Source organism: Silene latifolia, chromosome 5 (assembly GCF_048544455.1).
Source record: "Silene latifolia isolate original U9 population chromosome 5, ASM4854445v1, whole genome shotgun sequence".
Lineage (NCBI taxonomy): Eukaryota > Viridiplantae > Streptophyta > Magnoliopsida > Caryophyllales > Caryophyllaceae > Silene > Silene latifolia.
In genome coordinates, this window is record NC_133530.1 from 3,174,602 (window position 1) to 3,246,076 (window position 71,475).

General features: G+C 39.1%; 6 protein-coding genes across 9 annotated transcripts; 3 read left to right on the forward strand and 3 right to left on the reverse strand.

Moving 5' to 3' along the window:
* Positions 1–5,222: 5,222 nt before the first annotated feature.
* LOC141656416 (putative disease resistance protein At4g27220) lies at positions 5,223–30,669 on the forward strand. 2 transcript variants are annotated; one of them, XM_074463293.1, is made up of 4 exons: positions 5,223–5,418; positions 5,603–5,681; positions 26,448–26,526; positions 27,395–30,669. In XM_074463293.1, the coding sequence occupies exon 4, from the start codon at positions 27,402–27,404 to the stop codon at positions 30,450–30,452; it is 3,051 nt and encodes a 1,016-aa protein (XP_074319394.1). In that variant the 5' UTR covers positions 5,223–5,418; positions 5,603–5,681; positions 26,448–26,526; positions 27,395–27,401; the 3' UTR covers positions 30,453–30,669. The 2 variants fall into 2 exon arrangements, with proteins under 2 accessions (XP_074319394.1, XP_074319395.1); XM_074463294.1 differs by lacking the exons at positions 5,223–5,418; positions 5,603–5,681 and adding an exon at positions 26,101–26,272.
* Positions 6,749–9,796, forward strand: LOC141657954 (putative disease resistance protein At1g61300). The gene is made up of 2 exons (XM_074465344.1): positions 6,749–7,043; positions 7,133–9,796. Exons 1-2 carry the CDS (start codon positions 6,749–6,751, stop codon positions 9,520–9,522), a joined length of 2,685 nt encoding a protein of 894 aa, XP_074321445.1. The 3' UTR covers positions 9,523–9,796.
* Positions 12,264–14,150, forward strand: LOC141657955 (protein FAR1-RELATED SEQUENCE 5-like). The gene is made up of 3 exons (XM_074465345.1): positions 12,264–12,590; positions 12,660–13,382; positions 13,698–14,150. The coding sequence occupies exons 1-3, from the start codon at positions 12,264–12,266 to the stop codon at positions 14,148–14,150; spliced, it is 1,503 nt and encodes a 500-aa protein (XP_074321446.1).
* Positions 30,670–32,767: 2,098 nt separating the features above from the next.
* LOC141656418 (COP1-interacting protein 7-like) lies at positions 32,768–37,974 on the reverse strand. The gene is made up of 7 exons (XM_074463297.1): positions 37,532–37,974; positions 36,212–36,391; positions 35,971–36,123; positions 35,730–35,882; positions 35,451–35,644; positions 33,912–35,314; positions 32,768–33,734 (listed from the first exon to the last, which is right to left on the reverse strand). Exons 1-7 carry the CDS (start codon positions 37,588–37,590, stop codon positions 32,886–32,888), a joined length of 2,991 nt encoding a protein of 996 aa, XP_074319398.1. The 5' UTR covers positions 37,591–37,974; the 3' UTR covers positions 32,768–32,885.
* A 6,348-nt stretch (positions 37,975–44,322) lies between these two features.
* Positions 44,323–45,201, reverse strand: LOC141657956 (uncharacterized). The gene has a single exon (XM_074465346.1). The coding sequence runs from the start codon at positions 45,199–45,201 to the stop codon at positions 44,323–44,325; it is 879 nt and encodes a 292-aa protein (XP_074321447.1).
* A 6,926-nt stretch (positions 45,202–52,127) lies between these two features.
* LOC141656423 (beta-glucosidase 18-like) lies at positions 52,128–70,552 on the reverse strand. Of its 3 annotated transcripts, XM_074463306.1 has the most exons (13): positions 70,475–70,552; positions 58,284–58,545; positions 57,969–58,035; positions 57,410–57,468; positions 57,142–57,217; positions 56,849–56,923; positions 55,903–55,990; positions 55,404–55,656; positions 55,032–55,147; positions 54,608–54,866; positions 53,543–53,645; positions 53,253–53,355; positions 52,128–52,462 (listed from the first exon to the last, which is right to left on the reverse strand). In XM_074463306.1, exons 2-13 carry the CDS (start codon positions 58,470–58,472, stop codon positions 52,276–52,278), a joined length of 1,575 nt encoding a protein of 524 aa, XP_074319407.1. In that variant the 5' UTR covers positions 58,473–58,545; positions 70,475–70,552; the 3' UTR covers positions 52,128–52,275. The 3 variants fall into 3 exon arrangements, with proteins under 3 accessions (XP_074319407.1, XP_074319409.1, XP_074319408.1); XM_074463308.1 differs by lacking the exons at positions 57,410–57,468; positions 70,475–70,552 and having other exon boundaries at positions 58,284–58,492; XM_074463307.1 differs by lacking the exons at positions 57,142–57,217; positions 57,410–57,468; positions 70,475–70,552 and having other exon boundaries at positions 58,284–58,532.
* Positions 70,553–71,475: the final 923 nt, after the last annotated feature.

A 71,475-nucleotide genomic window follows, 5' to 3' on the forward strand; every position in this document is an offset into this window, starting at 1 on the left:
GGATGAGACTAAAACTCGTATAAGATCCTTGGCGATAGGATACCCAATTCCCCTCTAATACAATGTTAGAGGCTGAATTCAATGTGGAAGGCCTATTGTTAAGAGATTGAAGCACGCAATAATTTATATCTCGAGGTGTGTGCTTAGACTTGCATGTTGTAAGGTTGATCTTTTGAAAAAGTGTGTTTGCAAGGACACGATGAAAAGAATCAACCTATGTGAACATGAAGTACAGCCGCTTCAAAGGAGTATAGGTTTGACTCCTGAAATGTTCATGAATAGATATGGGACACTAGGCTTGTAATTAAGTGTCGGTTTATGTAATTTTTAGAAGTAAATTAGTTTATGTGTGAGTTATCTTCATGTATTCAAAATGGGTAGAAAGGGTTCAATGCTTAGTCACACCCCGATACTCGAATATTTGGAATGTGTAATTTCACTAAGTGGAAATTCAATCTTCGTGACATTTTCATTTATGCATAAATTGGTATGTTTGTTAGTTGTTTTAAAATCTTGTATTACGCTTAAATGGGGGAGGAATGTTGGTGATTTAAGAGTAATTACCGGTTCATTTGGCGTAATTAAGATTGGTTCATAGATGGGTAATTTCTAAATAATGTAATGCGAGTTCGGGAAGTACGGAGTGTACACTCGCATAATTATTTAAGGGATTACGGTATAGTTTTCGGTTCGAATAACTATGAAGGGGGTCTCGCTACTCGGATTTTTAATTAATTGTAACCGGAATTTCTGAAGAGTTGTAACTTTTCAAAAGTACATCTCCCTTACCCTGCTTTGTTATTATAAATAGACAAAGGGATGAGAAGAAAAAGTTACAGTAAAAAACAGAAAAAACAAAATCTTCTACTGCATCAAAGAACATATAACATTCTACACAAAATATTTCTATATTACGTCTCTGATTTTTGTGCCAAAAATCAGAAGGCACCGTCTTATCTCAATAGGAAATTCGGTTTCACCTAGGCGCTAATAAGGGTCGAATTATTCTATTAGGAAAGCGAAGTCGATTTGGTGCGGTTTTATTGTCAATTCATTATTCGTGCATACTACAATGTCTAACATAAGCATGGCAACATACTAGAGAACAGGCGTTGTACGTAGTGAGGACATAATTGCTAGGGGATTGGAGTCTCTAGCCACTATGATACACATACTCAGTGACAATTCAGCTCTGTCCTTGACAATTTAGTCTCTACATTGTCTGATTTAAGATACATTCGTTTTAAAGTTGACTGGTTGGTTCCATTTGTCGAGAAGACTCAAAAACTGCATAAAAGTAAGCCTTTGGTGGAATCATTGAACAATCTCAGCCAGTTAAGCTCCCAAGCCAAGGAACGCAGGGCAATGCTCCTCGATGAATTAACTAAACTTGATGTGGAGGAAAACAAACAGAAGGAGGAGATGGCAAAGGTGTCCAAAATGATTCCTTTTTGTGGGCAAGTTAAGCTTGATGAACTCCTAGGAGCGGGGCTCACCCTTTGCTTCTATCTTTATTTTCGGTCAGTGCCATTTTGGGTTAGTTTCCATCCTTTTTTTTACCGACTTCCATTCGACAAACTACTCATCCGTCTTTTAGCCAGAAAATTCCTATATGCCGCACTAACAACTACCGTCATGCATATCCTTTTCTTATCGGTTATACATAAATGAATGTAACACAAAACTAGTTTTCCACTATTCAAACACACATTTGATCCAAAAAAATTATTCTAATAAATTGTAGGACTGTGACTTAGCTACATCCTTGAAATTAATTTACACTACATCCCATGTTTGGTTCGTTACGAATTTACGATTGGTTAGCCGGCAACCGATGACTTCCTATATTAGTTTGTCGCCGTCTTGCGACTCTTGATTCACGCGAGAAGCAATCTTCACTGCCTCACTCTATTCTCTATTTGGTGGGAATTATCAGATTTCTAATAAATTTTCTTGGTTTGAATGTTTTATTTCCAATTTAAATTTGTTGTTTTGAATGATCGATGATGTATAGTCTTTGTGGAGCAATGGTTAAGTACAAGATTTTGTCATTTTGATGATGTTAAGAGATAAGTACTAAGTAGAGGTAGTTTTAAAATTTAAATTCCATTACCTCTTTATTTTTACGCATAAATTTAGAACCGTTCAACGATCCCAAAACGCGAGCTGGATCATCGAAAAGAAGCGGACTCTCAATTTTTGTAAGATTTAGGAGTTGTTTAATTGACTCTTTTGGAACAGAATGGAATGAAATGAATTTGATTCATTCTAATGTTTGGTCATAGAATGGAGTTAAATACCCCATGATATTTAACTTTACTCTAACTCCTTATAATCTTATCGGTACGGATTCTCTCCATTTTCTTAAAACAAATGAACCTCCATTTCTTATAAACGGTCCAGGTTAAATCTTATAAAGCTCTAATGATTGTAATCGTCTTATAAAAGTAATGTTTTAGTAATTGAACATAGAAAATATATTAAAAATTGGTGTATTAGAGAGGAAATGGAGAAGATCCACATTTACCCAAAGTTTCAAACTTTATTCCTTCCCTTTACAAGTTTAGATTAAACCAAATAATTTTAAGTAAGAATGAATTTGGAACACCATATCTGATAAACTAGAGCAATAAGGAATTAAATCTAATATAGGAATTAAATCCCTGAGAATAAGGAAGGGATATTGACTTAATGATAACAATTAGCAATTAAACAATATACTTGCCTAAACTTACGCCTAAATATCGTCTAACAATATCTCTATGTTAACATACTCCATTCTACTCTATTTCATTATCCAGAAACAAACGACCCCTTAAGAGTATGTCAACATCAAAGATGCAAAGAGAGACGGAGTATAACAATAATCGGATTCGCTTTTGCTTCTTTTCTAGAACGGGAGAAAAAAAAGCTTGGAGAAAAATCGATGGGCAACAAAAAAATAGTAAGTGACAAATTCCTTGAACAATGATCGTGTTGTAGAAGAACAGCTAAACGGTTTGAAAATGTAGTATTTTTTATAGATGCTAGCTCGTAAATAATACGGAGTATATGTGTAAATGTTATGGGTAAGTTTCTCGTAAAACAAATTGTGATAAAATATTTTAAAATCATTAATAAAGCACTCTGATGCACTTTGTGAAACTTAATTTTTTTTTTTGAAACATAGTGAATTGGCGGTATTACAATAACTTTTGTGTAAAACAGTTTTATAGAAGAATGAATGTGGCGATCTTTTCATAGTGCAAAGCAAAGTTAGATAACCCGCTGGATTAAAGCCCCGTTATTTTGGACTGACATTCAAACGAGGACCAAAACAACACACATTTCAAATATGCTAATATGATTTATACTCAATATATAGCTATTTATATACTCCGTATCTTTTAATGTCAATGACACTTCTCTTTATTTTCGTAGAATTGATAAACTTGGTGATTATCGAGTATAATATAAGGTCGTTTTAATTGCACCGAGCCATGGCAAGATAGTTTTCAAAACAGTTGAGACATTATCAATTTTGAGCGACAATGTTAATTGATGATATACTTCACATGTGACAATTGTGTAAATAAAAGCATATATAAGTATAGTTCAAAATACGTAACACATGGACTTTGTATATTACTAATACTGTTTTGATTAAAACATACGTTCATTTTAAATAACACCTCTAATCGATTTACATTTTCGCAAAAAAATAAAATGTTGGATGCCGCGTGCGAAGCCGCGGCTCATTTCAACTAGTTTATTGAAATAAGAATTATACCGTCATAAATTCAAATGAGCGGAACAAGCAACATTTATACAATAAATTAGAGAAAATTGTTGATTACAGCCTCTTATAAACCACTTTTTGAAAATTACAGCCTTATATAACTTTTTTTGCAAATTACATCCAAAAGTTTAGTTCTGATGGTAAATTACAACCAAAACTTTAACTCCGGTGGACGATTGAGTCCAATTTGAATTTTTGTCACTTAAATTAATCTTTTATGACCAAAATACCCTTACCCCCTCCTTCTTTATAATCTCTGGTTATCTCCTCCTATTTTACTCCTAATTTCACTCCTTCATCTCTCCAATTTTTCAATTGAAATTTCTTCATCAATATTACCAAATCATTTCAATTTAATCCTACCTTATTTCAATTTTCTCTCTTTTATTATACCCTATTTCAATCAAGGTTCAGTAATCCCTCAAATGCCCCTTCTTCCTGAAGATGTGGTGTTTGCCGTCCCATTAATCTCCTGTCTGAGATTTCCCTGACCATGGTTAGGAAATTTAGTAAAAATTGCAGCCATGCCAATGTCAGGCCCTTGCAGAAGAACCTTGGTTTGGGACAAGCTGTAATTGTTGTAGTAACATAACTTGGTGTTTGAGGAAGCGCAGCGTGGACAATTTGGGACCGCACTGACATTAGCTCTCCATCTCCGGTCCATAAACGTCGACTGCAAAGGTCGACCAATACCATATTGGTCTTGCCTAAGCTTCCTGAGGAAAGTTGATAAATGTCGATTCAATCAATTGAAATACAACAATTTGGGGAAAAACACAAATTTGCAGCAACAATATCAACACAACAAATTGAAGATAAATTTAAGACAAAAAATGGGTGTTTGAATACTTAGTTTTTGAATTTGTACCGTCTGACACTTCCTCACTCATGATCTGCTGCCTTTATTTGACAATGGAGGATCAATCCCAACAGAGGAATGAATGATAGTACAAATTAGGGGATAATTTGGGGGATAATGTGGAGAAGATTAGAGGGTTTAGGTTAAATGAGAGTAAAAAAGGAAAGACATGAGAAGTAAAAAGAAACAATCTGGGTAAGTAGGGAATTAATTAGGCAGGGGTAGTTCGGTCACTTTTTAACAAATTTGACCGGAAAGAGCGCCGTGGTGCAATTTTGGAAGAAAAGTAAATTTTTGGATGTAATTTGCAAAAAAAATTATATAAGACTGTAATTTTCAAAAAGAGGTTTATAAAAGGTTGTAATCAACAATTTTCTCAATAAATTATACCTCTTTTTGGTGACGAGGGGTTTAATCCCCCGGGCCCAGGCATTCCAGCGTCACCACCTGGACCATGTAAACCAAGTGTTTGCAGTCTAGTGGTAGACTTGGGTAACCTCAAAGCTTGCAAAGGCAAAAAAAAATAAAAAAAATAAAAAAAAAATAATAATAAAAAAAATTATACCTCCTCCTTGAGTCAAGTCGGTCAACTATACAGTCAACTTTGAAAACAATGTTAGGAAGAAAAGTCATCAAAAATTTGATCACCACACAAATTTTCCACGTTATGATAAGATTGAGGCTACAATACTCTATTATTTTCCACACAAAATTTCCTTATTATAATAAGATTGACATTTTCGTATCTATTCTTCCGCGTTGTTCAATCTTTCGTAGTAAGGTATACGATTTTCATCTTCACAAATTCATGTTTGAGACGGTTTTCAGTTAAGACGTACTGAAAATGGAATTTTGAGAAGTCTTAACTTAAAACCGTCTTAAACTACTGTTTTATCTTATGATTACCTTTTTTGGTAAATTGATAAATTGATCTAATTACTGCTTTTTTTTACCTGATTTCATAGGATCTGTGTGCTCCTTTGAAGTTCTTGAGAATTTGACATTGATCTTTCGTTTCGCTTTAGCGGAGTTTGTGATTCAATTGTAAGTATTCATCAATTTTGGTAGATTTACTTGATTAATTGTTAATGCACTTTTATATATAAAACTTACTATAATAAATATTCCATATATGGGAGTCTAGTAATTGACGGCAATATTATTATTAATTGTGTAGAATATTGTAGTAGAAATATTTCATATATGAGTTGACTAAAATATTTTGACTATAGGGTAATACTTCGTATATTAGAAGAGAATATTCTGTAAGGGGGGAAAGATGAGCGGGAAACTTGAGCGGGAATAACACAGATGTGTTATTCTTTTAGTCTATAGGGGATGCTTTATACGCAAAGACTATTGACTGAAACACCAAAAAAAAAGAAGTGAAAACTATTGACTGAGACGGAGGGAGTATAAGATAACTAACCGCTCATAGTTAGTTATCGTGAGTCTGTTACCAATTAGCACATAGCAAGGATTTGCGTGCTCCTTTGAAGTTCTTGACAATTCGACATAGATCTTTCATTTCACTTTAGCGCAGTTGCTGAATTGTAAGTATTGTACCTCGTATCTCATTGTTGATCATATCATATGTACTCGTATATATTCTTTGTAATTTTTTTTTTCTAAATATGGTATGATGTTGTTTTATAAAGAAGAAATAAACAAGCGTGTATACCTCTAGTTTGTGCACTTTTATTATAGGGGCAAAGTCAGGATTTGCAGTTAGCATGTATTCAGATGAGGTCAAACAAGTAATGTCATAAGATTAACTCGAAAAAATCGAAAAATTCTAACTAAAAATTGCCAGATTTTCATTTTCAAGCGGGGGATAGCGATATCTAGTGAGTCAATTTGCATTTCAAAGCCAAGAAACATGGAATATTAAATTGAAAATGAAAAGTTGGTGTACAACAATTATGCACAAAGCTTATTTTTGGCTTATGTTGATAAATATTAAATTGTTAAGAGTAAGGATGATTTCTCAAACATTATTTTTGGCTTATGTTGATTTCTCAATTTGCATTTCAAAGCCAAGAAACATGGAATATTAACACTTCACTTTTTTTTTAATTGTTAGGTGCAATATGTTGAATAGAGTAACGAAAATGCTGTCTACCTCTGACTTAAACGAGGAAATGAGGGCTTTTAGGAGTAAAATGGATTATCTTAGTGCTCAGCAAAGCGATGTCCTGAAGGAGGTGGAGCACGCACAGATTCAACCCGGAAAGAAGCGTAAAAGTGAGGTTGAATTGTGGTGTACAGAGGTGGAAGAAAAGAAAAAAAAGCGTCAAGACATAGACTCTGAGTTTAAGAACCAAGGTCCGAGCAGTGCGCTCAAGCACCAACTTGCCAAAGAAATTAAAGAGGTTGAAGGGCTAATTCAACAGGGAAAATTCCCTAGTGGAGTAGTACTTGACAGCCATTCCGCGACAAGATTGGAAATGGTGGTGAACACTTTAGTGGGTTCAAAAAGTGTAGAGAACATTGAGATGATTACGAAGTGGTTAAAACCGCTTTGCTGAAGAAAATTCATAATAGCCTCCTGTGTGATTCTGATATAGAAGGACAAGTTTATTGGGTTACTGCATCTCAAAATTGTAACCTCCAAAACTTGCAAACTGCGATCGGAAAGTGTTTGGGTCTTGATATTTCGAAGGAAGATGATGTTGAGAGGAGAAGGTCTGAGATATTTCGCAGATTGTCGCAGTTAAAAAAATCAGTGCTAATAATTGATGACATGTGGAACCATTTTCTAACTGATCAAGTAGGCATTCCTCTTAATTCATGTGGTTGTAAGGTTGTCATCACAACCCGATCAGAAGAAGTGTGTCGAAAAATGGGATGCCAAAAGGTTGTCAAAGTTAGCCCCCTTCCAGAAGACGATGCTTGGGTTTTATTTGTTGAAAAATCAGGAGAAGTAGCAGACAATTTATATTCAACTGCTAAAGAGATTGTTAAAGAATGCGGGGGGTTGCCGCTTGCATTGAACACGATGGGGTGCTGTATGCGAGAAGTTACTGATGTTCAGCAGTGGAAAAATGCTCTATATGAACTGCGAAAGCCCGCCAGGAGGCAAGATAACGATATGGATGATGAGGTTTTTCGTGTTTTACAATATAGCTACGATAGCTTGAGAGATGAGAGGTTGAAACAGTGCTTTTTGAGCTGTGTTTTATTTCCAGAAGATTGTGTTATAGAACAAGAAAAACTGATAGACCTTTGGATTATGGAGGGACTCTTGGATGATATAGAGAGCTCGGAAAATAAAGAGAACAAAGGACATACTATCGTGAACAATCTACAAAAATCGAGCTTGTTGGAACCAGGTATTAGTGGATGTGTGAGAATGCATGATCTAGTACGAGACATGGCTATGATTGTCACTCAGCATCGTCCTCACTTCATGGCGAAAGCCGGATTAGAGCTGCAGACAGTGCCTGTAGATGAATTTTGGACCAGGGATTTAGTGAAAGTGTCACTGAGCCATAATAATATAGAAGAGATTCCACTGGGCTTGTCACCTGAGACCTCAAATCTGCGAGTGCTGATACTTTCCGAGAATCCTCTCAAGGAAATCCCAGATTCATTCTTTGTACATATGAAAGCCCTCGAAGTGCTTGATTTATCATTTACATTGGTTGAGATCCTACCAGACACTGTTTCTGATTTGATAAATTTAAGGGCACTCTTGCTTCAAGAATGTGAAGAGCTAAGTTATGTGCCTTCACTGGCGAAGCTGACAAAACTAATGACGTTGCATCTTCCAGAATTCGAATGCCTATCACCTGAAGGAATAGAAAGATTAAAAAGTGTGCGGAAGTTATCTAACTGCCGTTGGAGATTATCAGATTTGGCTCTGTACAATAGCTTCATACAATCTTGTCAGTTATACTCCTACAATATATGGCTTTATGATGATAGGCAGGAGGCTTTATCTTGCCGTTGGAGATTATCAGTTCTCTTTCTTTCAGAAAAGAAAGGACTTATTATAAGTGGCATGAAGTTTGGACAAACTGAGATCACACCTGTGTTACCTTGCAATATCGAAGCATTATATGTTCGTAAATGTACTATGGTAGGGCGAAGAAGCCTGGAAGATGCTCTCCCATCTCTAAGAGATGTCAAAAGTCTGAGTCGGTTAATGATAAGGGATTGTGTAGGGTTGAGGTACGTATCATCAGCGCCTCGCTACGTCTCTTCAGTTTCCTCCTACCTTGATAATCTTGAGTATTTAGAACTCATTGATTTGCCCGATTTGAGAAGCATAAGAGAAAACGGATTATTTACACCCTTTTCACACCTCAAAGAGTTGATGATCAAGGGTTGTGTGTGGTTGGAGTATGTATTATCAGTGCCTTGCGGGGTCCCTCCAGTTTCCTCTCGCTTTCGCTTTGAGATTCTTGAGGTTTTAAAACTCATTGATTTGCCTAACTTGAGAAATATGTCAGAAGACGGGTCATTTTCATCCTTTTCCCACCTCAAAGAGTTGGAGATATCAAAGTGTCCTAAACTTAAGGCAGTGTTGCCGTCCATCTCGTCACAACAACAGATTTGCCTTCCTCATCTGAATCGCATTCGTGTGGAACATTGTGAGGAGGTGGAGGAGATATTTGAATCAGACTGGGAATTTTTATCTGCACAGAATAATCTCAATCCGGGTGTCGCCCTTCCTGAATTATTGTCCCTAGAGTTGGTAGGTTTGCCGAAATTGAGAAACATTTACTCCATACCGCTACACTTCTGCACTTCTCTACAACATATCCGTATATGGGATTGTCCGAAGTTGGAAGGGATATTTACTAGGGGTGTTCAGAATAAACCGAACCGCAATAACCGAACCGCAAAACCGAAAAACCATCCATTTTTAAGGTTCGATTAACCGAACCATTTCGACAAAGCGGTTCGTTGAACCGAACCGTTAACTTTATTATGGAAAAGGTTCGGTTAAGGTTCGCACACTAATAGCGGACGCAGTGATTTTTCGTTGATCGTGGATGATATTTTAGCTTTGAGTTCTTGTTTTAATTCAGTTATTTGGTCTTTTACTAGTGTAGCGCACATTTTAGCTCATTGTCAGCCTCGAGTAGTTGGTAGAGTTGTTTGGTCGAATATCTTGCCTGAAAAGGCGAACAATGCTGTTATTTTTGATTCGAGATTAATATAGCGAGACCTCGTAGTCTTCCCTTCAAAAAAAGAAAACCTGCAATGCCTAACAGTTTGTCTTAGGAGAGCGAAAAATTACTTACAGATAATTAACAATCGATACAATGAATACGATGTACGATGCAAACAAATCTAACGAAAGAATCAAATGAAGTCGCTAAATAATGCATTCTAATTTCTAACTTTTCCGACCAAACATAAGTAGCTTCCTGAATCCCTTTGCTTTGGTAGATTTTTCAGGACCGTCCCATTTCTTCCTCGATTGTGTCGACTCAAGGACTGTCTCACTAGTTGTTGAAGGAGCTGATTCCTCGACCACAGATATCTCAGGGGAGCCGGAAATATTCCCATTAGTAATACCGTCACCCTCAACAATCAAAGCTGAACTCAAATGTTTTGTAGGGGACTCTGGCACTGGGTGGACACTCAACTCAGGACTTATCTTTTCATTCTCATCGGAAACTTTCACTTCTTCAGGAAATGCGAGGGACATTTCAGGCATTGCATCATCCTCAAGAGATTTGTCTACCGTTTTATCTGAAGGAATCGTCTGGAGACTTAGTACAACCATACCTACATCTGTACTCACGGTTGCAGATGTAACATGCAACTCCTTAACGTCTTTGGAATCATCAACCATTGGATCTCCATTCCCGGGTTTTTTTTTATCTACAGAGCTAATTTTTTTTTTTTTTTTTTTTTTTTTTTTTTTTTTTTTTTTTATCTACAGAGCTAATCTTGTTTGTGCTTAATTTCTTATGATGAACATCTCTCGTCTTTTGTGGTCCATTTTTGAATCCATTTATCATAATTCATAGGTGATTTTTGAATCACAAATTTTTAGGAGAGTCGGGTTCTTAGAAAATTTATTATTCTTGAATTACACACAAGACTTGGAAAATAGTCACCAAAACAAAAATCTTAGGACTTGAAATTATAATTAAGGATCAAGGCAAAGCTAACACATGCACAATGCTTGCATTGAACATAAGTTGTTTGATTCTACTTTGAGTCCCTTGAATTAAAGTTACCCCATCTTATTTAAAAAAAAAAAAACACTATTAAAAGTGTTAAATTATCTCCACCCGACATTGTTTTTTTAATGTATATTTTTAGAGGTCTAAAGCCATGTTTCTTGAATTGAAACCGTCTAAACTAATATTTAGACGATAAAAAGTTTTTAGTTAAAATACTGACCATGAATGTGATGAATAAAAAAATTATAATATGATGTTAACACGAAAAATGTTTAGTTAAAATAGGTTACTCAGTTAAATTAGCTAGCTGAAATGCACGGTCAAATAGAGCCTAATGTGCTAATACGGAGTAGGAGGTGGTCAGGTAGAGATTGGAATGATCATGGATTCATGGGCTGGACATGTTGGGCTTCATCTGGATTATTACTTAGAAATCAGCCAATTTGTACTAGTCTGTCAGATTGGGCCGATTCACGGGCCTATCTTTCAGACCCAAACTCAGTTATCCCATGTACATGGGCCCAAGTTGGCTTGACGGCCCATTTCAGGCCTTGAAATTTTAGCTCGAAAAGCAACACCTCAAAATTCCCATCAAATTTACTAAATATCGTCCTGCTATACGTCGTCGACAATTTACTAAATATCGTCGACAATTAATGCAAATTTCCAAGTTTGCCCTCCATAACATAACTCCATATCCGTGTCATTAAAAAGCAAATTCCGTCTCACTAAAACACAAATGCAATTTCCGTCTCACTAAAACACAAGTCACCGTCTCACTAAAATATTTCAAAAAAAAAAAAAATGAACGGGAACGATTCCAACAATGAAGCTAGTAACGAGGTGAGTTTACGATTTAGTTTTGTTAAAAATTTATGTTTTATTATCGATTGAATCCTGAATTAGGATAGATGCCTTGATTGTAGACGGAATTATGATAGAATTTGTGACGGATTTATTTGAAAATGCAATTGAAAGAAAAAAAAATAACACGAACTGGGCCTTGGACGAAGAGATTTTTCGTCCAGACCAGGTATTGGACGAAAAATTCTTTCGTCCAATATGGGCCTTGGACGAAAGAATTTTTCGTCAATACTGTGCCCTGGACGAAAAATCCTTTCGTCCAAGGCCCATATTGGACGAAAGAATTTTTCGTCCAAGCCTGGTTTTGGACGAAAAATCCTTTCGTCCAAGCCCAATTAGTGTATTTTTTTTTCTTTTTTTTTTGTTTCCGACTCGTTTTGTATAAATCATTTAAAATAATTAATTTCCGTCTTTGTATTATATTTTTTTTATTTTTTATTTTTTTCGAAAATTCAAATAATTAATTATATTATATTTTTATCTTTAATATTTCCGACTCGTTTTGTATAAAACAATTAAAATAATTAATTACCGTCTTTGTATTATTTTTAAATTATTTTTTATTTATTCCGACTCGTTCCGTATTAAATAATTAATTAATAACTAATTTATCGAAATGCGTGAGCAGGTGATTAACGATGGAGACGGTATTGATTACTCAGATCATTTTACGACTACCTTGTTCTTTGCATTAAGTATTCAAGCGTTTAATTGGGCATATGAGATCGGACTCCGACTCGGGTTTGGTATAAAAAGAGCAAGCAACAAGAGAGTTGGTCGTAACACGAATTTGAGACAAGATTATTTTGTTTGTCGGATGGGTGGAAAAGGTCCCGTAAATAAGGATGCCGATTCTTTAATGAGGGGTAACATGGCTACCGCGTGGTGCAAATGCAAATTTTCAATGAAAGTTGTTGAATTAGAAGAGAATAAGTGGCAGCTTGTGATGAGATCCGGGTTTCATAATCATGCTTTAACGTTGTATTGTGACGGTGACAGATACTTTGCAAAGTTTGATGACGAGGAGTTGGCTTATATCGATGCCCAAGTTAGAGCTCACGTTAGACCGGCAATTATTAGTGCGGGTTTGCATCAGCGGAATCCGGAAAAGTCAAGACTTAATCGGCGACAAATCTACAATCATTCTCAGAAAGTAAGGGCCGAGGAAAGAGATGGGAGAAACCCGGCACAACAGATGTTAGCACTTGCGGTTCAGCATAAGTACATTCATTATTGGGTCACTGATCAGGAGACCGATGAGCTAACCCACGTGTTCATGGCTCATCCAGAAGCCGTTAAGATGTTTCGATCATACTATTATGTGGTATTGATCGATTCCACGTACAAGACAAATTTATACCGTCTTCCGCTTGTTGAGATGGTTGGAGTCACACCCGACGGGAAGAGCTTTGTTATCGCGTATGCTCTTGTGAATCATGAGTCCGAGGATGGATATTTGTGGGTGTTACGGAAACTGAAGGCCCTTCTCAATGATGTCGTTCAACCTAATGCTATTGTTACTGATTGCGAGGCCGGTTTGCTGAACGCGATTCCCATTGTTTTTCCGGATTCGTCTCACTTGCTATGTCTTTGGCATATATATTCTAACGTGGAGACGAAAGCACTTGATCTCACGGGTCAGGATAGTTGGGCTAAGCACATAACTTGGAACTTGTTTCAAGCGGTTGTCGAGGCGGAGACCGAAGATAAGTTTAATGTGGCGTGGGGCAATTTGGCAAGGCAATGGGCGGGAGTGGCGGCTTATATTGAGAGGCAATGGTTCCCGCACTTGGAAAAATGGGCCAAGTATAGAACGAACAAGATAACTCATTTTGGGAATACTTCTTCATCCCGGGTTGAGTCGGCTCATGCGAATTTGAAGAGATGGTTGAATAGTGCGAAACTGTCCGTTGATAGCATCTGGATTCGGTTTTATTCTTTGATGGAAACACAACATGTTGAGATCCGACACTCGTTGGAGTTATCTAGATCGAGGCGGTTGACGGGGATTTAGCGATTATTTTCCACACTTTCTTTAAAAATATCAAAGAATGCCATCAGTGAATTGCGTGAAGAATTCGAAAGAGGTGCCAAGATGACGGAAGATGCCTTGATGATCGATTGCGGTTGTGTAAAGGCTACTACACTTGGTTTGTTATGTGCTTGTTCACTTCATCGCATTGCTAGAAACGGATCTCGGGTCCCTGTTGATGTGTTGCATGCGTTTTGGAGGAAGTTGGAGTACGATGGTTCGGAGGCAATGCCGGCTTGTGACGATGATCGATTGGAGGAGTTATTCGATGAAATTCGGAATGCAGATCCGAGTATGAGATCATCAATGTACGATGCCCTTTACTCTCAGATACATCCAGAAGAGGAGGATGTTAACGAGCCTCGGGTGAACGAGAACCCTAGAGGACGTCCGAGTAGGGGAACTCGTAGAGACCCGTCCGCCGTTGAGCATGCACGGGTTCGGGTTCGAGTAGGCAGATCTACGCCCTAAAGAAACGGGTCTTCCCAACGAACTCCGTCTAGTACCCCCCGTTCCTCTCCGACGATTCCTGTTACTCCGTCTACTACTCCCCGTTCCACTCCGACGGTTCGTTTTACTCCGTCTAGTACCCCCCTATCCACTCAAAGGGGCCCCGGTACACCGTCTACCACTGCTACCACGAGTACGGGGAGTTTCGGCACATCGCATTGCGCACCTCTTGAGGTAGACTACACTATTGGTCATTGAAGGTACTTTCCTTATCTTGACTTTTTGCCTTCCTGGTTTCACGAGCATCTAGAAGCGTGGTTTAGTCCTTCCGGAGACGGTCATTGTGGTTTTCGAGTTCTATCACATGCTGTTCGAGGTGACCAATCTCATTTCACGATGGCTAGAACAGATTTACTTAGGGAAATCCGTAGTACCCTTTACCGTGATCATATTTATGGCCCAGGGAGATTTGATGCGGAGGTGCCTTCCTGGTTTCACGAGCATCTAGAAGCGTGGTTTAGTCCTTCCGGAGACGGTCATTGTGGTTTTCGAGTTCTATCACATGCTGTTCGAGGTGACCAATCTCATTTCACAATGGCTAGAACAGATTTACTTAGGGAAATCCGTAGTCCCCTTTACCGTGATCATATTTATGGCCCAGGGAGATTAAAACACAATTTGACATATTTTAATTAAAACATTCCTTAAAACACAATTTGACATATTTTAATTAAAACATTCCTTAAAACACAATTTGACATAATTAAAACATAAAACATAATTAAAACATACCTAAACCCCAAACCCTAAACACCAAACCCCAAACCCTAAACACCAAACCCTAAACCCTAAACACCAAACCCTAAACCTCAAACCCTAAACCCTAAACATCAAACCCATACATACCATAAACGATTATTACTTAAAACATAACATAATTAAATAACTACCGAACTTAATTATCTTCCGATGATGAAGATGACGATTCCTTATCTTCTTCATGATCTTGAATCTCAATTTCTTCAGGTTGGGTAGACATATATTGAGTCAACAAATCATTGATGTAGAGATAAAGAATTCCTTGGTTAGGCACTCTACCAGCACATAAGTCTGATAGTCTTGGGTAATCGATCACGGTGAGAATGCGCTCAAAATATGTAAAGATATCACTTTTTAACCTGCGAAACTCCCACATCTTCTCGTTTAGTACTTCATCAGAAACAACCTCATCTCTAACTGCTGGAGTTAGAACATGATCCGGGTTTCCTTGTAAAATTATACAAAGGCTACCAATTGGAGGCTCTTCAAGCATGTGCCATACAGTGTCACTAGGAACCACTGATTCAAGAAGCTCAATTAGAATTGGTAAATTTTGAACAATTAGATCGATTCTTATTTGATAAACTTTGATTTTTTGAGCATTTGTGAGAACCATTTTAGTATTGTAGTGAGTGAATAGGATTGGATGTTGTGATTCAAATTGACAAAGAATGGCCTATTTATAAGCTATTAATTATAACGGCTATTTTTTAATTGTAACGGCTATTTTTGAATTGTAACGGTTATTTTTGAATTATAACGGTTATTTTTGAATTATAACGGTTATTTTGAATTATAACGGTTACTTTGAATTATAACGGTTTTTTTGAATTATAACGGTTACTTTGAATTATAACGGTTTTTTTGAATTATAACGGTTACTTTGAATTATAACGGCTATTTTTGAATTATAACGGTAACATTTAAATTCTAACGGCTATTTTGAATTATAACGGTAAACTTTGAATTATAACGGAAAAATTTAAATTGTAACGGTAACATTTGAATTATAACGGTAACATTTTTCCCTATATAAACATCTACATATTGTTGTATTTCTGCACTCATCTTCAACTTTTTCTATTTTCCAATCATCTTCATCTTCTTCAATTTTCTTCTTCAACTCTCTACTTATGTCAACATCATCCTCAATGTGGGGAAACCACCCAATTGAAGGCCTTGATTTTAAGAATCAAATTTGCAATCGTTGTCAAAGAAACGCTATCATCAAGATTTCCGGGTCAGTTACTAATCCGAAGAAAGCGTATTTTAAGTGTGTACCTTGCAATCATTTTGTGTCGTGGTTGACTGAAGATCATTTGACAATAACAAAAAAGTAGAAGATAGCATGTGAAGATGAAGGTGATGATGCATCAAGTGGAAATGTCATGAAAGAGCAAGTGATAGGTATAAAAACGGAGATTTCGGAAATGTCAAGGATGATGAAGTTTTATTTCAAGTGTATCTTGTATTTGTTTGTTTTCATTATGTTGGCCATTGTCATGAAGTAGTGAGTATTTCCAGAAATGTATGAATTTGCATCAGTTGCTATGTATTCAAGAAATTTCAGAATTTAAAACCGTCATGTTTTTTGAATTAAACAAGGTTCAAATAGTCAACTAACATAATCATCCAACATAAAAAATGTCTTCGAAAACGTACGACATAAATGAAAAAAAAAAAAAAAAACTAGTCTCCGGACTACTGATCATACTCTTCCTCGCTATCAGTGTACACACCATCTGCTCTACGCTGAACACGATCACCGGGTGTTTGACGAGGTCCTCTATTACGTATAATCTCCCTAGCCCTCTGAACAAATGGATCGAAGTTCTTTATCATATTGCGGAAATAGGCAAGTTGTTTCTTGTCATCGGCAATCTTTCCGGCTTCGGCCAACTGAAACATTACAGCACGTGCAGTCTGCAAGTTGACAAAAACAACTAAAACATTATAAACATTATCGACGAACAGTAAGAAAGTTAAACAATTATTACAACAATTGTAAGTAAAATTATTACCTCAGCAGGAATATCAAAATCTTCCTGTGGCGCGGGGGCATCATGGTGGTCGGGATCAATGATCAACGGGTGAGAATTCCCATTATACCAAGCCTCATAATCTGGCGCAGTCTCACCCGGGAAACTAACTGGTCTCGATCTACGAGAAAGTTGAACCACGTGATCCTGCCAGCAATCCCAAAGATGATCAGTCTCCGCAACCCCGACCCTAACCTCGTACCCTAACCCCGAAGCAGGACGATGCGCTACCAATTTAATAATGGGATTGGGTATTATCTGCACATACCCAAACTGTCGTAAACACCGATCAGGCTGATACGGCTCGGCAATGTCCATGAAACGAACACAACGGCAAACAGGGTACGAGGATGATACTCCTCCTGACGCGGCCCGTACGGATCCCACCTAATGGAAGCACAAGTAAGCCCGTCTAACAACCTCCGATACTCCAACAATTTCTCCGCATTTTGAGCGAAGGGACCAACGGATCTCCAAGAACACGACCGAGGTTGAGTAGGGTCAATTACCGAAGGTGGACCGGGTCTGAACATAGGAAAATACTCATAGATCCACGATTGCAACAAAGTCAAGCAACCACCAATAGTCTTCACACAAGCACGTGAACCCACACCCAACTGTCGGTACATGAAGGCTAGTACAACGGCTCCCCAAGCATACTGGTGTACAGCATCAATATCATACACTAAAGGAAACAATTGAGGACGTAACCTATCACCTGATTTGTCGACAAAAAGTGTCGACCCCAACACCGCAGCCAAAAACCCCTGAGCAAAAACAACATCACAACTAGCTGTCGTCATGTCACAAACTGCATCTACCAATATACCCCCACTCTTGTAAATAGGGGCCTTCTTACTAGGGTTTAACGGCAACCTCAACTCATCTGATGCAATCCCAAAGAAGCCACAAACAAACATAAGGGGATCCGCCAACTTCCCGTCATTAGTCTCCACCTTACAACAGTTACCATCAACCCGAACACCTAAGATCTGCGCAACATCGTGAAGGAGTATGGACATCTCCCCAAAAGGCATGTGAAAACTGTTGGTGTCGGGTTGCCATCTCTCAACGAAAGCAGAAATAAGGGGCATGTTAAAATGCTCGGCCACGGAATCTAATAGGTGAGAAAGACCACTACCGTCATAAATAGTCTGAACGACCGGCGGGAGTTGCCAACAACTCAACAACCTCGTCTTACCAAACCGGTGGTAACCCGTCAAAACTGGTCGACCGACCTCATTAGGAGTCGGCCATAAGGTGTTGGCAATGTGGCCCCCAAAGCTAGGAATCACGTGGGGAAACATCGGACCACCCGGAATACGATGATCGATCAACCAAGAGACATCCTTACCCGACTTCTTCTTCTTCGGAGCCAGGACACTACTAGAACTACCATCCGACATCCGCTGAAAACGCCCCTCCTCATTCCGTCTACGTGGCACCCTACGCACTCGCTCATCACCCGCCTCCTCCTCACCTATCACATCACCAGACCGAACCAGCTCCTCCTCCAACCGCTCCTCAGTCCACGACTCGGTACTACCATCTCCAACCTCAGACTCAAACCGGAGCCCCTTTCGAGCTCGAACGTGACGGTCATTTCCTCCACCGGCCATCTACTCAAAAAATAATAAAAACGCATTGATTACTTTAATTAATAAAACAAAGAATTTATAAATATAAGTTTAAGTAAATTAAAAAATTTTTTAAAAAAAAAATAACAAAAAAAAACAATTAATAATTTACGTAAACGGGGTTTATTAGTAATAATTAATTAATATTTTACGTAAACAAAACGAGACGGAAAAAAAATAAATTTACAAAGACTTCGCCACGGACGAGAATTATTATTAATAATTTATTAGTTTTTAACACTAACAAAAAAGACGGAAAAATAAGTTTATAAAAATTTTAAAAATAAAATAAATAATTTTACAACGAGTTCGGCACGGACGAGGTTTATTATTAATAATTTATTAGTTTATAACGATAACAAAACAAGACGGAAAAATAAGTTAAAAAAAAAAAAGGAAACGAGAAACTCAAAAACAAAAAGAAAAAAAAAAAAAAAACGAGAAAATGGGCTTGGACGAAGAACATTTTCGTCCAGGCCCAGACGAAAATGTTTTTCGTCCAACACCCATAATGGACGAAGAACATTTTCGTCTGGGCCTGGACGAAATTGTTCTTCGTCCAATCCCATTTTCTCGTTTTTTTTTTTTTTTTTTTTGGTTTTTTTTTTCGAATTTTCCTAATGATTTTGACATAAAACGACTTATTCCGATTCAAATCAAAGCATCTATCCTAATTCCGTCTATAATAAAGGCATCTATCCTAATTCCGTCACAAATTTACAATCTAAGAAAATACTAAAAAAAAAAATATTAATAACAATCACATACCTTGTTGAATGTTTGAATTCGTGACGAAATTGATGCGGTCGATACGTTTTTTTGTTGTTATTTGAATCGTTTTTTTTTTTCAAAATTTGGAGTGTGAAAGGTAGTTTTTGAATAAAAAGGAAAATATAAGGGGGAGTGTGAGGGAGGGGCAATTTTGGAAGTTCATTAAAATTGTCGACGATATTTAGTAATTTGTCGACGACCTTTAGCAGCTAGGTATGAGGTATCCCATGTACATGGGCCCAAGTTGGCTTGACGGCCCATTTCAGGCCTTGAAATTTTAGCTCGAAAAGCAACCTCAAAATTCCCATCAAAAAATCAAATTACTTTGGTGGATATATAATTCCGTTTCAATCATTTGTTTATCGAGACTGAGACTAATATAAGTCAAAGTTTCTACACAGTTGTATTATTTAATTATTGTGCTTTAATATCTAGGTGTTCCGTGTCCATAAGTCTCATTTAAGACGACATTGTTTGTCTTAAGTTTAACGGGAAAAATACGTACTACTTGTGTTAATAATCACAAATTCTCATTTAAGATGACATTATGTGTCTTAAGTTTAAGACGTATCATACCACGACAAAAACAAGATGCATAGGAAAAAGCAATATACTCCGTATTTGTTTATATACACACAATTATACAAGTAATATATTTGATCTGTCTTAATGCTTAAGACGGATAATGCCGTCTTAACTGAGACTTACAAGTTAATAATTGCATAACATTGTAATTTCAAATTTGTAACCGATGATTATACATTTACAATAGAACTTACTTCAGACAGTCTGAAATAAAACGGACTAAATGTCATCATTTTTTTAGTAGAATGTAACCATTTAATATCCAAATATTATAACTAAAGTTGGCATTTTTTACCCTGAAAATGATGGTAACATTTTATCAGAAAATAGTACTCCCTCCTATTCTTAAGATCTCCCACAATTTCTAAAACGACAAATTCACAAAGATCTTTCACTTTCTTTATTAGTCTATTATTTGTGGTTATCATAACTTATGACCCCATATTCTCTTTCTTACTTTCATTTACATCCACATATCACCATGCCACTAAATTCTATCCAAAAAGTAATGTGAAAGAACTTAGGGGTCGTTTGGTTCGAAGTATTGGAATGGTATGGATTGGATTGTGATACAATAGTGTCAGGGGCGAAACCAGGATTTAATGTCTGGGGTAGCAAAAAAAAAATTAAAAAGGAATATGTAGGTAGTGGGGTTCAAACCCATGGCACTAGGTTGGAAACTAAAGCCTTTACCATTGAACCACAATGTCTATTGTACACTTAATGAGATAACATTTATTTATCATCTATTCAGCAATATTAGAGGTAGCAAAAATCCGTCTTCTAAACCATTTTTTTAAGTTTGGGGTAGCGACCGCCACCCCTTGCTACTAGGTGGCTTCGCCCATGAATAGTGTCATAGTGGTATGAAGGTAGTGGAATAAAACTCTTAGGACTCGATTTTTGGACAAATAAGACTCGAAAACAAGAACTGATTTGGACAGAATTAGACTCAACAAAGGACTCGATTTGGACACTTAGATGGACTGTTTTAAGGACCAACAAACTATATAAGGACAGATTTAGAAGCTAATAAACGATTCAACCAAAGCAAGGCACGAAACAGCCTGTTTTGGACGAATATAAGATCCTAAATAGCTTGATAACTTTGAAAGAAAGCAATGGAAATAAGGTTGTAACTTAAATGCTTATGAACTAAACATTCAAATAACAATTCCCACAATGACTTAAGGCAACAAAACAGAAACTTTGGGACTGTTTTGACACGAAAACATTAACAAGTAACCGAGATATGACTTGAGAAGATCACAAAGCAATCTCAAGACTCGGGATGTTGTTCAAGATCACAAAGCAAGAACTAATCCCCTTATGCACTTGGCCAGATCACAAAGCAAGCCAAGCTACACGACCCCAAACACTAAGTAATGGAGTTGTTCTAGCACTAAGCAAAGAACTAATCAAGGGTTTTGAGAAACCTCATAAAAATCATAATTTTCATTAACTCAAATCTGATTTTCTCATATGTCTAACTTGGTTTATATAGACCAAGGCTTACAATCTTGACCTTTGATTACAAGTTACATCTAAGGGCCACAAAATGAGCAGCTAAAAGGACATAAAAACAGCAGCCTAGGTCTCTTACAATGCTGAAATTGAAAATGACATAAAGCAAAGAAATGATAAAGTAAACTAACAGTCCAATCTTCCTTGTTTGTAGCTCAACTTCTTATTTATGATTATATGGACTGATTGGAGGCTTGTGGAACCGTGTATGACTCCTATTCAGCTCCCAAAAAGTCTCTTGAGCTTTGTTGGATCAAAAGAGGAAAGATTGATAGCGACATTTAGCTCATTGTTCAAAACCGGGTCCCCTTGGTACCTTTGCATTGATTCTTCTAATAATTTCTGAATGGTAGCCTTGGGAGATAAAAGATCCTACACAAAAACGTCCCAAACTCACCAAAGATGTGAAATAGGGCGGTTGGAGGCATGACTTCTTAGACGGAATTGAAGTTGGACCTTGAATTGTGATGATGTCCAAAACCGGGCTTGACAGCAGTCTCAGGAAACTAGGTGCATCTTGTAGAGGGCATATCTCATAGCTCACAATGAATTTAAGGGCTCATGATAGCTAACTGGAAAGCTAAATGAGTTAGCTTTCATCTCCAAAAGGAATCAACCTTAATCATTGAGTAAATCTTGATATATTGAACCTTTAGTGCACATAGGTCATGGGCTGTTCCGAAATGCGTAGTCTGTTTGCATCGACCATAACTCAAGATATAAAATAGGTATGATGGTAATTCCAAATCCCTGATTTAGATAAGACCTTAAGCTTTCCAATGGCATAGGAATCATATGACTTGAACCGTTAGAACTTGAGATATAGAGATTGGAAGTCAGGCCTGCTGGAATAATACTTCAAAAAGCGATGAAACACTTTCAATTGTTAACCATTCCTTGGACTATTTCTTTTGGCTTAAAAATGAATCACAATGCAACAAATTTTGTTGCAAACTCCCTTTCTTCAATAGAATTTGCCCTCAAATTCTCGACATTGTCATCTTCAACCTCTTCACAATAAGACCACACACACCTTAAGAGATGGATTATCATGACTTCCTCCCGGATCATAGACCAGAATTGTGTATGGCAAGAGAGGTGTTGTTACTCTCTTGTCACCAAAGTTCTTGGACAAATCAGGCTCTAAGGACGTTTGAGGTTGCTCCTTACTCGGTTGGCATGCTCCCAAGATGTAGCTTTTGAAGCAAGAACCATGGCTGATGTAGGAGGTCGGATTTGGTACACTCGAGTATGGAACAACCCAAGACTCTCCTCTTGCTTTACCCTTGCTTGAATCCGAACAAGTTCCACCATTGAATATGACCATGGACTGTCCAAACTCGACGGTTTGAAGGCCTTGTCCTTGGTCAACAATCACTTCTCCAGGCCCCAAATCAGTAGCTTGGTCATTGATGGCTCCATGGGTAAGGGTATGGCTACTCTCCTCCTCACTAGTAGGCTCATGTAATGAGTTGAAGGGGGTTTTAGTTTCAAAACATGGACTCTCAAATGTAGCGCTACATGGGTTAGTCATCTCACCACAAATGCTAATGACTTTTGGCTCAAGGGATTTAGACTTAGGACAAGTAATGTTCAAGCTTGGCACAACTCCTTGGTCTAAACTCTCCTCTTTCCCATATGTTTTGGCTACCTCTAAACTAACCCCTTTAGCTAAAACCTCATGGTTTTCAGGCCTTGATAAGCTCTTTTCCACAGACAAAGCCAACTCAAGCAATTCACCATATGAATGCATCATTTCTAATTTAATCCTCCTAGCAATTTCAGATTTCAAGCCATTGTAAAATCTGATTCCCTTTAGAAAAGAACTTACTTCATTGTCACACACAAAGTGTAATTCCTCAAATAATCTAGCATACTCATGAACACTCAAGGAATTTTGTTTAAGGGTCTTAAGTTCAGCCAATAAATTATCCATGGTAGAAGAAGGTAGAAACTTTAATCTCATATTCCTTTCAAGTTTAAACCAAGAACATATTCTACCCTTCCCTTCCATCCTCCTTGAAAATGTAAGAGTATTATACCACAACAAAACAACACCCTTTAAAGAAGACACAACCAGTTTACACTTCTCTTTATCAGAAAAACACTTGTTCTCGAAATAGCATTCAACATCAAACAACCAAGACACAAATGCTCTATTGTTTTCACCATTAAAGGAAGGAAGTAATGGTGTTTTACCTTTGCTTCTAAGGGTAGGAGAGAAACTAGAACACTCATAGGGCAGGAGGTGTTCTCCTTGATACAAATCAGGAGGTTTTGGTTCCCTTGGAACCCCATGGGTGCTTGTTGCACTCCTTGTATGCACATCACCTTCATACCCTTTTGTTAGAGCTTGCAACTTCACCATAGCTGCTTCTAATGACTTGGAAATGGAACCAACATCACAAGGCTTCATCTTTGAGCATGGAACATGGGGTACAACACCAATAGCTACTGATTTTCCCATGAAAAATCAAAATGACAACAACTTAAGTAAAACTGATTTTTCAGGAAACAAACCAAAGCTTTGAAAACCTTTCTTCACTCATTGGGTTGTTTTTGTAGTTTTAGATGTAGTTAGGAAAGATGAACACTCAACCTGGCTCTGATAACCAATTTGGAATAAAATAACTAGGACTCGATTTTTGGACAAATAAGACTCGAAAACAAGAACTGATTTGGACAGAATTAGACTCAACAAAGGACTCGATTTGGACACTTAGATGGACTGTTTTAAGGACCAACAAACTATATAAGGACAGATTTAGAAGCTAATAAACGATTCAACCAAAGCAAGGCACGAAACAGCCTGTTTTGGACGAATATAAGATCCTAAATAGCTTGATAACTTTGAAAGAAAGCAATGGAAATAAGGTTGTAACTTAAATGCTTATGAACTAAACATTCAAATAACAATTCCCACAATGACTTAAGGCAACAAAACAGAAACTTTGGGACTGTTTTGACACGAAAACATTAACAAGTAACCGAGATATGACTTGAGAAGATCACAAAGCAATCTCAAGACTCGGGATGTTGTTCAAGATCACAAAGCAAGAACTAATCCCCTTATGCACTTGGCCAGATCACAAAGCAAGCCAAGCTACACGACCCCAAACACTAAGTAATGGAGTTGTTCTAGCACTAAGCAAAGAACTAATCAAGGGTTTTGAGAAACCTCATAAAAATCATAATTTTCATTAACTCAAATCTGATTTTCTCATATGTCTAACTTGGTTTATATAGACCAAGGCTTACAATCTTGACCTTTGATTACAAGTTACATCTAAGGGCCACAAAATGAGCAGCTAAAAGGACATAAAAACAGCAGCCTAGGTCTCTTACAATGCTGAAATTGAAAATGACATAAAGCAAAGAAATGATAAAGTAAACTAACGATCCAATCTTCCTTGTTTGTAGCTCAACTTCTTATTTATGATTATATGGACTGATTGGAGGCTTGTGGAACCGTGTATGACTCCTATTCAGCTCCCAAAAAGTCTCTTGAGCTTTGTTGGATCAAAAGAGGAAAGATTGATAGCGACATTTAGCTCATTGTTCAAAACCGGGTCCCCTTGGTACCTTTGCATTGATTCTTCTAATAATTTCTGAATGGTAGCCTTGGGAGATAAAAGATCCTACACAAAAACGTCCCAAACTCACCAAAGATGTGAAATAGGGCGGTTGGAGGCATGACTTCTTAGACGGAATTGAAGTTGGACCTTGAATTGTGATGATGTCCAAAACCGGGCTTGACAGCAGTCTCAGGAAACTAGGTGCATCTTGTAGAGGGCATATCTCATAGCTCACAATGAATTTAAGGGCTCATGATAGCTAACTGGAAAGCTAAATGAGTTAGCTTTCATCTCCAAAAGGAATCAACCTTAATCATTGAGTAAATCTTGATATATTGAACCTTTAGTGCACATAGGTCATGGGCTACATTTCGAAATGCGTAGTCTGTTTGCATCGACCATAACTCAAGATATAAAATAGGTATGATGGTAATTCCAAATCCCTGATTTAGATAAGACCTTAAGCTTTCCAATGGCATAGGAATCATATGACTTGAACCGTTAGAACTTGAGATATAGAGATTGGAAGTCAGGCCTGCTGGAATAATACTTCAAAAAGCGATGAAACACTTTCAATTGTTAACCATTCCTTGGACTATTTCTTTTGGCTTAAAAATGAATCACAATGCAACAAATTTTGTTGCAGGTAGAACCTCATACTTGCTCATGAGTGTTTGATTCGACCGTGAAATGGATATAGAGGTAGTAATAATATGGAATAAAGTTAAAAACTTGAGTGAAAACATGAGTATAAGATTTCAAAGGGTTGGAATGGAGTTAGAATCCAATGGATATCTAATTCTATTTTAAAACCTCCAACCAAACATTAGAATAAATTGAATCAATTACAATCAATTCAAGTTCCAACCAAACACCCCTTAGTGAAATAGTGAATAGGCGGGAGTAACATTTTACCGTAAAATAGATACATTTGGTCCATTTTATTTCAGACGGGAGATAGCCGTCTAAAATAAGATTTTGCGATACATTTATACCTCCTCCTTGAGTCAAGTCGGTCAACTATACAGTCAACTTTGAAAACAATGTTATTAGGAAGAAAAGTCAGTAAAAATTTGATCACCACACAAATATTCCACATTATGATAAGATTTGGCTACAATTCTCTATTAATTTGAATGCTGGTCGACATTTTCGTATCTCTTCTTCCGTGTTGTTTAATCTTTCGTAGTAAGGTATACCATTTTCATCTTCACAAATTCATTTTTGAGACGGTTTTCAGTTAAGACGTACTGAAAATGGAATTTTGAGAAGTCTTAACTTAAAACCGTCTTAAACTACTGTTTTATCTTATGATTACCTATTTTGGTAAATTGATCTAATTACTGCTTCTTCTATTTGATTCCATAGGATCTGTGTGCTCCTTTAAAGTTCTTGAGAATTTGACATTGATCTTTCGTTTCGCTTTAGCGGAGTTTGTGATTCAATTGTAAGTATTCATCAATTTTGGTAGATTTACTTGATTAATTGTTAAATACTCTTTAATTAGGGTTTAGTTTTTCAATTACGGATTTCAGAACGTTGTGGCGGATTATTTTTCCGATGTTTACCTTTTCAATTAGGGATCATGAATTTATCGAAAAACCCTAAATCGCAACAGGATTCCTAAAGATTGAAAAGAGATCGAATTTGCAATTTATTGATTATTGTTGTTGAGATATTACAGAATTTGAGAAAGATTACAAGAAGTAATTGTAGCTTAGAACAACTAACTTTCCCGCCTAAATTCACTTATATAACAGCCTGGAAAGGCTGTTATGAGATAACTAACTGCTCATGGTTAGTTATTGTGACTCTGTTACCAATTGACACATAACAAGGATCTGTGTGCTCCTTTGAAGTTATTGCAGTTGCTGAATTGTATGTATTGTACTCCGTATCTCATTGTTGATCATGTACTCGTATATATTGTTTTATAAAGAAAAATTAACAAGCCTGATAGCCTATACCTCAGTACTAGTTTTTGCACTTTTATGATCAGTGGCGAAGCTAAGATTTGCGGTTAGGGGGCAAAAAATTTCAGATGGGGCAAACAAGTAATTTCATAAGAAAAACTCGAAAAAATCAAAACTTTTTAACGAAAAGCTGACAATTTTTCATTATCTAGTGGGGCGACTGTTATCTACCGAGTCATTCTGCTTTATTCCAACGCATGTCAAAGCCAAGAAACATGGAATCTTTGGCAAAATCGAAAATGAAAAAGTCAATGTACAATTATGTACAGAACATATCTTTGACTTATATATGTTGTTGACAAACATTGTGGACATATATAAGTAACACTTGGCTTTTTTTAGGTGCAATATGATGAAAAGAGTAGCTAGAATGCTGTCTACCTCTGACTTAAATGAGGAGATGAGGGCTTTTAGGAGTAAAATGGATTATCTTAGTGCTCAGCAACACGATGTCCTGAAGGCGGTGGAACACGCAGAGATTCAAGCGGGAAAGAAGCGTAAAAGGGAAGTTGAATTGTGGTGTACATTGGTGGAAGAAAAGAAAATAAAGCTTCAAGAGATAGACTCTGAGTTTAATAACCACGGTTCCAGCAGTGAGCTCAAGGACCAACTTGCAAAAGAAATCAAAGAGGTTGAAGGGCTAATTCATCAGGGGAACTTCCCTAGTGGGGTAGTACTTGACAACCATTCCGCGACAAGATTAGAAATGGTGGTGAACACTTTAGTGGGCTCAATAAGTGCAGAGAACATTAAGATGATTTCTAAGTGGTTAAAGCAGGACGACGTCTTTGCCATCGGTGTATGTGGCATGGGTGGAGTTGGTAAAACAGCTTTGCTGAAGAAAATTCATAATAACCTCTTGTGTGATTCTGATATAGAAGGACAAGTTTATTGGGTTACTGCATCTCAAAATTGTAACCTCCAAAACCTGCAAACTGCTGTCGGAAAGTGTTTGGGTCTTGATATTTCGAAGGAAGATGATGTTGAGAGGAGAAGGTCTGAGATATTTCGCAGATTGTCGCAGTTAAAAAAATTAGTGCTAATAATTGATGACATGTGGAACCATTTTCTGACTGATCAAGTAGGCATTCCTCTTAATTCATGTGGCTGCAAGGTTGTCATCACAACCCGATCAGAAGAAGTGTGTCGAAAAATGGGATGCCAAAAGGTTATCAAAGTTAGCCCCCTTCCAGATGACGATGCTTGGTTTTTATTTGTTCAGAAATCGGGAGAAGTAGCGGACGATTTATATTCAACTGCTAAAGAGATTGTTAAAGAATGCGGTGGGTTGCCGCTTGCTTTGAACACAATGGGGTGCTGTATGAGAGATGTTACTGATATTCAGCAGTGGAAAAATGCTCTATATGAACTGCAGAAGCCCGCCAGGAGGCAAGATAAGGATATGGATGATGAGGTTTTTCGTGTTTTACAATATAGCTACGATAGCTTGAGAGATGAGAGGTTGAAACAGTGCTTTTTGAGCTGTGTATTATTTCCAGAAGATTGGGTTATCGCTCGAGCGAAACTGATAGACCTTTGGATTATGGAAGGACTCTTGGATGATATAGAGAGCCGCGAAAATAAAGAGAACAAAGGACATACTATCGTGAACAATCTCGAAAAATCGAGCATGTTGGAACCAGCTATTAGTGGAGAAAGTGTGAGAATGCATGATCTGGTACGAGACATGGCTATGATCGTCACTCAGCATCATCCTCACTTCATGGCGAAAGCCGGATTAGAGCTGGAGACAGTGCCTGGAGACGAACTTTGGACCAGGGATTTAGTGAAAGTGTCACTGAGCCATAATAATATAGAAGAGATTCCACTGGGCATGTCACCTGAGACCTCAAATCTGCGAGTGCTGATACTTTCCGATAATCCTCTTTATGAAATCCCAGATTCACTCTTTGTACATATGAAAGCCCTCGAAGTGCTTGATTTATCATTTACAAGGGTTGAGAGGCTACCAGACACTGTTTCTGATTTAGTAAATTTAAGGGCACTCTTGCTTGAAGAATGTGAATTATTAAGTTACGTGCCTTCGGTGGCGAAGCTGACAAAACTAATGACGTTGTATCTTCCAGAGACAGATTGCCTGGCACCTGAAGGAATGGAAAGATTAAAGTGTTTGCAGAAGATATCCTACTGCCGTTGGAGACTATCAGATTTGCCTTGGTTCAATAGCTTCATACAATCTTGCCGGTTATACTCTTACAGTATATGGCTTTATGATATTAGGCACGAGGCTTTGTTTTGTGATGTTGCTTATGAATTCTTTGGTATGAATGAGAAAAGAGTTATTATAAGTGGCGCGAAGTTTGGACAAACTGAGATTACGCCTGTGTTACCTTGCAATATCCAAGCATTATATGTTCATGCATGCAGAATGCAAGGGCAAAGAAGCCTGGGAGAAGTTCTCCCATCTTTAAGAGATGCCAAAAGTCTGAGTCGGCTAATGATAAGGGATTGTGTAGGGTTGAAGTACGTATCATCAGCGCCTCGCTGCGTCTCTTCAGTTTCCTCTTACCTTGATAATCTTGAGTGTTTAAACCTCATTGGTTTGCCTGATTTGAGAAGCATAGGAGAAAACGGATCGTTTTCATCTTTACCGCACCTCAAAGAGTTGAAGATAGAGGGTTGTGAGAAGATGGAGGAGATATTTGAATCAAACCGGGATTTTTTATCTGCACAGAATAATCTCAATCTCGGCGTTGCCCTTCCTGAATTATTGTCTCTAGATTTGGAACATTTGCCGAAATTGAGAAACATTTACTCCATACAGCTACACCACTGCACTTCTCTACAACGTCTCCGTATAAGGGATTGTGCAAAGCTTGAGGGGATAGTCATGTCTCCCACTTGTGATGGTGATACCGCGCACATTCCTTGTTTCCGTTCTTTATCCGACTTAACTTTAATCGATCTTCCATTATTGAGCAGCATTTATCAGATGCGGCTACACCATGCCACTTCTCTGAGTTCTATTTTCATTACAGATTGTCCAAAGTTGGAAGGGATATTTACATCCTGCACTGCTGATACCACATCCATTCTCACACTCCCCGAGCTACAGAGATTAGTTCTAATGAGACTACCAAATTTGAGCAGCGTGTATAGGGGTCTGCTAATGTTTGCGTCCCTTGAGTATTACCGTTTAATGGTAGATGAATGCCCTAAGCTGATGAAGATGCTGTTACAGTCATACCAGCTATTTTGCGATACTTCACAGTGGACTCTGGCTTCCTTACCAACAGAATCCGAAAGCCCTGAGTGTTGGGAGCCCTTGCACCAGGATTTTCCAGATGATGTAATCCGTCTATCTAATTATATACTGCAAGCTCGACAGTCTCTCCTTTGTCATGACAACGACGACCACGATGATGATAAAACAACCTGAATCTCATTGATGTTGCTGTCTCCATCGTCTGGTGTTTCTGTATATGTATAATTGTATATATTACTACTGAATGTTAGACTGCGTGCTGGTATTACATACATGTAAAAATCGTGGTGTAACCGACTGCACTTGGATGGTGCAGACTGTAGAGAGATGGCTAATCCTAGTTTTTTTTTTCTCGTACTTTTTCTTGTCTTAAATAAATGTCTCTTGAACATTTATGGTGCGTTTGTGACTAACAGGTTGTGATTTACGGGGATAAATACAAAAGTACAATTATGTTTATTTGGAAAATAAAGCACGGGACGATATCAAACTAACCACAGTAAGTATCCCTGCTGTTGTCATAGTCGTATGATCGATCATTCAGATAGAAAACATGCAATGCCTAACAGTTTGTCTTAGAAGATCCAACATTTACTTACTGACAATTAACCATCTAAGACAATCAAACTAGCTATCTGAAATGCGGAGCCAAACAGAGGTCTAATAGAAATTAGCCCAGTTACTAAGTAAGGATGATTATTGGCTTGGTCCGAATTATTGCTTAGAAATTAGCCCAGTTATACGAGTCTGTCCGAAATTCGAATTGACCCGACCCATAATTGACCCGACTCAAAATGACTTAAAATGACCCAAAATGATTCGAAACGACAAGTATTAAGTCATATTAATCTTATATATATGCATTAAAATAGTGTTTCATCAGTTACAACCATCCCTTATTTACTAAATGAATAGGCGAATTCATGAATTTTCCCTCAAAAAAACATCTTTTTAAATAAGGAAGCTATTTATTTAATTATTTTTACTAAATAAAGAAATTAATAATTATAATGTATGTCATTAAAATTAATCTTTTTATCAAATTATATAATTTTCACTAAACACTAAGTAATATTTTAATCAAAATATAAATAATATAAATTTATAAAATATTAAATCTTTTATCAATGCTATTATTTAAGAATGACTTGACTCATACTTTGTATTAACACAACTATAAATCGTTTTGATTAATTTCATGAAAAAAAATTGAGATAATTTATAAAATTGTAATAATCAGCTTTGTAGTATAAAAATTACTTTTAAAAAAATATAATTCAACACATTACTCAATTTTATTGGATAAATTTTCAGTTTTAATTTTTTTTCTCGAAGCAAAATACAATAACGAGAAAAATGAATAATTAATTAGATACCACTATTATTTTAAAGTTCAATTTTACTCAATTTTATTGAATAATTTTACAGTTCTATTTTAATCAAACAGGGAATTTTTGAATCAAACAGGGAATTTTTATATGCAAAGAAAAGTCTCAATCCTGGTGTTGCCCTTCCTGAATTATTGTCTCTACATTTGGAAGATTTGCCAAAATTGAGAAACATTGACTTCATACAGCTACATCTCTGCACTTCTCTAGAACGTCTCTATATAAGCGATTGTGCAAAGCTCGAGGGGATAGTCATGTCTCCCACTTGTGATGGTGATACCGTGCCCATTCCTTGTTTCCGTTCTTTGTCCAAGTTATGCTTAATCGATCTCCCATTATTGAGCAGCATTTATCAGATGCGGCTACACCACTCCACTTCTCTGCGCTTTATTTGCATTAACGATTGTCCAAAGTTTAGAGGTAGTTGAATGCCCTAAGCTGAAGATGCTGCCACTGTCATACAAGCTAATTTGCGATGCTTCACAGTCGACATTGGCTTCCTTACCAACAGAATCCGAAAGCCCTGAGTGGTGGGAGCCCTTGCACCAGGATTTTCCAGATGATGTAATCCGTCTATCTGGTTTTATACTGCAAGCTCGACAGTCTCTCCTTCTTCCTGACAATGACGACCATGATGACGATGAAACAAATAGAGTCTCATGGGGGTCATGGCTGTCACTGTCTGCCAGCTAAATTCATTCATTGACGGGTGTTTCAGTATATGTATATATACTGATTGCTAGACTGCGTGCTGCTATAACTTACATTAAAAATCGTGGTGAAATCGGCTGCTGGAATTTCTTTGACCAGTACTTGCATGGTGCAGACTGCAGAGATATGGCTAATCCTGTTTTATTTTATTTTTTATTTTAATTTTAATTTTAATTTTTTTTCCTTGTCGTAAATAATTGTCCCATGAACATTTATGGTGTGTTTGTGACAAACAAATTGTAATTTACAGGGATAAATACAAAAGTGCATTTTTTTTTGTTTGGAAAAATAAAGTATCGGGCGATATCACACTAACAGAAAGTATCCTTGCTGTTGCCATAGTTGTATTATCGTTCAATTAGAAAACCTGCAATGCCAAACAGTTTGTCTGAGATGAGCGAAAAATTACTTACTGATAATTAACAATCGATACAATGAATATGATGTACGATGCAAACAAATCTAACGAAAGAATCAAATGAAGTCGCTAAATAATGCATTCTAATTTCTAACTTTTCCGACCAAACATAAGTAGCTTCCTGAATCCCTTTGCTTTGGTAGATTTTTCAGGACCGTCCCATTTCTTCCTCGACTGTGTCGACTCAAGGACTGTGTCACTAGTTGTTGAAGGAGCTGATTCCTGGACCACAGATATCTCCGGGGAGCTCGGAATATTCCCATTAGCAATACCGTCACCCTCAACAATCAAAGCTGAATTCAGATGTTTTGTAGGGGACTCTGGCACTGGGTGGACACTCAACTCAGGACTTATCTTTTTATTCTCATCGGAAACTTTCACGTCTTCAGAAAACGCGAGGGGTACCGTTTTATCTGAAGGATTCGTCTGGTGACTCTGTACAACCATACCTACATCTGTACTCACGGTTGTAGATGTAACGTGCAACTCCTTAATGTCTTTTGAATCATCAACCTCGTCAAATTTGATCTCCGTTTCAGGGTTTTTGGCCTCCATGACACCCGTTGGATCTCCATTCCCGGGTTTTTTCTCTAAAGGGTTGATCTTGTTTGTGCTTAATTTCTTTTGATGAACATCTTTCGTCTTTTGTAATCCATTTTTCGTGTTAGTACCCTTTGGCTTGGATATTTCTCGCTTAGGCTGAGGAGTCGAGGAACTTTTAGTTGTCTTCGCAATTGCTAGTCGATCAATGGTGGAACTCCTGAGAACAGGCTTAGGTTTCTTTGTTTCTTCAGCTGATGACTGACTCTTTAACTTATCTGAGGTCAGTAAAGATGTAACGGATTTCCGACCAGGCTTTGAACTGTCACCACCCCTTTCAGCTATACGTTTTTGTCTTCGAATAAGTAGCTCTTCCATTCTCTTTCTCCTCTCCTCATCCTGGTTAACAACAACAATCAAATTTACGCACTTACAAGATTAATTATTCCTCTGTTCCATTGAATTGTTTACGTTTTTCAAGATATGTGAGGAGATTTTTGAAAAAACGTAAACAATTCAATGGAACATTTTGCAAAAATAAAAGCCAAGAAAATTCATTTTGGATGCGACAGATACCTTCTCAAACTGGCTCTTAGGAATCGCTGTTTTGCTTCCGAAAGTTGACCTTCGAGTCCCTGGTGTTGTCTCTGGTTTGCCTCTCCTCATGGGCCCACCAGCGGTTCTTGTTCTTGCATCCCTACCGGAATTTTTGGCGACAGTATTTCCAGTCTTTTTGTTAGGACCCTTTTCATTTGCATTCGAGTCAGCACATGCATCTATATCAGACTTTTTAACAGGAGTCTTCACTACAACATTATTCTCGAAATCAATCTCAGGATTCCAAGACGGTACTGTCTGTTCCATAACTATATCTCGGTTAAGGCCCATGTAGAGTTCATCTGGTTCACAGAAACCCTGTGATTCCGGTATCTTCTCTGGGACCACTTCTCTAGTCTCCATGATATCAGATACCATGTTAATATTTGTCCGCAGTTGGTTCTCAGTGTGTTCATCTGCTAGTCTTCTTTGGATCATGAGAGAATCATCAATTACAACATCTTTGCTTCTCTTTTCAATATTATCGCCATTTATAAGCCTGTAACTTCCGACTTCTCCTTGATTCACCGTTTCATCTGATTTTTTGCTGACAAACCAATCATCACTCGCTTGAGTTTTTATCACAGAACGGGCAGCATCATCAGACAGTGACACTTGTGGATAATTTTCGGCCTCTCCACTTCTTTGCGCAAATTGGAATTCCTCGGGAATACTACTATTACCCCTTCTTATTGCTTGGTGATAACCGTCACTGCCCATTTCAGTCACTATAAACGCATCATTAGCTACCGGCTGTTTCTCAGATATTTTTGCAGAAAGATATTCTTCTTCAGTTGGAGCTGTTTTTGCCTCGGGAACATTAGAGTCCGAATCCCCCTTCAACAGCAACTGTTGAAAAGCATCCCAGCCGTCACTTCCTTTATTTTCCTTCTTAGTTGCAGTCGACTTATGATGCTTTTCATCTGAAGAACTTGTTTCAGAACTACTGTTCTTTTCATCATCCCTTTTGGAACTAATATAATTTATGTTACGAATGACAACTTTTCTCGAAGATTTCTTTCCATTCTTTTTCCTGTAAGACCTATCAGACGACGAATCTGTCTCAGAGCTAGACTCGCTGGACTCACTGGGCTCAGTCTTTTCATCGTGTCCCTCGTTCTCAGATTTCCTTGCATTTGAACCTTTACTCTTCTTCTTGGATGATGATTTACGATCACGGTGATCTTGTGAATTGCCATTAGGCCATGGCATATTTGCAGGATAATAAGGAGGGGCAACCTGCATTCCTGGGAAGCCATACCCTTGATACGGAGGCATTTGCTGATATACGGGACCTTGAAAGTTCCGTAAATGTGGAGGAAATTGACTTGCCCATGGATTTTGCATCAGTCCCGGCGTCTGAGATGCTGGAAAACCATTTTCTACAAAAACAAATCGCTGTCAGAAATTAATTTTTCCGACAGGAAATATTACATCTCTATATCAAAACTATTTTTTGGATTTTCAGAAACTTTGTAGAATCCTAACATTAATCTGAATAAGGTTAGCAAAATGAACCTTGATTTGCATCCGAGCTGTCGTGACTAGTAACGGTGTCAGGATCAATATCTTCACCAGCAAGAACGATTCCAGATGTGCCGATTAATGACAAATTTGGCTGCATGATAGCCTGCATTGCAGCAATTTCATCAACCCAAAGTCGATCTTCATTTTTATTCTTGCATAAATCCCGGAAATTTATGCATGCTTCCCTGTATAAAGTCAAAGTAAAGATTACTTATAAGTGATGATTATTCTCGTTTAGATTTTTAGTTTTTTTTATGTCGAGTTATGTACCTTAAGCGTGAAGCTCCGAAAGCATCAGAAAACAACAGCAGGTCATTCAGATTATCCGGATCAAATCCAGCCGCCAAAGCACGAGCATACACCATTGCTTGCTCTTTCCAAAGAACTACTGTACGAGTTTCAACAACGCGGTGAAGTCGATCCCTATCATGTAAGCAGTAAAAATTACGAGTAATTAATTGCGACAGAATATTCAATTGATGTTAAATAATGTAAAAATAGTTCTGCTTACTTAGAATTTTCTTCCTGTTTAAGCTCACTGTTATCATTTGATTCACCATTAGAAGATTCAAACGACTTGATCGTATTCTCCAACTGCGAAATCTCTCGCTCAATCGTCACAAACCGCTCCAAAACCTCCGGTGTGCTCACAAATCTCACAAACCTAAATCAAAATTACTCTGATCAAAATCATAAACATCAAATTAATCAAACTAATTAATAAAATTCAATTATTTCTGAAAAATCAATACCTTTGCAGAGTTCCTTTAGTAAACCAGTAAGAATTTTCCGGAGAAGGCGGTCGGAGAGTGACTGAATAACCTCCTTTGGAAATCTGATCTTTAGCTGATTTCAAATGTGCAATAAATGGCTCTAATAGTCCATATGCTAACTTTTCACTCGATTTTCCGGCGAAAATTACCAGATCACATCTAAAACAAATCAAAATTCAACAACAAAAATCATAAATCAGTAAATCATCTTACTACATGCAACCAAAATTTCATCAAACTGAACAATAAAATCATTAATTTATGGCAAATCCTTCAATTTTCCGGCGAAAATTACCAGATCAGATTAACAACATATCACAATTGAACAACAAAATTATTAATTTTCCGGCGAAAATTACCAGATCACATTAACAACACATCACAATTGAACAACAAAATTATTAATTTTCCGGCGAAAATTACCAGATCAGATTAACAACATATCACAATTGAACAACAAAATCATTAATTTTCCGGGCGACAATTACTAAATCGTAACTACGGCGAATCAAAATTGAATAACAAAATCTTGAATTATTAACAGATTTTTACTATATTTAACCAAGATTGTGTTAATTTGAGCAACAAAATCATTAATTAATGGCGGATCATACCTTAATCACTTGATTAAGCTGTTTAAACTCATAATCACAAATTCTGTCAATAAAATTACATGAATTTAAGTTATTTAACTTCAATTGTACTCTATTACATTTTAATTACATAAATTTCTTACCAAAATTTTTACATAATGTATCAAAATTAGTGTCCTAATTTTTAATTAGTTGATCAATTCAGCCTCTAATCATGCTCAAAAATCAATTTCAATATAATTCATTACATATTCGTTACATATCTTAGATCACATAGTACACTGGAGTGGAACTAGAGCAGTGACGGAATTAAAATTTAAAGTCATGTTATAATGCGGTCATGGTAATATACTTGTTAGACTTATTCTTGACATTAGAAATACTTAGAAGAGACGGTCTTTATTAACCAACAAAATACGAGTAGATCTTTTCATGGCCTAAAGAATGGCCGTTAATGATATGATATATTGACACAAATGTCTAACATTAGCTCTCGTCAGATGTCAACTAGCTTGGTAAAGCCATGACACGTAGATGTCATGGCCTGAGTTCAAATCTCGTCAACATTTTTTTTTTTTTAAAAAAAAAAACCTAGCTCTCTCGCTTCTATTTGTGCTAACATTAGCTCTCGTCAGTCCTGGGTTCAAATTCCGACAACATAAAGGATACAGAATAAAATAAGGAGTAAATTAATAAGTACTCGTACCTGGTTCGAGTGGGAGTGAGGTGAAAAAGAACATAGTCGAGACGAGCACGAGAGTCCATTGCACAACCCGAATGTAGTCTCGTCGACTCGTCCTAGAATTACGAAAAATTGTTAGAAATGAATGAATGTAGGAAATGGGGCGACAGTTAAGGAAGTTGGTTGGTTACAGAAGTTACAAAAGAAACATTGAATGAACATTCTGTTTACAGTCAGTAGTTAAGTAATTTAAGGTATTCTGCAACAACAACAGCAACAAATAATAATGAAGTTAATGTAGTAAGAAGAAATGATGGAAAAGAGTTGATGAAAGGAAAGGAATGAAGGTTGTGTATGTTGTGAGTTACGTTGTTGTTGTTGTTGTTTTCACATGGAATTGATCTGAAATAAAGTCAGAAAATTGTATTATGACAGACAGCATGTCACAGGTAGTGGTTATGTAGCACATCACATGGACCTCCTGCTTCAACTTATGTGGACTAATATGGTTTTGTTTTTGTATTTTTCTTTTACTTTTTTAATACGGCCGAATAGGGCTGTATCCTGTATGCCCGTATGGCGGTATGTAATAATTAGACATGGCCATGAGCCGGGCTAGATCCATATCCAGAAACTTAGGCTCTAAACCGGCTTGTTTCTTAGGACGAGCCGGGTAGAGCGGGGCCGGGCTGGCTCAACCTTAATCCTAACCCAGTCTGAGTAGTTTTTTTTTTTTGGCGGGCCCAGGTACTGGATAGACTGCGTCGGGCAAGCCTTTGAAATGTTGGTCGGTTAGCAAAAGCGAGTAGGGTTGGCCCGTGTTGTTGGCCAGTTTTACCGTGAACTTACTAATGGCTAAAATAAACTAAAGTTTTCTCCATTTCCATGATGCATGGTAATATAATAACAATAACGGTGGAAGGCTTAAAATCTACGGTGTATATTTCATTATATCTCTGTTTTAACCATTAATATAAGACATCTTTTATACTTCGTATATGTTAAAGAAGTGTCCTAGATTCGAGATGTGGGATGTGAATCTGAGAAAGCAACAAGACAAATAAGAATGATTTAAGGAAAAATAATGTGATAATTATAGATCAAATCAAGAATTATGGAGTATATTATTAGCAAGTTGTGGAGGTGAGGAGTCTCTATTCATGTGAAATTCAGATGCAAAGCTTATAATTGACACAAATTCTCAGGGAAGACATGACATATCCGTCACAAGCTGAAGACGGATACCATTTTACCTCACAATGTACCCACTTTTTCTCTCTCTGCAACACTATTCATGTGGTCCCCTTTCTCCACTAACCCATTTTGTTACCATTTTATCTCACAAAATATCCGTCACAAATGGTAACCCGTCACAAGGGAGACCAATTGTATAATTGAAGAGACATCCATACAACACAATGTGGGCCAACTTGACCAGTAAGCAAGTGATGAATGATACTCTGATAGTGTAGAGTGTAGGGAAGTGCAAGGTATAAGAAGGCTCTTAAAAAAGTACCTATAATATATTAACCGGATTCGTTAATATCGACGACGTTTTAGTAAACGTCGACGACGTTTTTTAAAAAAAAGACGCTCACTACCCCTCATCTCTCACTACCCATTCTCCCTATTCTCTCTATTCTCTCTACTCAACACTCAACTTCCATCAACATTCAACTTCCACCAACATTCAATCCATTCGGCCACCACCACTACCACCCCCCCGCCGCTGCTACCACCACACACGCCGCTTCTACCACCACCGCCCTGCCGCCGACACCACTGCCCTGCCGCCGACACCACTGCCCTGCCGCCGGTGACAAGGTAAGTGTTTTTTTTTTTGTTAAATTAGTTTAGAAATTGAAACTAATTGAATTAAACTATGAAATTAAATAGTTTTCTTTCCTTTATTGTTATTGTTAATCGATTAAATTGATTGGATTTTGTTTTAGAATTGAATTAGTTAGTAAATTAGGTTATGTGTTAGATTTTTATTAAAATTAATTGAATTAGTTTAGAAATTGTTAGTTTTTTCTATTAAAATTCATGTTAATTAGTTGTTTTAATGTAAATTTTTGTATTGTTATATGTTGTTTGCGAAATATAGTTGATTGGGATTGATTTTTGAGTCGAAATTTGTTGTTGTTAATCGGATTGGAAATGAATTTGAATGGTTTTTTAAAACCACGGCCAAACGTGGGGAATGCATGTTGGCCGTGGGTGAAACGTGAGAAATCCACGTTGGTAGTGGGTTGAACGTTGGAATTGGAGGTTTGGCTGCGGTCAAACGTGTGATTCTCACGTTTGACTGTGGTCAAACGTTGGGAATTATTGTTTGGCCGTGGTCAAACATCCAATTTTATTGTTTGGCCGCGGTAAAAAAAAAAAAAATGTTTGGCCGCGGTAAAAAAAAAAAAAAAAATGTTTGCCCGCGGTAAAAAAAAAAAAAAAAAATGTTTAGCCACCGTCAACTAAGGGATTTTTTTGTTCAACCGCGGTCAAAAAAAAAAAAAATGTTTGTCCGCGGTAAATTAATTTTTTTTTTTAAAAAACCGTGTTTTATGCTATTATTTGCCGATTTTTGTTACTTTATATGATATTTAGTCGATTAACGTGTTTTCTAACAACTTCCAATTTCGTAATGCAGATGGCAGATCGAAATGAGAGAGGAAAGGCAATCATGAACGCTCCGGCTCCGCCTAACATACACGACCGTACCGTTGGGCGTTATGTTACGGCTCAAGCGTCGTTTGCGAGTTAAGCGAGCCCACAAGCAGCCACCCCCACTTCGAGAGACGTACGGTATGGTTATGATGCCTACTCCCGGTCACGTCGTTAGCGAGTCGGAGGAGGCGAGGTCTCGGGAGTTTCTTTGGTAGTTACCAAAGCATGATAGAGATGATGGCCGTCGGATGACGGTTAGGGGGGAGGAGGAGGAGGAGGACGGAGAGTATGTGGTCCAACCGAACCGGCACCGCCGAGGGTGTTGAGTCCGAAGTTGGGCCGGGATAGGAGTGGACGTTATTCGAGTGTTAGAGAGTCCTCTAGCACCGATAGGTCGAGGAGGCCGAGGAAGGATAGTTCTTGGATCTTGAGAGAGCCCGTTCCTGGTGGTCCTAGGAACATTAGCACCCTACGGAGTTTTGGTGGTCACGTTGCGTTCAACAGTTGGTCGGACCCTAACCCGGAGAATATGAGGTCGTGGATCAAGGTCTACGAGAGGCCGAAAGCTGCGAGTGAGATTAGGAACATGGTTCTCACTGAGGGTGTTGCAGCTAGGGTACAGGCGAGCGGGCTTGGGGTTTTGAAGGAGTGTTTTACCACCGGTCTAGATGATAACCTCCTTAGTGCTTTTATCGAGAGGTGGCACCCGGATACTAACACTTTCCATATGCCTTTTGGAGAGATTAGTATCATGCTCCATGATGTCCAGCATATTCTTGGGATACCTGTTAGTGGTGATCGGGTGCTTGTGGCCGGTTCGGGCGAGGATGATGACAGTGGTCTGAGGGGCAAGATTGCGAGGTTTTATGGAGTTCCTGAGTCCGATGTTGTACCACCGCTCTACAAGAATGGCGGTTTACTAACATCGGAGTTGAGTCGTGTTGTTTACCTAGGGAACGAGCATGACTCGTTACGGGCTTACCTCTTGATGTTCTTCGGGTCGACTCTTTTCATGGATAAGAGTGGTGATAGGGTGTCCGCTCAGTTGTTGCCCTTGTTTGATAGTCTTGAGCGGGTTGGTTCATATGCTTGGGGTGCGGCTTGTTTGGCTTACTTGTACCGACAGCTAGGGATGGCATCGCGCCGAGATTATTCGGGTGTTAGTGGGTGTCTACCGTTACTCCAGGCGTGGATATACGAGTACTTTCCCAGGTTCCGACCCGGTGCTGGATTCTTTTTTGAGGACCGTCCTCTTGTTGAGGCTTGGGCCAACTTGCCTCGGAGTAAGGGCGAGTCTCGTGCTTTTCAGTTGTATCGTCATAGTTTGGACGATCTTAGGGCAGAGCATGTCCGATGGTTGCCTTACGGGAACCGTCCTCATGGAGATTGCAGAGTATCGCTTTACTCGGGTTTTATCAGACATCTTGATATAGTAGAGCCGTACCAGCCGGATCGATGCATGCGTCAGTTTGGGTACCGTCCGGATGTCCCGGCCTCGATGCCTATTGCGGTGAAGGAGTCTCGGCCCGCGAACGGGACTTACAGGCTGGATTTCGGGCAAGAGCCCGATAGGACATGGATGTCCGAGATATCCATCATACACCTCCGACACCTGTCAAAGAAGGCATATATGCCTTTCGAGTGTACTAAGGGATACATGTCTTGGTATGTAGAGCATTCACACCCCTACTTTTATCCCCCCTCACACCGCGTCCATTTTCGGCCTGTCGAGTTTCATGAGGAGCCGGAAGTCGCCCTAGCTGTTAGTCGTAAGTTGAAGACGGTCTTCCAGCAAGATGATGAGGAGACCGAGAGAGAGACTCTAGAGGATTTGTTTGCGGGGATGCGTCCTTACTATGCAGACGTGTATGATGACTAGTTTCTTTTCATTTTCTTATGTTTTTCTATTTCGTTGGATTATGTATGTTTGGATGATTTATGTTTATCAGACATTTTTATCAGACATTTTTATGTTTTATTTTTATTATTGTTTTATCAGACATTTTTATGTTTTATTTTTATTATTGTTTGGAGACGGTATTTAAGTAAATGCAACGATATTTAATTAAATGACTTTAAACATAATTTAATTAAAACATTCATTAATTGAAATACAAGGACATTACATAAAGCACTTAAAATATGATTAAAACATAAACCACTTAAAACATAAATTCAAAACTAACAACAACACTCCATTCCCTAAACCCTAAACCCTAAACCCTAAACCCCATACCCTAAACCCTAAACCCCATACCCTAAACCCCAAACCATAAACGATTATTACTTAAAACATAACATAATTAAATAACTATCGAACTTAATTATCTTCCGATGATGAAGACGACGATTCCTTATCTTCTTCATGGTCATGAACCTCAATTTCTTCAGGTTGGGTAGACATATATTCAGTCAACAAATCATTCAAGTAGAGATAAAGAATTCCTTGGCCCGGACTCTACCAAAGACATAAGTCGATAGTCTTGGGTAATCGATCACGGTGAGAATGCGCTCAAAATATGTTAAGATGTCACTTTTTAACCTACGAAACTCCCACATCTTCTCGGTTAATGCTTCATCAGAGACAACCTCATCTGTAATTCTTTGGAGTTAGCACATCTTCTCGGTTTCCTTGTAAAATTATACAAAGGCTACCAATTGGAGGCTCTTCAAGCATGTGCCATACAGTGGCACTGGGAACCACTGATTCAAGACGCTCAATTAGAATTGGTAAATTTTGAACAATTAGGTCGATTCTTATTTGATAAACTCTGGTTTTTTGTGCATTTGTGAGATCCATTTTAGAATTGTTTGTTGTGAATAGAATTGGATGTTGTGATTAGAATTGGATGTTGTGATTGAAATTGAAATAGAATGGCCTATTTATAAGCTTGTAATTGTAACGGCTATTTTTGAATTATAACGGTTATTTTGAATTATAACGGTAACATTTGAATTATAACGGTAACATTTGAATTATAACGGTTATTTTGAATTATAACGGTAACATTTGAATTATAACGGTAACATTTGAATTATAACGGCTATTTTTGAATTATAACGGTTATTTTGAATTATAACGGTAACATTTGAATTCCGGAAATTTCAGAAATTAGTAATTGTTATGATTTTCATTAATATATTACATTACACAAGTGAACTTAATAGTTTTTTCAATGCGAACAACTACTAATCGAGATAAATCATCGCACTATCGGACACCGACTTCTACGACGTGTTCTCGGAGTTTCTAACATGAACGCTTGCCAAATCTCAATGTTATGTTGGTACAAAGTCTCTAGGTGAACGACACAGGGATCTCGGAAGGTCAACCAAGCGGGATCAAGTGGCGGCATAGGGAGACTCTCAAGGGGGCTGCTAGAATGCAACCGCATCCAATGGCTATGATGTAGGACAAACCACAAAATACCACACGGTAGTCGGCCTTCAACTCGGGTCTTCAATGGCATGATAGTTTTGCAACTTCCTTCCCAAACATTCTTCCCGTCTCGCAGTGTATGACCAATCACACATATCGTCCAGTTGAACATCGTTGCAAAAACTAGCAAATCGTCGCTACACATCCAATGGTCCTGCCCACAACCAATCTATTTGAAAAAACTCAACTCGTCGAATGCTAAATCTAACCCCGACATACCGCTGAGTGGTGATAGAAAACCTCCATATAACTCTGCGTAGATAGAGTCGGACCTCATCTCCCTCGAACACCATTCCCGCATAACTATATAATCTGTCTCTCGGCCTCCGGGCGTGCGATATTACCCGGAAACCACAATGACCGTCATCTCCAACATCCACCCAACCATCGAAGTGGCCCCACAAAACCTCAGGTATACCCCACCGTTTGACCCATGTTGATATAAAGCCAATGGTAAAGTTCATTCCCAAAGGAGCACCGGGAGTTCCTGATTCGAAATCACCAATTCTTTGTTGAACCTCTCGCATTTGTTGACAGTGAGTACTTGGTGTCCCGAACTTCCTTTTCGCATGCTCAAAACCCGACCTGTTTCTAGTGGTTGAACCTCTTGGACGACCTTTCGGGTGCTCATTAATAGGGGGTGGCAAAATCTCTTGGTCCTCCGGGGTCTTTGGAAATCACGCAACAAGTCTATGGCCGCCCTTAGTTTAACTTAGGGTCCTTTGTGCCTCATATCATTCGCTAATTCATCCCATAAATCACCGTCATTTTTCGGCATTTGTTGAGGAATATCATACACCAATGTCTTCCAAAAGACATGAATATCCTGGAGATGGACCCTCCTACCTTTTCCGTGCAAAGATACCAAATTGCATGCACAAGGTAATCCATGAGTCGTTCGCATCACGTGTCGGCAACGATTATTCAATCCGATACCCAAACCAAGGCCTCTAGTAAGTTCTTTCTCCATTAACTCTATGGCCTTAGTAGACACGTTTCCTTGCAATAAGGAGAAAGTACGAGATGTTCTCCTAGGTTTACTCATTTCATCTTCGAGTTCTTTCTTAATCTTCGAGTGTTGACTTTCAAGCATGCCGTGGATACGGGACCACATGGAGTCAAGTGTGAGATGCTTTGACTTCAACCAAGCCTTCAATAGAGAATGTGCTGACTCAACACGGGAAGTTGCCGTGTTACCAAAATGTAAGACCTCGTTTGTATAGCATAAAACGAACTTCCCTGCGTGTGGACCCCATGCTGTCCGTACATAATCCACCATTTTTGGCCACTTACGTTGGAAACACTGCCACGCACGCTGAAACGATTCCTCGGTGGTTGAATTGATCACCTTAAACCAACCGGATTCATCATTTGAGATGACAAATTTCCTCATAGTTTCAGTTTGGTATGTTGTCAAGGCTTTTGCATTGACGGCTTTGTTCACATGCCATCTACACAACAAATGCTCAGCCCGGTGAAATACTTGCTCAAGAGCGCTGATCAAACCCAATTCCCGGTCGGTGACAAATACAGCAGGGGACGCAACTCCGGTGGCATCTAAAATCGCAGCTAACTTTCTCAATGTGACCATGGTAATTCACGTCATTCTCCTTAGGAATCATCGCACATGCAATTAAGAAGGACGATCCCGTGGGTGTCACACCAACCATCTCAATGAGTGGATTCTGGTAAATGTTGGTTTTATAAGTCGAATCCATGAGGACCACATAAGGATAAGCCCGGAACAACTTAATCGCTTCAGGATGAGCCATGAAAATGTGAGTCAACTCTTTTGACTCCTCGGAATCAATCTCGTAGAAGTGGACGTATTTATTTTGCCACCGCTAGAGCCAACATTTGCTGAGCGGTGTTTCTTTCACCCATTTCTTCTTTCTTAATTTTCCTTGTTTCATTATACAGTTGGGTGCTTGACGGTTGAGGTTTATCGGGGGATCTCAAATGAAGACCATTTTTAATATCCCTCGGTTGAACCCCGGCCAATGTTTGTTGCCTAACATATGCCTTCTCTTCCGCGTCCAATCTCGCAAAGTGCCGATCCCCGTCCTTATAAACGGCTACGTTGTGGTTGTGTAGTCCACCACCCTCGGAGGTTAGAATGTTCCACACCACCGTCTCTTTATCATTTTTAGACACGAAATTTTGAACGGCACGAATACGAAACTTGCATGAACACTTCTGCGACCTCCTTGGCTTTTCAAGATCGTCCGTTTCTTTTGGTTTACCATGTCTTTTACACCGAAAATAACTTGCCAACAACCCGTTCTTTTTCCTATTTTTAGCTCCGTTATTTGCTTTAACCAAAGCAAACCCATTCTCGAATGCGATTTTCTGAGCCCAATTAAAAGCATCGTCACGCGTTTCGAAATCTATAGTAGTCTCGAACAACGGGTTGTAATCAATTGGATTCTCGCCAAAATCCTCCCACGATTCCTGTTACAAGCAATAAGGACTATAGTAAGACAATAAAAAGGATTAATAAACAACATAAGTTGCGTAAAACGAAAGAAAAACATGTAAAAACGAGTAATTCATGCCTAAAACATTGAATTCCAACGAGACTCAATAAACGACCGCGGCAAAACATTACTTTCCATCGATCAACCGCGGACGAACAACGAAAACCAACTTTAATCCGCGGCCAAACAATGAAAATCAACATTTGACCACGGCCAAACAACGAAATCCAACGTTTGACCACGGCCAAACATTGAATTCCAACGTTTGACCACGGCCAAACATTGAATTCCAACGTTTGACCACGGCCAAACATTGAAATCCAACGTTGGACCATGGCCAAACGTTGAAATCCAATGTTGGACCATGGCCAAACGTTGGAAATCAATGTTTGGTCCGTGGCAAACGTTGGTTTCCAACGTTTAGACCGTGGTCTGAACGTTGGTTTCCAACTTTGGCCATGGTTCATCTTTCGGGGGACATTTTTCAGATTACGCAACAAATTCTAACATTCGCTACTATTAAGTTAATACGTCAATTAATTCAACTATCGAATAGAATGAGCGATCAAAAAAAAAAAAATTGAAAAATTAAGCAAATGATTAAGTTGTTTACATACCGTTGAATCGAGATCCGACATATTGTTAATTGTTGTTATTGTTTTTTGTTTTTTATTTAGTTGAATTTGAGAGAATTTTTTTTAGAGAGATAAAGTCAAAAGGGCATTCATCGTCTTTTTTATGAAAAACGTCGTCGATATTTACTAAAACGTCGTCGATATAAATCAGCCCCCTATATTAACAAGTATTAATCATTTTTTCACCTGATGGGGCATATTCTGCACCCGCTGACCGAGTCAACACATTGAGGAAGGTCAAAGATAAAAGACAGCAAGTCAACATATTAGACAGACTAGCCGACGAAGCTCTGTCGGCCTGTCACTTGGGTCTCGGCTAGGCAACCAGCCAGCCGGGAGACATATCCGCGTACTCATATCCAAGACCCCTCGGCATGGAGTCAACCAGGCCAGCCGGCCTGCCATGGGTCCCTCGGCCGAGGGTAGAACAGTCTTTTCCACCTGCTCTGCCACTTGGCCACTACGTGACAACAGGTGAAAGTCTATAAATACTCCACTTCTCTCATTGAGAAAAGGATCCGAAATATAACCTAAACATCTCACAATCTGGTATAAACTCCCTTATCTCTCTACAATATACTTTGCCAAGTAACACACAACTTAATCCCTTTAAGTTTACTGACTTGAGCGTCGGAGTGAGTACGCTCGGTTCCAAGCCGAGCCCTCAGTTTGTTCATTATTTCAGGAGAGGCCGAAAGGAAGAGTCAAGCAAAATCATCATTCAACAAAGCTTACGTGGTCATAACACTGCTCCGAATCAACACCCGGAACATCACCATTATCCGATTTTCAACTGAGCATGGTTTATCGTTTATCGTAACCCTTAAATGTTCTCTTTTGCTTTTCAAAATCTGTGTGGCCACTTTGGCTAATCTGAGAAAGCTTTCGTGCAATTTCCGGACATTTTTGCTCCGGGACCCCGGAATCCCGAAAACCGTGTAATCGTGTATTATACACTTCAATTTTAGCCGTTCAAAATGTCGTACCGGGTCACTTTACTTTTTCTTCCTGTTTTTCAACCAAGTGTCCAGGGTCGCTTTAGAACTTACCCTATTCGATCTCGGCCCCAAATAACAAGTATAAATCCATTTTTCACGATTATACGATTTTCGCTCAAAGCTGGTTTATCGCATAACAGCACCCTCAAATGTCCTATGTTACTCCTCAAAATTTGTGTGGCCGCTTTATCTGACCTGTTAAACACTCCGAGCAATTTTCGTACATTTTTGCTCTGGGACCAAGAATCCCGAAAACCGTGTATTATACACTTTAATTTTAGTCGTTCAAGAGTTCGTACCGGGTCACTTTTCTTTTTCTTCCTGTTTTTCAACCAAGTGTACAGGATCACTTCAAGACTTAACTTATTCGATCTCAATCCCAAATAACAAGTATCAATAGATTTTTCACCATTATCCGATTTTCGCCTAAGCCTGATTATCACATACCTGCACCCTTAAATGTCCTCTGTTGCTTTTCAAAATCTGTGTGGTCGCTTTGTCTGATTCGAGAAAGCCTTCATGCAATTTTTGGACAATTTTGTTTCAGTACCCCGGGTTTCCAAAAACTGTGTATTATATACACTTTCATATGAGCCGTTCGGGAGGTACTGAGTCACATTTCTTTTTCTTACTGCTTTTCAACCAAGTGTCGAGGGTCACTTAGTGTCGAGGGTCACTTCAGAACTTAAACTATTCGATCTCAGCCCAAATAATAAATATTAATCCATTTTTCACGCTTACGATTTTCGCTCAAGGCTGGTTTATCGCATACCGGCACCCTCAAATGTCCCATGTTACTCCTCAAAATTTGTGTACCCGCTTTATCTGACCCAATAAACAATCCGTGCAATTTCCGTACATTTTTACTCCAGGACCCTGAAATCCCGAAAACCGTGTATTATAACACTTCAATTTTAGTCGTATGGGAGGTGGTACCGAGTCACTTTTTTTTTCCTCTTCCCGTTTTCCAACCAAGTGTCCAGGGTCGTTTCAGGACTTACCCTATTCGATCTCATCCCCAAATAATAAGTATTAATCCATTTTTTACGATTATACGATTTTCGCTCAAGGCTGGTTTATTGCATACTGACACCCTCAAATGTCCTCTGTTACTCTTCAAAATTTGTGTGGTTGTTGTATCTGACCCGAGAAACACTCCGTTCAATTTTCGTACATTTTTGCACCGAGACCCTGTAATCCCGAAAACTGTGTATTATACAGTACAATTTTAGCCGTTCAGAAGGTCGTATCGGGTCACTTTCTTTTCTTCATGTTTTTCAGCCAAGTGTCCTGGGTCAATTCAGGACTTACCCTATTTGATCTCAGCCCCAAATAACAAGTGGAGTATTAATCAATTTTTTTACCATTATCTGATTTTCGCCTGAGCCTGATTTATCGCTTACCGGCACCCTCAAATTTCCTCTGTTGCTTTTCAAAATATATGTGACCGCGTTGTGTGATCCGAGAAAGCCTTCATGCAATTTTTGGACATTTTTGCTTCGGTACCTCGGGTTCCCAAAAACCGTGTATAAACTTCAATTTAGCCGTTCGGGAGGTTGTACTGAGTCACTTTTTTTCTTTCTTTCTACCAAGTGTCCAGGGTCGTTTCCGGACTTACCCTATTCGATTTCAGCCCCAAATAACATTTATATTGAATCTACGATTAGGTTAACTATGTGACTACTTGGATCGATATTAGATCGGGTTAGCGTTTAGGAGATTGTTTTATGTAATATACATAAAACATAATTTAATAAACAAGTTAAAGTAACTTTGTACAAGGTTAATGTGTATAAGACAGCCTTATACATACAAGAAGTTAGTTGAACGTTTTTCTTAATCAAGTAACCAACTTTCTATTTAAAAAATACATTATTCGTATTTAAAATGTTTGTTTTACACTATTACAGTATTATGTAAGGCGACTTTACATGAGAATAACCGATAACAAAAACCGTTCTCGTTTAACTTTCTCCTTAAGGGGACATTATAGGTTTCACATAAGCCATATTATGTGCTGTTGGTCCTTTAAGATGTGCATTGTGCACCAACCAACAAGGTTATCCGTTTTCGTTTTCATATCTATTATCGTAGACGTGCTATCGCAACCACCACCCGGCCCTCATGTAAATGGTCTAATACTCTAATTCAACCTTTCCTTTTCTAACGTAGGACATACAAAGTGAGTGACATCAATCAAGTGATTCAAGTCACCAATTAATCATGGGATATAATTTCAATTTAGTATTAGTATTAAAGTTGCAACCTATTCTTGATAAGTACGTCATAAGTAGGGATGATATCGTCTCAAAACAAAATCGCGGTATTTTTTATTTGTTTAATAAAGTGGTTAGGACACGATGTGTGGGCCGAAATGAGTGACTAACTTTTCTTCTCTCTTTGCTGGTAGAAAATGAAAGATATACATTTATCGATAAGTTTCTGAAAGATGAACAAAACTTCTCGAGAATATAATATAACATATCTAATTTATGAAATTTACAATCTTACAAAGGACCTCTAGGTTCAAGCCTTGATCAGGATAGAAAGTTTAGTTACAATGTCCTTATAATTTGAAAGGGTTACAACTTACAAAGTTTGTAAAGGAAATCATGTGATTAATTAAATCAATAATTGATAATTTTGTTTTTGGTTCATAGACTATACCATCCATCGTAGTACAATTAGAAATATAGTTTTTGAATTTTAGTTATAATAAAATTCGAGTTTTTTTTTTCCAGAATTTTATTAATCGCAAAAACTGGATGGAAAATGGAATGGGTTATCTCACATACTTGATGTACTATACTCAAAGTCTCAAAAACAGAAGTGTATTAGTGAAATAAGAATATATACACAAATTGTTATATAGAATTGTCTTATGAATAATGTCGGTCCGATCACAATAAGCAGCAACACATACTCCGTATTAATTACTGTTAAAACTCATCTTATTTTGACAAGTTCACATTTTATAATAATAACCGGCATATATTTAAATAGATAAGTTATCATCATAAAAGTATTGAAGTGTCCCAATAAAGTTGAAGGTTCTATAAATTTAAGGATTGATGATTCCTTTAGGCCAATTCTTATCAAACTAATTTTATCATAAGAGGGTCCTATACAAGGAGAAAAAGGATTACGCATCTGAGGTAGTACCTCAAATTTTGTAGTTTTTGAGCATATACACATTTTTTCTGAGCATATTACCATTTATAAATATAGTTTTTGAGCAATATTATATTTTTTTAGTGTAATGTTTTAGTAAATGTGTTCAAAAAATTTATACTAAAGCAGAACTCAAAAACTTTAAAATAAAACTCAGAAAATAAACAATAAAAGGTATTACCTCAGATGTATAGTCTATGAACTGCTATACAAGAGACGTTGAAATAAATATACAAATTAATGTAAATAATAAATATTCACAAATTATTTAATAAGACTGTCTCTTAACATAAGACCAGTCCATTAACTAAGCCCACATAAAACAAATAGAGTACTCCGTAGTCCGTACTACCAGCTAATACGTAGTAATAATAACACTACTTTCGGAATGGTGACTGTCATCTTCAAAAAAATAGGAAACCAACATCCAAAGTCCCCGCCATGATGCCGACAACGACAGCCTTCAGTCCAGATCGACGACGCGCAACCCACCGCAACCTCTTCACAATCATTCAACTCAAAGCCATGATTTTTTAACGTACAATTTTAAGTTTTCAAACTAAATTTAGTAGTCATTAAACTAAAACCTTGCTTCACATAAATAAATAAATAAATAAATAAATAAATAAAAATTAGAAACCTTGAGATTTCATCGCTTTTATATGAGTTTTCAAATTAAAATTGCGAGTTTTGAAATTAAAAATATAAGATGATTAAAGGGAAGTTAAACAAAATTTCAACTTATAAAACTCATAGTTTTCAACTTAAAACTCAAAGTTTTCCATTTAAAACTCATAATTTCCACCTTAAAATTCAAAGTTTTCCATCTAAAAACACAAGTATTCAACTTTAAAACTGGAAATTTGACAATAATTACGAAACCTAGCTGTCTGATAGTCGGCGTCGAAGAGTCGTCGGCAATGAATGTCAGGATCTTCACCTTTGAGTTTTAATTGATTGGGGGAGGGATAGATCATAAACGGCAAAAGGGAGTTGACGGGAAGGACAACGGTGAAGGTGGCGAGGATGCAATTTGTTGTAGCAGTAGAGGAGGTGGTGTTGGCGATGTCGTTGGCTGCGAATGGACATGGAGGAGTTGGCTTGAAAGGGTAGTGTAGCACTGCATCGTAGGGGTTTTATATTTTTCTTTAATTTCATTTTGGTTTATCATTTATTTATTGGGCTAATCTTTTCTATTGGGCCCGTCCTATACTATAGGACGGTCCTATAGGAGAGTTGCTGATAAATATTTGAATTCGCAAAATTCAAATGGGTGACAATTAAGTACACTTGGCATACTCCTCTCGTCTTATCCATAGAGTATTATATTTAACCCGTTTTAAATTTAAAACGTTATTACCGTCTTGAAAAAAGAATTTGCGAATTAAGAATCACTTAGTAGCTCACGGTTCGCAAGAAACCCAGCGTACCACTTAGCAGATAGCTTGGGCACCCGTTTTTGTGTAGTCCGGTCCACGTAATAAAGCCCATATCTTGGTTCGTAACCGTCGGCCCACTCAAAATTGTCCATAAAACTCCATGCAAAGTACCCTTTTACATTGGCTCCTTTCCTACACACCATTTTTAAAAAAAAAAAAAAATATTTATACTCCATAGCAATTTAAAAGAACGTATTCTCATATCATTTCATTTCCTTATATTATTAAAATACTCTTCACATATATTTAATAAATAATTCTTTTAAAGTTTTGATTTTTGAACATCGATAAAAGTACCACCAATGAGTAAGGTTAATTACTTGATTTTAATTTTTTTCATACTTTCATGCATGTTACAAGCAAGATTAGTTTATAGGTGGACACATTAAAACTCTATCCGTTATAATTATTTGTTATTTACTGATTAATATACTCTTTTAAAAAAAATAAAAAGATAAATAATTGATTAGGTGGAGGAAGTAAATTAAAAAAAAATATTTATACTTCATGCAAAGTACCCTTTTACATTGGCTCCTTTCCTACATACCATTTTTTTTTTAAAAAAAATATTTATACTTCATACTTCGTAGCAATTTAAAAAAACGTATTCTCATATCATTTCATTTCCTTGTGCGATTAAAATACTTTTCACATATATTTAACAAATAATACTATTAAAGTTTTGATTTTTGAACATCGATAAAAGTACAACCAATGAGTAAGGTTAATTACTTGATTTTAATTGTTTCATTACTTTCATTCATATTAAAAGCAAGCTAAGTTTATAGGCGGACTCATTAGTAGTCTATCTGTTATAGTTATTTGTTATTTACCGATTAATATACCCTTTTAAAAAAAATAAAAAGGTAAATAATTAATTCAGATGAAGGGAGTAAATTAAAGGTTATGTTAGTATGTTTACCTTATAGCTCTACCCAGTGCTGCCATATATGTTCGGAGGTATTCGACCCGTTTGAAATCTTGTAGTAGGCCCGCCACATTTGGTGAAGTTGGTGGAGCGTACCCTAATAACCATATATTCATTCGTTACAACTTACAATGTAGCTAATGTTGTATGCCCGATTTACGATTATTAAACTAGTAAAAGGCCTTTAAATTTAATTAATTTCGTAAGAAATAATATAAATGGTACATTGGCAAAATGGGCACCTAATAAAATTAGAAGCATGAGACAATTTTATAGTTACTCACCGTTCTCGGTTACGTAAATCGAGATATTAGGATACCTCACTCTAAGATAATCAACTATTAATTCCATTCCTTCTGGTACCACAAAAAACACTTCGCATCCTGCCTGCCCACGAGTGAAAACAATCGTTGTTACAATAAATTCATACTAGTTTTAAACCCGTGTAAAATTGCACGGGTATGTATTTGGGCCGGTATTAATGTTTTTGGATGCATTTTTTTTTTTTTTTTTTTTGCATTTCTATTGTACTTATCTAGCTGGTCTAAATCAGCGATCTACATAATTAATGTTTAAACTTGTTACAAATACGTGTTCACATGCAATGGTTTAAGAGGAAATAACAAAGGATATATTTTTTAAAAAATATATCGTACTATCCAGTTTTTAAAAATTATGCATGTAATTTATTCGCATTATATGTAATTAAATCCCGTAATTAAATGTAATTCCTTCTCGTAATTAAGTAATATTATTATTATTTTTTTAAATTATGTAATTCATTTATTTGTAATTAGTTTCATTTATTCCGATTTGTAATTCATTCCGCTTATATGTCATTAATTTCATTTATTCGGAATGTATAAAATTATTTCATAGTATTATTTCATAGTATTTGTTCTAAGACGGAATTTGTCGCATGTTTGTATAGCCGGAATTCCAAAGAAATAAATACATTGCACACTAACGGGTCCCACCATAACATGTGTTTCCAAAAAAAAAGGCTGAATTAATGATGTGGCACGTTCTGGATTGAGTATTGTCTTCTGAATTAATAAAGATAAGATACTATGATACTCGTAATTGTAAACATAGCGACTATAAACATGTTTCAACCACATTTATCCTCGCGTTTAAGTTTTACTCTAGCAAAAAAAAAATCAATTGGTCCGATCGATATGAAACTCAACTTAGACAAAATATACCCGAATAATTTTTTTTTTTTTTTTTTTGGCAGCCGTAAAGATAAAATTTACATACAACAGTATGACTCTCTGAATATTTATTAGTGATCCTGAAGTCTAACAACGATTTTTTACATGATATATTAGTGTAAAATCGTTTCATACCTGTTCTCCAATTAGAACGCCATCACGAATTCCTGTTGTCTTTACAAAACCTTGAATCGGACGATTATATAGAGAAGTGCATTCTGAAGAATAGTGAAAGCAATCAATTGCATACGAAGTTGAGTAATGGTTTATTCCTATAAAGTCCACACTTCCCTTTATCAATTTAACTTCCTCTTTTGTGAACTTTGGTAACTCTTTTCCATGGTATTTTCGCATTAGAGGAGGGTACTCTCCGTATATCACCGGGTCCAAAATCCTGCATCCATCAATGACAAAACACGCCGAGATTATCAAAGGGAGGTCAAGGTGATTCTATGATTATAAGTAGAAGTCATCGTTCTTCCTTAGGTCTCCAACCATCAATTTAAGCTTAAGCTTAATATACTTCGTTAGCTAATTTATGATGATGAGGAAAACATACCATGCCACCAAATTAGTATAAGCTCTCTCAACGGCTTGGCGGCTAAAATTATCATCTCTATACGGTATATAAGATGCAGTATATGCGACAATCCCGATACGTCCATGTTGTTTAGGCTACAACAAGTACAAAAGTGTCTTTAGAATTCAAGAATAATAGGTCACAGTTTCAAATTTTCCTTACCCTATTAGAAAGCACAAAAACGGAAATGAAAATGACCAAAAGACACATTTTATTCATTCGCTCGCTTACATATAAAAAAAAAATAAGCTGGCTGATACAGTCAAATATACTACTCTGGTCAAATAAATTTGACTTATTTGCATTGTCAAGAAAAGGCCATAATATGCTTAATTAAATTAAATTTCGTACCTGAAACTGGTGACGATAAAGATGAACAGCTTTGGCATGTGCTAATAACATGTTGTGAACAACAATTAGAGGTTCGACATCTGAATTTCCGGCGGAACAATTACCAAAAGGGGCTGAACAATGCCCCGGTGGAAATGTTCCTTTCACATATGCATTATATGTGAATATATTTGGCTCATTTATAGTAACCCAATGCTTTACTCTATCACCAAATTCTTCAAAACATATCTTGGCAAAATGTACTAAATCATCCCTACATCCACAATATTAATTGCACTCATAATTAGTGGTGGAGTCAGGATTTTTTTTCTTATAATTTCGAAAAATGTTTGTAAATTTAACTAAGGACTTTGAATTTTTCCATCGTTTGCGGGGGCAAGCGCCCCTATTAAAAATATATAGCATTTGCGTTGTAAGTGAGAAATAAATCGTCATATATATAATTTCGAACGAAGAAATTATTGAAGAATAGTAAATTTAAAGGACAAATGGTGATTACTGCATCAAAGGGCTAAGCCAACCCCCATATCTTTCTTCAAGCTCTTGTGGATAATCGAAATGGTGAATCGTAACAAATGGTTCAATTCCTGCACATTTTTTTTTTTACGTCAAATGAGTTACAGGACATTACAAACTAGGCGAGGTTGTGGATTTTGAAAGGAAAACCTATTATCCACAATACCTCTGTCTTAATTATTAGAGTAGGACATTTTATAACTTCACAATTTCATGCCACCATTATAATGTTAAACTGGTCAAACTAAAACCGGCATGAAAACTTGTCAAAAGTGACTTCATTTTAAATTCTTAATAGGTAGGGTGTCAAATGTGACTATTGGCCAGCTCGTCAGCCCACCTCCCAGGCCCAGGCCGGTATAACCCGTCTCTCAAGCTGAATTTTAGCTAGCCGTCCCGGGCTTCAGTTTTAAGGGTCAAGCTACTTGGCCCTAGAATAAAAAATAGCTAGGCCCACATCCTTACGATCAATCATGGGCCAGGCTTCATGTACACGAGCTTACCTGGCCCGGCCCGTTCCCTCACACGTGGGTTGGTCCCCAACAGGATGACCGGACCAGGTCCGTGACTAGTCCCACCCAACCTGCACTTAACCAAGCTATTGCTCGGCTCTAGGCAAGCCTAGCCAAGCTCGGCCCACTAGTCGGGCCAAGCTTTAGTTTTGACAACCCGCTTAACCCGACCCTTCCTCTTAGACGCGGGTCCTGGAACATTTTTGTGATAAATCATGACGGCCTGACCCGCTTCCTCACATGGAAATGTCCCGGCCAAAGTTATGACGCCGGACGCAATGTCCACCTCTACTTCCCACGGGTCGAATGACATATTAGATGGTTTGGGTCATCTACGAATTTTTCAAGTGAGGATAAGATTAATTTATTAGCTGAGACTTGAGAGTAATAGATTACCAACTTATTTAATATTTCTACCTTTGAGTAGTAGATTGTCAATGATTTTGTTGTAGAACGCGACCCCACCAGGGTTGATCTTTCCAAACCTTCCTCCTAAACACGTCAATAAGGTTTATAGTCAATAACATAAACACAAAAGTCCGTAAAATTCTTATTCGAATAAAATAAACTAATTTTTATTAAAAAGTGACAAATTATACTCCGTAAAAGACTAAATTTTGCAAAAAGCCAATTCACATGTTAAAGTTAAAACAAAATCTTTTGTATTTTCTATGTTTCATGTGAATTAAAAAGAATGCATTTGGTGTTACTTGGTAGTATTCTTGCCCATGAAATAGAAAATCGATAAGTATCCACCCCGAGATCTTCTAATAATTTAATATCTTCCTGTAATAACAACATTAAAAACAAAATTAATTGAGAAACAATATTCCATATTTTACTTATTATAGTACTAACATTTATACTCGTATAGTCGTATGATCCTCGAGTTATAAATGGTGGCATGCAATTAATGCATTGCCACAATTAATTTTAATTAACCTATTTTCAAAAAAAAAAAAATTAAAATAAACCTACTTCGTAATGGTGGTAGTGATCATCAGCCACATCTCCATTTTCATTGTTCACTATTTTGCCTACAATAAACACCATGAGATTAAATCTAATCTGTATAAATGTAAAATCGCATTCTATAACCTAAATAGTCTCATATATATGGACAGTAAAGTAAAATAAAAACCAGTTTTACATTAACACTTGCGTAAAACGATTTTATAAAAAATAGTTTTGTTTCTACTATCATGATGAGTGGTTCACTAGGTGGATTATACATCTGATATTCTGATGTAATACAAATATACAATGATATAGTTTTTAAGGATTAAGATAAAGTTTTTGAGTTTTAATTTAACATTTTTGAGTTTTATTATAAATTTTTTGATTTCATTTACTCAAACGTGAATACACAAAAAAAATTTGATTTTTGACATCATAAAACTAAAATGTAATTTATAAACTCTATAGAACTCAAAACAATACACAAACTAAAAAACTCATTAAATGTGATAATGTAAAATCTTTTTTCTTGTTCTTTACACAAGATATCTTAAACAAACTTAGAAAAATGTTAACGTACCAGGCGTATGAGAAAAAACATCCCAATTACTAAGCCCTTTTTCATCCGCTAGATAAGCTCCTTCTACCTTCAATCACCCCAATAATCAAATTTATCATTCACAAATACCTACCTATATACTTCATAAAAAATAAAAGAGTGTTTGAAATTGTCGGGTGGAAACTGGAAAGAGAGTGGGTCGACATTTGACAATATATGTCAAAGTCGATTTGAGGGCTCAGACAGACTCGTGTTAATTGGGAAGGCGACTAATGAAGAAATCGAAACAGTATGAGAAACACAATATCTTTCTATAACTAAGAACGTAGAAATTACCTGATAAGCTGAAGTCGCGACTCCAAAGACGAAATCTTTAGGAAACATTGATCTTTGGATAATTCCTTCATCATCTTCATTGCTAATTGGACTTTTTTCATTGATTGTTTTGTAAGGGGATGCCAAAACTAAAAGCATAGGAGAAAATATCAAGAATAACAAAACAATAAATGGCTTGGCCACCAACATTATTATTGATTTTTCTTGTTGAATTTGTGGCACAAAGATAAGCAATGCCTACCTATCAAGGATTAGATACGGACTTGCTTTAATAGGGAAATACATACACATAAGGACATAAGAGTTGGTTTGTGTGTTCTTCAAACTGGTCATATCCGTTTTAAGTGTAAAAGGGTTAAATACTATCCTATATAGGTAAATCAGATAAGAGTTTGTCATTCACTAGACATTATGTTTTTCTTTTTCTTTCTTTTTTCGTCACATTCATCTATTTGACCTATTTATTGTTTAAAACTGATATATTCGCCATAAATAAGATTTTTTTGTGCACATAATGAGGTGTATTTCAGGTTGTATCTAAAAACTGAAAAACTACCTGTTCCGGGTGTAATTCCAGAGCAAGTATTGTTACCACCCGTGGCTTGTAGAATGACGTCTTCGCTTGAATCCTCCTTGCGGTCTCCTGAAACGATGAACAAACTAAGGGCTCGGCTTTGGCCGAGCGTACTCACTCCGACGCCCAAGTCAGTAAACTTAGAGAGACAAGTTGTTGTTACTTGGCTAAATATATGTTGTAGAGAGAGAAGGAAGATATTACCAGATGAATAGTGATTCTTAGGTTTAATTGTGGATCCTTTCCTCAATGAGGATTGAGGAGTATTTATAGACTTTCACCTTTTGTCACGTAGTGGCCAAGTGGCCAAGTGGCTAGCAGGTGGAAAGACCGTTCTACCCTCGGCCGATGGACCTATGGTAGGCCGGCCGAGGGGTCTTGGATATGAGTACGCGGATATGTGTCCCGGCTGGCTAGTTGCCTGGCCGAGACCCAGGTGACAGGATGATGAGCTTCATCGGCTAGGCTGTCTAAGTCGTTGACTTTGCTGTGGATATCTTTGACCTTGCTCAATATGTTGACTTGGTCAGCGGTGCAGAATATGCCCCATCAATTTGCCCCCAGCGTAGTCTATGCCGTGGTATGGGCTCCGATGTATGTTGAGCGTATATTCTGCGCAAGTAATTTGTAAAAATTCTTCTGTATCGGCTTCTTCTACCTTGGCCTGGTTCTGCTTAGGACGTACCATATCCCCCCTCTACATCGATGTGTAAAGGGCATCCGATGTGGAAAAGGAAGTGACGCTGGCCGAGACCAGGGTTGAGAGCGCCGGTTGTTTTTGATTGCCCCCCGGCCGGTGCTTCCTAGCTTGGTTGATCATGTGGCCGGCGGAGAGCAGATACTTAGGAATTTGTCGAGGAAGATGAATGGGCAAAGAGATATGAAGGGGCGTGTTGAAGACGCTTGGTCACTGTTGCATTGATTGACGTTCAACTGTTGCAACGATTGACATTACGTGGTTGCATGTCCGACACGTGTCTGTTCGCTGATTGGCTGACGCTTCATGGGCTGTGCCCTGATTGGTCCTTCTTCATGGGCTTTTCCCTATAAATAGGGCGGTTATTCCGTGAAATTGGCTACCAATTTCATTTTCTCAAATTTTTCTCCAAAATTTTCATCTCTCCAAACTTTCAAGGGCTTCTTTTTCTTCTAATTTTCAGAGTTGTCACCTCGGCTAGCGCTTTTCTTCAAGGTAAACAAACAGATTTTTTCTCAATCTCTTGTTTCGTTATGTAATCATTACTATCATGTCTTCTGCTGACGCCGGGACTAGCACTTCTGCGCCGGGGGGTTCCCCGTCGCGTCTTGATGAGGAGGGGATACTAGATGCCATCCCGATAAGGTTTGGGGGCCCTAGGTCTCCTTCTCCCGTAGTTGATCCAGCAATTTTGGAGGAATGGGAGGATGAGGATGAGGATGCTGATGATGATGAGAGGACTTCTTCTGATGGTGAGAGGCCGCCTGTCCCGGATCATGGCGAGGCCTGCACGACTGGTCTCAACCGTGTCTGGACCAATAAATTCGCCAGCTGTTCCGGTGGGACTCTTTTCGATGGCCATTTCTCCTTTGGTGAGGGGTAGAAAAATTGTTATCCCTGAGGAGGGTCAGGCGGTCTGTTGCCCTCCCCCGGGTCATATCGGCGTATATATCAGGCACATGGAGTATGGGCTCCGGTTTCCTTTGAATAAACACGTCATGGCCATCGTCAAAGCTATGAACGTCGTTGTGGCTCAACTGCATCCGTTGGCCATTAGGACGATAGTTGGCTTTGTGTGGCTCTATCTCTTTAGGGGGGAGGTCCCAACAGTTAACTTATTCCGCCGCCTTCATCATCTTCGGCCGTCAATCGCCGGTAAAGTGGGGTGGTACAGCGTGCAGACGGAGCCAGGCTACGTCTCCGTGTCCAAGCTTACTTCTTGCAAGGACAGACAACGGCGATGGGTGTACGTCCAAGTGCCGGAGGACTACCCGTTGCCTCGGTCTTTCCAGAGCCTTGTTTACTTGCGATGTGAGAACCGGGAAGAGTATGAGGAATGTATCTCCCGGGGTAAGGTTAAGATGGACGCTTCGATGGTCCCTCTTACCGCGGATGAGAAGCGGGCGATGCCGCTGTTTGATGCTCAGAAGGGATGGCTGCCCCCGACGCAGATTATTCTTCAGGATGAGCTGCTTTGCCGCGTCGGCCTCATACCGGCCCTCAACCAGGGTGAGTGGGGTCGGTGTGAGGCCCATCTTTGCCTGTTATGTTCCCGTTTAAAAGCTTTGTTTTACTTCTTTCATGTAACTCTTGTTTGATTTCTTGCAGACCGGTTTGGCCAGGATCTGTCTGAGAGGACCTTGAAGAGGTTAGGGCTTGATAAGGACGGGAAGGTTGTTCAACGGCGTCCTACGGCTGACGCGCGTGATCGCAGACTGGCTCCCAACGAACTTATGGACAAGCAGCTGAGGGCATTGGATCCGGCGGCGGCCCATGCACGGGTTTTCGGAGGCGTGCCGAAGAGAGCAAAGAAAGCAGCGTCCAAGTTGGCGACGGCGTCAGTGCCGACTCCCTCTTCGACCCCAGCGGTCCAGAAGGAGCAATCGCCCAAACATGTGGAGGTCGTCGATATCTTTGGGGAGGGGGTGACCGTTGCAAAGGGCCCTCCTCCTCCGAAGAAGAGAAAAGAGCCACCGTCTGCTCCTACCGTTGCCGGGGAGAAGTATGACTCAGCCGGCCCTCCATTTAAGAGGGTCCAGACTGGTACGGATCTAACTTGCGGTTCAGACCTAGCTGGTTCGTTGGACATTCCCGATGATAGACTCTCTGATGTGTCCATGCATGTTGACGTGGATGCTCTGTGTAAATTTTTTGTAGATCCGCCGTCGGCAGTTGCCGCTCTCACTGAGCGGCAGTTGGAGAAGCAGCCTGAGAAGGCGGATGATAGAAGGGCCACCGCTGACTCCTTACCTCAGAAGATTCCCTCCACCGAGCTTGTGGCTGAGGGTACGAGAATCTACCAGAGGCTGGCGAAGTGGACTCAGCTAGCCGGCTCCCACATAATGGAGCAAGAAAAGGCCATGGCCAAAACTGGGCCATTGATTGATCGGCTTAAGCTTGATCTCTCCGCTGCAAAGGGGGAAGCTGGGAAGGCTAAACTGGACCTTCTTGCTTCCCGGAAGCGTGAGGAGGAAGCTAAGAAGCTGCTATTGGCCGAGAGGGCCAAAGTCGAGGCTGCTGATGCCGCCACCGCCAGGTTGACGGAGGAGCGGGACAGGTATAAGGGCGCTCATGACGCCGTGGTTGCCAAGAGGGAAGAGTGGAAGGATCTGTACGATTCCCAGTCGGAGGCGCACAGGGGCACAAGGGCTATCCTTGCTCAAAAGGAGAAGGATATTGAGATGCTTCAAACTGAGCTTATCCCTAAAATGTGCGCCCAATTCCGAGACCAGGCCGAAGAAGCGGCCAGGGAGGCAATCAAGAAGCTCTTCCCCGAAGGATCCTTCCCGTGGGATAAATTTGAACATCTTCTGGACGAGATGGCCGACGCTGCGGAAACAGCGGCTGCGGAGAAGGCGGAGGCGGCGAAGGAGGGCTCAGATAGCTGAGGCCAAGGCGGCCTATGATGCAAAGGTGAAGGAGGCCGAAAAGGAGGCTGAGAGGCTGAAGGCAGCCGGGGATGACGAGCCTTCTCCGAAGTCGGCCACCAAAGATGACGCTGCTGCTTCCGATGGAGGGCAGCAGCAGGCATAGGGAGACGGGCGGTCGTCACCAGACTCACCCGGCGTCTCGGATAGCTTCAGCTGTTCGGGGGCCAACTATTGAGCCTTTCCTCCCTGCCATCTTTTGGCGTTTCAAGTGATATGTTTGTAATCTTTTGCTTTTCTTTTGTTTTGTTTGTAAAACTCTTGGTAGGTTGTGTTTAGGCTTATCCCTATGGGGACGGCCGTCGTCTGTATTCTCCTTGTAATTATTTTCAATAAAGTTTGTCTTATTGGCCCTTGGCTTTGGCCGGGGCTTTGATCACAATTCTTCACTTGTCTTCTTGCGTTATTAATTGAGTGCCTTCGTTTTTACCTTCGGTATGACCGAGGCAGTTTGAATGCATATCTCAACTGCGTTTAACGTCTTTATCGCATCGACCGATGTGTCCCCGTCGCTCTCGGCTTTGGCCGAGGTAATCGGGGTTACGGCTCGATAGCGTTCGTAACTGTAGGCATATTGATCGCTAGATTTGCGTCTCAACTGCACTGAGTATACGTTTCTTCTAGCGTATCGGTCGATGTGTCCCCATCGCTCTCGGCTTTGGTCGAGGTAATCGGGGTTACGGCTCGATAGCGTTTGTAACTGTAGGCATATTGATCGCTAGATTTGCGTCTCAACTGCACTGAGTATACGTTTCTTCTAGCGTACCGGTCGATGTGTCCCCGTCGCTCTCGGCTTTGGCCGAGGTAATCGGGGTTACGGCTCGATAGCGTTCGTAACTGTAGGCATATTGATCGCTAGATTTGCGTCTCAACTGCACTGAGTATACGTTTCTTCTACTTGGGGTGACTGCTAGGTGTCGACCGTCGGCGTCTACCTTGATACGACTATGGAGGGGATGAACACTTTGATGGAAAACTTGGATGATTCTTTATTAGGTATAAACATGCGTTGGGGTGTCAACAATTGTTTTGGACACCTCCGCCGCTATACAAAGTATTTCCTGAGATTGTCGGTGTTCGAATGGCTCATCAAAGGCACACCCTCCATGTCCGTCAGCCGGTAAGTACCCGGTCTCATCTCTTCAACCACTTTGTAGGGGCCCTCCCAGTTGGCCGTCAGTTTGCCATGAATGTTTCCTTTGTTGGTGGCGGCCGACTTCCTTAGGACCAGATCCCCTACTTTTAAGTCCCTTTTGTGGACTCTTCGGTTGTAGGCTCTTCTCATCCGGTTTTGGTATATTGCCAAGTTGAGGCGTGATGTATCTCGGCTTTCTTCGACCAGGTCTAGGGAGGCTCTCAGGCCTTCCTCATTTCCAACTGGATTAAAGGTAGCCGTTCTAAATGTTGGCACTGTTGCTTCAATTGGCAGGACTGCTTCGGACCCGTAGACTAAGTGGAAGGGACTGTACCCCGTTGCTTCCTTCTCCGTGGTCCGAAGGGAGCATAGGACGCCGGGTAGTTCATCGGCCCATCTTCCCTTAAGGTCTTCGACTGTCTTTTTCAAACCGTTGAGGATTGTTTTATTGGCTGCCTCCGCCTGTCCGTTGCTCTGTGGGTGGCAGACGGAGGAGTATGCAAACTTGACGCCAAGCTCTTCTAACCAGTTCATTATCAGGTCACTCCAAAACTCTCGGCCGTGGTCAAATACCATGACTTGGGGCAACCCAAAACGAGTTATAACATTTTCCCAGATTACCTTTCTGACGGCCGTTGTGGTCTTTGCCGGTACCGCTACAGCTTCAACCCATTTGGTGAAGTAATCGACGGCGACGATCAATAACTTTCTTCCTCCAGAGGCCGTTGGAAATGGCCCTAGCAGATCCATCCCCCACTGTACGAAAGGGAGGGGATTGAGCACCGTTTGTAGGTCCCGGGAAGGAGCATGTATCACCGGAGCATGCATCTGACAGTTTGTGCATTTCTTGGTCTTTGTTCTGGAATCTTCAAGCATGGTGGGCCAGAAGTACCCGGCTCGGAGAGCTTTGTGGGCTAGCGTTCTTGCCCCCATGTGGTGTCCGCAGATGCCTTCGTGGATCTCTGTCAGTATTAGCTCTGCGTCGGCTGGACCGACACACTTCAAGAGTGGTCTTATTACGGATCTTCTGTATAATTCTCCTTCAAACAACAAGTACCTGGCAGCGATCCTTCTTATCTTCGGAGACAGACTGCGGTTATCCGGTAATTCATTTGTGAGTTAGTATTTCATGATCGGAGTCATCCACGTCGTCTCGGCCTCGATGTTGCCCACCATGCAGAGTGTGTCAGTAATGCTTTTAGCGGTCCTGATATCCACTAGCACGGTTCGGCTGATATTCTTGATGGTTGAACTGGCAAGTTTTGAGAGAGCGTCGGCTCGGTTGTTCTCGGACCTGGGGATGCACTGAATTTTGAAGAACTTCAATTTTGCTGTGTCTGCTTTCACCCTTTCCAGGTATCTTACCATTCCGTCGTCTCGAGCCTCATACTCTCCTCTGATTTGGTTAGTTACCAAGAGAGAGTCTGTCTTCAACACAATATGCTCTGCCCCGGCAGCTCTTGCTAGCTCGACTCCTGTTATCACCGCCTCGTATTCGGATTCGTTGTTTGAGGCTGGGAAGGTAAATTTCAAGGCGTACTCAAACTCGTCCCCGTTTGGGCTGATGATAAGGATGCCGGCGCCCGAGCTGTTCGTTGTGGAGGACCCGTCGGTAAATACTTCCCATACACCGGGATGTACTTCTTCTTGATATGTGCACTCGGCCAGGAAGTCTGCAAGTGCCTGTCCCTTTATCGAGGGCCTCGGCTTGTATTGAATGCCGAAGCCGGATAGCTCTACCGCCCATTTGATAAGCCTACCAGATTGTTCGAATTTTTCTAATGCCTTCTCCAATGGCTGGTCGGTTAAGACCGTCACGGGATGCGCGTCGAAGTAAGGTTTCAGTTTTCTCGCGGCTACGACGACAGCGAAGGCTGCTTTCTCAATCAGCGGGTAATTTCTTTCGGCGGGCAGTAATGTATGGCTGATAAAGTAGATTGGGTGTTGCTGCTTGTCTTCTTCTCTGACGATCACGGCACTGACCGTGGCCGAGGTAACTGCTATGTATAGGTATAGCGTCTCCCAAAGATTGGCCTAGACGGGGTTGGCAGTGTCAGAAGGTGAGCTTTCAGTTGCCTGAAAGCTGTGCTCTGTTCCTCCCCCCAGCTGAAATCTTTATTCCCCTTCAATACTTTGAAGAAAGGGGTGCTCTTGTCGGCGGACCGAGAGATGAAACGGGCTAGAGCCGCCATCCTCCCGGTCAGTATCATGACCTCTTTTCGATTTCTTGGCTCCGGCAGGTCTAGGATTGCTCGGACTTTGTCTGGATTGGCATCAATTCCCCTGGCGCTGACAAGTACGCCGAGGAACTTACCTGCCCGGACACCGAAGTTGCATTTCATTGGGTTGAGCTTCATCTTGTATTCCCTTAGTGAACAAAATGTCTCGTGTAAATCGGCCAAGTGCTCGCTGTCAGACTTGCTTTTTACAATAGCATCGTCGACGTAGGCCTCAATGTTTCGCCCTTTTTGGTTTTGGAACACTTTGTCCACCAGTCTTGTGTACGTTGCACCGGCATTCTTCAAACCAAACGGCATCATTTTATACATGTATGTGTCGTTAGCGGTGATGAATGCGCATTTAGGCATGTCTTCCTCGGCCATGAATACCTGGTGATATCCCGAGAAGGCGTCCAGCAGGCTCAGCATGGTGTAGCCCGCCGTGGCGTCAATTAAACTGTCTATTCGAGGCAAAGGATAACAATCTTTGGGGCATGCCTTATTGAGGTTGGTGAAATCTACACACATTCTCCATGCCCCCGATGATTTCCTCACCATTACAACATTGGCTAACCACTCCGTATAAGTACAGGGCATGATGAAGCCCGCCGCTAATAACTTATCTACTTCGGCTTTGATGGCTTCATCCTTCTCGACTGAGGAGTTCCTCATTCTCTGCTTGACAGGGCGAGCGGTGGAGAGTACGTTCAGCTTGTGAACAATCACCTCCCGGCTCACGCCTGGCATCTCGGCCGCTGAGTAGGCGAAAACCTCTTTATTCTTCCTCAGCAGGTCCAGGAGGTCGGCTCTGAATTTTGGTTCCAGGTTGACACCGACAGTTACGGTGCGGCCTGGGTCAATCTCCACCTCCTCGGTCTCTGCTCCTTCGACCATGCCGATGGTTCGGTCGTTCTCGGATCTGGGAATGTACTGTATCTGGAAGGATTTTAACCTTGAAGCGCCAGCTCTCACCCTCTTTAGACACCTTATCGTCCCATGGTCCCGAGCTTCGTACTCTCCTCTGATCTGGCTGGTCACTAGGAGTGAATCTGTTTTTACCATGACATGCTCCGCCCCGGCGGCTTTAGCTAGCTCGACTCCGGTTATCACCGCCTCGTACTTGGATTCGTTGTTTGAGGCCAAGGAGGTAAGCTTTAAGGCGTGCTCAAACACGTCTCCGTTTGGGCTGATAATAACGATGTCGGTCTTCGAACTATTCGCCGTGGAAGGGCCGTTAGCGTATACCTCCCACACGCCGGGATCCTTCTCGTTCTTTGAGACGAGCTTATGCGCTTCCCCCCGGTCCGAGACATACATCAATGTCAGGGCCCGGATGGACATCACAGCGTCGGCCTCGCTCAAAGCGACCCGGCCTATGAGAACGTTGTAGTCAGACGAGCCGTCAATGACCACGAACTCAGACATAACATTCTTGGCTGCACTCCCCTCGCCGAACCTCACCGGCAGTCGGATTCTCCCCATGGGTATCAGGCCGGCCCCAGAAAAGCTGTATAATGGGTTAGTGCAGGGGTTCAGGTCCTCAACCTTCAAGCCGAGGTTGAGAAAACACTCTCTGTACATGACGTTTGTATAGGCGCCCGTGTCAATCAGGCACCTCTTTACTAGGTGATTGGCTATGTCCAGGTGGACTACAAGTGGGTCGCTGTGAGGAGCGATGACTCCCTCGTAGTCTTTCTTCCCAATAGTCATGTCGGGGATGTTGGAAGCGGGGGTTGCTGTGTTGGGCACAAAGTTGATGGCCTGATATAGTTTATTCAGGTGCCGTTTGTGCCCATGAGCGAACCCACCGTTCTCGTTCGTTGCCCCCGATGACCACATGGATTACTCCTATCCGTTCGAAGACGGATTTCTCATTTGTCCCGCCGACATCTATTTTTTGGCCTCCGGCAACGTATTTGCCGAGGTTCCCCTTCCGGATCAGCTCTTCAATGGCATTTTTCAGATGCCGACAGTCGTTAGTTAAGTGGCCGGTGTGGCCGTGGTACTCACAGTAGTGGCTCGTGTCACCGTCACTTCTCGGCCTAGGGGGTCTTTCCCACTTCTGACCCTCGTTTTTTCTTAGGGCGAAGACCTCTGCGGCAGATACGACCAGGGGGGTGTGATCATTGTATTGCTTTCGGTAGTACGGTGCCGAATTCACCCCGGCGCCCGCCGAGTTCTTATTCATGGCAAACTGATCAGACCGTGGCCTATTACTGTCACGGCGTCTTTCCTCCGGCTTATCCACCCGGTGGCTCCTCTTCTCTGAATGCTCGGCCTCGCTGGGGCCTACCCAGGTTTTGTGATAGTCCTCCACCTTAATGGCTTGATCAGCCAATCTTCTGGCGGCGTCCAAGGTCAGGCCGTCGCACCTGATGAGCTCGTTTTTTAAGTCTCCCCTTGGGAGGCCTTTCATCAGTGCGAAGGCTGCCAGTTCGGGATTAATCTCCCGAATCTGTTGAACCTTGGCGTCGAACCTCTTCACATAGCTTCGTAGAGACTCGCCCCCCTCCTGTCTGATAGTTAGGAGATCCGATGTCTCCACGACCCTTCTCTTGTTGCAAGAGTACTGGTCTAGAAAGGCGTCCCTTAGGTCGGCGTAACAGTATACCGAGCCATCGGGCAGCCCCTTATACCAACTTTGAGCCATCCCATGCAAGGTCGTCGGGAAGACTCGGCACCAGACCTCATCGGGTTGTTCCCACACCGACATGTACGACTCGAAAGTTTCGGCGTGGTCGGTGGGGTCGCTATCCCCTTTGTATGTGAGTGCCGGCAACTTCAGCTTGGTTGGTACCGCGGTTTCAAGGACATAGGCACTGAGGGGCTGTCTGACCACGTGTCGAACGACACGCGGCGATCCGCTCCTCGCATTCCTAGTACGGATTCTCTCCTCGTAGCGAGAAGGACTTCTCCTCCGACTCTGGTGAGTCGGGCTTCTTCCCCAACTCTGGTGAGTTGGGCTTCTTTCGCTCCTCCGGGGTGTGCCTCGTTTGTGCCGCGGCGACGCTGTCCTCTCACGAGTGCGAGAAGGACTTAGGTCTACCACGACCACTTTGGGCTCCTCCGGCGTCTTGGAAGTTGATAAGGTAGCTAATTATTTAACAAAAAAACGTTCACTAAATCTAGCTGGAAAGATAGCTGATTTTTGATAAAATAACATAAAAATATATAATAAGTATTTGGATAAACTGATAACTTATACTCCCCCATACTCTCTATCCTCTTCCCTTTATTTGTTGGCACGGGTATTAAGGCGAGAAATGAAATAAGAGTAAAAGAGTTGAGTGAGGTTTGGTGATAGAAAAGAGGTATGGATAATTAGGAGTTAAATAAGGAATTATGGGGCCAAAACATTAAGGAAATTAATAAAATATGGGTAAAAGAGTTGGGTGAGGTTTGTTGATAGGAGAGAGTGATGAATAAAATAAGAGTAAAAGTTTCCAAAATAAGAAAGAGGAAGAAAACCTGAATAATCCGTTTAAGAAAATAGGGAAGAAAATAGTGAATAGGAGGGAGTACCTACTACAACACCATTTTTCAAAACTTACTTAAGATAACTTTTTCTTAAAACTTATACCTGCAATTTTATTTTATTTTTCAAACTTAATACCAAATCTAAAAAAAATATAAAAAGACCGTTTTGTCCTTAGTTAATCTATCCACCATGTAGATACCTGTACCTATTGGTACTGATATTTGTAGAGGTACCGCCAACCACCCGATGATAATAGGACACATGTATATTCAATGACGTTGCTCGTCATACGGATGTGAAGCAGGATTACGTCGACGGTTTTAGTTAATTTAAATAATCATTTACATTAACATTTCGAAATGTCTTGGAATAAATAGTTAGTTATTTCTTTACATTTATGTTTTGAATAATTTATGAATTAAAAGTTTTAAAGTAAATTAAAAATTACCCTTTTTAAAATTCTGTTTTCTAAAATTTCTCCCTTGTATAATTTTTTCCTAAAATTACTCCCGTAATATGCCTTTTTATAAAAAAATTGCTTCAAAACTACAATTTAGGTGGACTTATTACGTCTGTTTTTGAACTTATTCTATATTGTTATACGTTTCAAAGTATAAATTGACTAAGACACAAACAAAATAAGTCCATAAAATGACGGAATAAGTAACTTAAGTTGGTGTTTTGAAGCTATTTTTGATAAAAGTGCATTTTAAGAGAGTAATTTTTGGAAAAAAAAAATTATACTCCGTACATCAATGGTAACATTGAGAATCTTGGCACTATTCATGGTCATAGGGAATCTTCGATATTATCCTTAATCTATAAGACAAAATATAGTCATGTGAGATCTTGTTTTATTTATCGTCACGAATGCTATAAGAATATCAATTTTTTATAATTTTTATAATTTTTAATAATGTGTAACTAAAGATATTCACGTTGCAAAACGTGTCTCGACAAGTGTGAAAAAGTCAATGTTACCATTGGTGTGGTATGGAGGGAGTATAGTAATTTTAAGAAAATGGATTTAAAAAGGGAGTAATTTTTAATTTATTCAAAGTTTTATTTCATTTATTATATATTTTGAATGATTTAAATGATATTTATTTCATTCGATTTATTTTTCGAGTTTTATTTTAAAAGAATAGATGGTTTGGCCACCAACATTGATTTTTCTTGTTGAATTTGTGGCACATAAATAAGCAATGCCTAGCTATCAAGGATAGATATTATGGCCTTGCTTTAATAGGGAAACACATACCCATAAGAACATAAGAGTTGGTATTCTTTCTTTATTAGGTCACTTGAGAGAGGTTTCTCAATAAACTTATCGATAGACCAATTATAAATTAATAGAAAAATAGTAAAAATAAATAAAATGGGTATACGTATATTATTTAATGGGGCACTAATAAAAATGGATACAATACAAGATAAAATAAGTACGATTGTTATGAAAGCTTGTATGAAATAGATAGTATACATATTTTGAGCCTCAATCTATAATAGAGTTATAGAAGGGGTACAAAAACATACACAAAGAGGTACAAAAGGTGGTCTCTTAATAAGTTAATGAGAGACTGTCTCTCCAAAGTTTTCACAAATAGGATTATGCATACAGTTATATATAGAGCATTGTACAACCAAGGTATAAAAATCTGAGCTTATATGTATTTTTTCTGAGTTAATTCAAACATATTTTTAATGTGTAAATGGATGAGTTTAGACTTCAGATACTTTCTGATAAAGCTCATATTCTTTAACATAAAGCTCGAATACTTTATTACAAATTTCGAATTCTATACCGTACAACTGATTGTATAATCCAGGAATTGCCTTTGGAGAAATTGTAGCATTTGGACTCAATATAGCCGTTGGATTAGTTATAACCGTTGGATTAGAAATATAGCCACTCATATGACATATCGCTCTGAAAAATGATCTTATTGAGCATATTTGGCGAAACTTCCGTAACTTATAATAATGATCATAAACTCTCCAATTAAAAGTCAAGATACACGAAGAATGATCTTACTTGGACGGTATAATAATATTATTAATAGATTTTATATGTGACCTGTCAATTTCATATCATAAAAATCATTGAAATTGATATGGCAATGACTAATAATACTCCCATCTTTTTTCTTTGCCACATAAAT

Coding starts and splice junctions, on each gene's coding strand:
- LOC141657954 (XM_074465344.1), top strand. CDS start 6,749: ATGCTGTCTACCTCTGACTTAAACGAGGAAATGAGGGCTTTTAGGAGT. Junction 7,044..7,132: donor TCAACAGGGAAAATTCCCTA/GTGGAGTAGTAC, acceptor GAGAACATTGAG/ATGATTACGAAGTGGTTAAA.
- LOC141657955 (XM_074465345.1), top strand. CDS start 12,264: ATGCGTGAGCAGGTGATTAACGATGGAGACGGTATTGATTACTCAGAT. Junction 12,591..12,659: donor AAGAGAATAAGTGGCAGCTT/GTGATGAGATCC, acceptor TACTTTGCAAAG/TTTGATGACGAGGAGTTGGC. Junction 13,383..13,697: donor ATGTGGCGTGGGGCAATTTG/GCAAGGCAATGG, acceptor AAAATATCAAAG/AATGCCATCAGTGAATTGCG.
- LOC141656416 (XM_074463293.1), top strand. CDS start 27,402: ATGATGAAAAGAGTAGCTAGAATGCTGTCTACCTCTGACTTAAATGAG.
- LOC141656418 (XM_074463297.1), bottom strand. CDS start 37,590: ATGGACTCTCGTGCTCGTCTCGACTATGTTCTTTTTCACCTCACTCCC. Junction 36,392..37,531: donor CTCACTCCCACTCGAACCAG/GTACGAGTACTT, acceptor GATTTGTTTTAG/ATGTGATCTGGTAATTTTCG. Junction 35,645..35,729: donor TTCGGAGCTTCACGCTTAAG/GTACATAACTCG, acceptor GACTTTATACAG/GGAAGCATGCATAAATTTCC.
- LOC141657956 (XM_074465346.1), bottom strand. CDS start 45,201: ATGGTCACATTGAGAAAGTTAGCTGCGATTTTAGATGCCACCGGAGTT.
- LOC141656423 (XM_074463306.1), bottom strand. CDS start 58,472: ATGTTGGTGGCCAAGCCATTTATTGTTTTGTTATTCTTGATATTTTCT. Junction 54,867..55,031: donor TATACTAATTTGGTGGCATG/GTATGTTTTCCT, acceptor TGATGGATGCAG/GATTTTGGACCCGGTGATAT. Junction 52,463..53,252: donor GCACTGGGTAGAGCTATAAG/GTAAACATACTA, acceptor AATGGTGTGTAG/GAAAGGAGCCAATGTAAAAG.